The 62,950-nt window shown below is 44.7% G+C and overlaps 1 long non-coding RNA gene across 1 annotated transcript; it reads left to right on the forward strand.

The window, feature by feature from the left end:
• Nucleotides 1–16,104: 16,104 nt before the first annotated feature.
• Nucleotides 16,105–60,355, forward strand: LOC308138236. The gene is made up of 3 exons (XR_013936877.1): nucleotides 16,105–16,208; nucleotides 44,438–44,565; nucleotides 60,281–60,355. It is a non-coding gene; the product is annotated as an uncharacterized lncRNA (long non-coding RNA).
• Nucleotides 60,356–62,950: the final 2,595 nt, after the last annotated feature.

The following is a 62,950-nucleotide window of genomic DNA, read 5'->3' on the forward strand; positions in this document are numbered from 1 at the left end:
TCATTTCACTCGCTCTGTGCAAGCTGTGCTCTGCTGTCAGGGGAGCCGTTAGCTCCAGTGTGTGTGTGTGTGTGTGTGTGTGTGTGTGTGTGTGAGAGAGAGAAAGAGAGAGAGAGCACCTGAGCTCACTGGTGTCAGAAGAATCGGTTGCCATAGACACAGCCGATTATTATAGGATGCAAAGAATTTAAATAGCAAACGTCTTGGAAATCAACATAACCCAAGTAAAATAAAAACTACATGAAATGAAGCCCTTAAGCAGCTCTTACAGACATGTTCCTATTAAATAAGACCTATGGATACACTTTTAATATCTATTAAATGTTACAATAAAACTAAGTAGTTTATTTCTACCAATGACTTTATTCATACAGTGAAATGTTCATGTGTTTTTGATGTGTCACTCACTTCAAACCTGTCTTGTTTTATTCTTCAAAGTTTTACCTTAAAAGTTATGAAACATGAAAATACAGTGTCTCAAAAATGTGAGATCACATGAAGCTAAATGTTTCTTTGGAAGCAATACATGCTATTTATCAAAATTCAGATCTCACAAATGCCATGAACATTATAGTTGATATTACATGAGTGTATAAATACCTGAAAAAATTGTAGAATAAAAAAAAAAAATTGAAATCCAACAGGCTGGTTTCTCCCTAACTTCCTTTTTTTATGATTATGCTACAGTTCGTTTCCAAGGACAAGGAAATCAAAAGACTCAAACCAAAGTCAATCCATGTGTTTACACTCGTGAACCCTCTTCTTGGTTGCTTGTTCTCTGAGGATCCATCAAGGAGCCTTTGTGTGCTGCTGGCTTTTCCAGCCATACTGTTGTGTTACACTGACAACACATTACCTGCTCCTCCTCCTCCTCCTCCTCCTCCTCAACACTCAGCTTTAATGTTGGAAGAGGTGACAAACTATCTTGCCTGGCGCCACTGTACACAGTGTGTTCAGACTCTTTTGCACCAAGGGACAGATATATTCTCGTTAATGGCGTTAAAACTGGAAGCTCTTCACTTTCCATATGGCCCCATTGGCTGCAAGTAAACACTTGAGAGGTAAGAGGCGCCAATAGAGGGCGCTGTTTGATTGTCTGGAGTGTACACTGTGTCGCTCTGGGGTCTGGAGGTTGGAGATACAGAAAAGGGATAATTATATCTAATTAAGCTTGATGTCATCTTCAGCCACAGCCTCCTACGCACTTCACTGGTGACAGCCACAAAAAGTGTCTGGTGGAGAGGAAAACGCAGACGTTAATTTACAGTCCTTCAAGGTTGTCTGTTCATCTGAAACGCAGATTGTTTGGTGTGCAGGGGAAGTATTAACGTCTCTTCTCAGCCACCACTACAAGCCTGGCTCTGCGAGCACTGCAGCTACAGCCTTTCTATTTCTCGCCTTGCTTCCTAGACTCTCTATACTCCTTCACCTCCTTCACCACCACCCACCCCCCTCCCTCCCCACACATCTCTCTTTCTCTTTCTCTCTCTCACTCTCTCTCACTCTCTCTCTCTTTCTCCCTCTTCTGGCAGACACTGTGTCAGCATGAGAGGAGCTTAGCTCAGTGTGTCTGGCCCATGGGGAAACCTGTAAATATGCAGCAAAAAGCCATTTACCCCTCGCTGTTCTCTTTCATTCTTTCTTTCTTTCTTTCTTTCTTTCTTTCTTTCTTTCTTTCTTTCTTTCTTTCTTTCTTTCTTTCTTTCTTTCTTTCTTTCTTTCTTCAAAAAGTGCAGCACCTCCAGTCCCTGTGGTGAGGTGGTAGGGTACGGAGAGAGTGCTTAAGACAACCACAAACCCCCCCCCCCCATAATTCCAAATAATTCACTTTCATTTTTCTCAAGCGATATAAATGTTTCAGTGTCTTCTCACAGCAAGATCAAGTGCGAATCTGAGCCAGCAATATGAACTTGTTTTTTTTCAGGTATACTCCTTCAGCAAGCCCAAAACAGGAATTCTACATTGATTGATGAGTCCAAATGAGCCAAAGTTGCTCCGTTTGAGTCTCTGTGTTAGCTTTTGCTCAACTGGGAACCCCCATGCCCCCCCCCCCCCCCCCCCCCCCCCCCCCCCCCCCCCCCCACCCCACCCCAGATGTCAGATGGGATGGTCTCCAGCGTGTGTTTCCTGGAGGATATACAAGAGTACAGGACCAAATGTTTATGAGCTTTCATGTGATGGCACAGATGAGTAATTATAACTTCTCGTCCTCAATGGTCTCGGCATGGGAGCCCCTCCCGAGGCCACTTTGGCAGTTTAAGTTCATTTTGTGTCCACTGTAGCGCCATTCTCACCCTCACACAGTGTTTACACCCTTTAAAAATCCAAACCAACTGAGGGCCCCAGTGCACACAGCCAGGGCTCTCGTCCAACAACAAGCCTGCTGGAGCTGGAGATGAAGAACGAGGCGGGCTGTTGCATATACCCTTCAGGGAATTATCCAGCTGCAGTAGCTTTTGGTATCATATTGTTAGTCCCAGCCATATGCACATTAATCGCCTGCTTTCTGAGAGTCTGCGGGTCGAACTGCTAACGTGCCTGTCCCGTTGCCTCCCTGCCCTCGAGACGTCCTTGCCTGAAAGTAGCAGCTCTTTGTGGATGTAATCCCAGTGATACATGGTAAACTCCTGACCCGTCTACGCTGTGGCCTCTCTGTTAGATGCTATTACGTGGGCCTCTAATTGCCGCTGACATTCATTTACCCACTAAGGCTATCACCTTCCCCATTACGGGACTGACTTCTGTCTCCGGGTTTGAGCCTGTGCTGCGGTGTGTCTGTGCATGTGTGTCCACTCAATATAATCTCGGCTGAGGTAGCGGTAACTGTTTGTATGCGGCAATCAAAACAGGTTTTCAATTCCCTTCCCCTGGCTGCACAGGAAAACACTGCAGCTCCGTCCCCTGTGGGCTGTAAAGCAGGCAGCTTCTTATCAGCAGTCGCTCAGAATGACAGTATTCACTATATGTGCAACTGTGCCACAGCTTGATTACACAGAGACTTATCATCTCCTCGCATGCCATAGACACCTGCATTCTGCTGCAGTGCACATTGATATGAGCGTTTGTGCAATGGCGTTGTGTGTATTCTGCGGCCACACAGCCACCAGCGTTGAGTAGTTGATTCGTCATTTTCTTTCTTTTTTTTTTCCTGACACATTCCAAGCACCTTTCTGTCGCTCTGATTCATTTTCTCTAGGAGATAATCAAAATTATAATGGGATGCAGGGATATTATGTCTCCAGCAACTCCCACCTTACCTGTGTACTTGTCTCTCAATGTCTGTGGGATATTAGAAAATGCAAATCAGAGCGGCAGGGTCACCCGGAAACCTGTATGATAATACAAGGACAATCTGTAAAACTGATCTGAGTCTTTTTACAACTAAAACAAAGATATCATACATACTGCCCTTTAAGTTAAAAAAATGAATAATGTCAAAAGAATACCAATAATAAACTTTAGGTATTTACTGTATTTCTTATATAAGATATAAAAGACATTATCGGGAATGTTCAGGTTGCCCAATGGGAAAACTCTCCAGTTCGTGTTTGCTCTCTCTGTGCAGCTGTGGCTCAGTGTAGTTTGTCTTTTGATTGCGGGATCAGTGTTTCAAGCTCACCTCTGTGAGTCTGACTGTCCTTGGGCAAGATACTGAAGCCAGGAGTTGTTCCTGATGGCTGCCAGGCACCTCACGTGGAAGCTTTGTTGACACCAGTGAGTGGAAATGGAATTGTAAAGCACTTAAAGACCACCAAGGTAAAAAACGAAAAAAAAAATACTGCATACATGCAGTCCATTTGCCATCTCTCCATCTTTGTGAAGGGGGTCTTTTTTTTTTTTTTTAACTCCATCAGGTGCATCCAGGCGATGTATGATTTGACCTTTGATCCTCTGAATAATTGCTGTAATCCATTTATAAAAGTGGATAGAATCAATATTTATATACCACCAATGAATGGAATGGTTAAATCCATGTGAATGACACAATGGATCCCCAACTCAATAGTTTCCTTTTGTCTCTGAAAAGACTTGGAGCTCTGTTTCAGTTTTCGCTTTTCCTTTGGCCTTCTGCTGTATTACTGTGTTGCAGCCTTCTCAGTTTCATTTCCATGCATGGTGCACAGCTGGACATGATTAGGATTCCAAATGGATGATGATGGTATAACTTCAAATCTTTAAAAAGTTTAGTGAGAGAGTTATTTCCTACAAAGTGTATCTTTTAAAAAAAAAGAAAGAAGAAGAAGACAAATGTCGGTTGATAAGGAATTAAATGACGATTTACTGCAGACTTGACACTACGACTTTAATTTCCACCTTTTTCTATTTATCAAAATCTGTCAAGGACAAAGGCAGAGGCAGACGAGGATGTGCAAACAGAAAACGACCTTTAATGATACTGCATCCAAACAAAAACATAAAAAGTCCCAAACAGGCAAAGGATAAAATCAATACATGGAGTGAATGAAGTTTAGAATGTGGACCAATACACATATGAGTAGGTTGAACTGGCAAGACTGTGGACAGCACATACTATACATACAGTCAGAAAATAGGGAGAAAAGCAGGCGCAGAGGATCACAATCAAATGTGATCAGACAGACGCACACTACAAATGTTTCATATAAAGGCAGATTGTAAGATAGAGATGGAAATCACCCACATTATGAAGCATGAATCCCACAAGAGCTTACATTAAAACATGAGTAATTGCATCATCGAACAACAAGGACAACAAACCGGACCTGAACACCCAAAAGCAGGACTCAACAAGACCTGGTTTGATTTTCAAATTAAATCAAATCAGTGGAATTTCCATTGACTTTTATGATTGATGCTTTATAAATCTCCAATCTAATCTCAGGCTTTGTTTGGGTTTTTGTTTTTTTTTTCCCTCGCTGTTTCCTTTTTAGTTGTCAGTTGAATGTAATGCAGCCTGTTTGAAAATGTCTGAAAGCATGAAAGATGCTGCACAAATAAAGTGTAATTGACTGACGTGGACAATTGAACCCGCAGACTTGAGGTACCACGATATACCAACGTTCAGTGGGTTAAAAAATGTCATTGAAAGTGATGTAGTCAAATTTCGTGAGCCCAACTTTTTGTGAAGTAAAGACATCAGTTTTTCGCATCTTGAAAATAACATTTATATGAACGAACTCTCAAGCTGTGATGGTGTGAAACAATATTTATTCAAATGTTTAGCCTATAAACCATTTACAAAATGTGTCATAAAAAAAAGGGGTAAATGCTATAGCCTTTATGGTCACAATTTGATGCAGCACTCCACACATGAGAGCCAACGTATCTGCACTTCCCTGGGAGGGCCATTTGAAGAGCAGCAGGTCAATACACATTCATAGAGAGTGCATTTCCCTGAATGCTTCAACAGTCCGTAAAGCCTCAGTGCCACTTTCCAACATATTCTGCTTACTGCATTAATCCATCCCACAAAAGCGTCATTCTGTGCAAGGAGGCAGGACACTCACACACACATACACACACACACACACACACACACACACACACACACACACACACACACACACACACACACACACACACACACACACACACACACACACACACTTGCACACAGACACACACGCATGCGGCCGTCGTAGCAGGAGCAGGGCCCCGCATAGACACACATTTTCACAGCTTCAATGGCAGAAAATCCATAGCCCTTTCTGGGAGGAGGAATTCCATTAGATAATAGATATGGAATCCATCTCGATTCCCCACCTTATCTTCTCCCAGGGTGAGGGATCGATACTGGGGCTTCGGCTCAACTGCCAACAATAACAGGAAATTGATGAGACAGAGTATGCGGCGCGGAGGTCCAGTAATGGCACTCTCTTGGCCACCTCTATAATGTAAATCAGAAGGGGAGTTAATGAGGAGGAATGGGAGGTAGATGCTTGGACTTCATGAAGCAACACATCAAGAGTAGGTTGTTGACTATTTAAGAGAATCACAGCAGTTTTAGGATATATATTTAACACCACAAGGTGGGGGGGGGGGAGAGAGAGATTTCATGCACAGATATCCAGATATCAGAGCATAAAGTGTGTGCAGGCTGTAATGGCATCTACTTTTCCACAGAGCGATGGAGGTTTCCTGTCAGAGTTGCCAGGTGCTGTGTTTATGGAGACCATCGCCTGGCAACACATTCCAAACAGCATTAGGATATGGGGATGAGGAAGCAGCGGTGAGTTGAGTGTCGGGTCAGACGCTATAGGCTACAGAAACTGCCACACTGATACCGCTCACCCGGGGACCTGGGCGGGTCGTCTCTTACGCAAAGATGAGTCACGTTTGTGTTTGTGTACAGTAGGTCCCGTATGTGGCAACAAGTGGGCGGGAGGTTTACAGCTCACTGGTAATCGAGGTCCAGAGTCCATCGCCGCTGTAAGTGTGTGCACAGCCGAAGCACCATTTGTTGTGTCATATCACAGAGGAGTGTCGGCAACAGGGTTGAGAGCATGGAGAGCATGAGTGGCCACCGAAGAACAGATCAATCTGTTCAACCTGGAGAGTTTGGCTCAGCATCAGCATGTCCTTCTGACTTCCTGAGCTTTGTCACAGAACCATTTAGAGTGTCGGTACACTGCAGTGCTCAAGCTTGACAGCAAGATAGCGTAAAGGTTTTTGCGTTGATTTAACTTGGCAGTGGTTTCAACATGAGCCACACTTTCGTTTTGAACTTTAATGTCAGAAAAGACTACAAAAGGGAATTAAATCACATTGCATATTTGTTATAAATGAGATCCTCATCCATCTTCTACACCACTTTATCCATTTTAGGGTTGTGCACACTCAGGCACACACTTTTGTCAATTTGGAGACTTCTATTAATGTAATAAATTAATGTTTTAGTACTGTTGAAAGAAACCAGAGTACCCAGATTTAAAAACAAAAAAACTTGCCTATGCACAGAACATTCAAACTCCTCACAGAAATCCCACAAACATCAAACTCACTGTGAGCTCAGTGTTCTCAACACTTCAGCACTGTGCAAATGTTTTCATACAGAAATATCTGTGCTGTTTCCAGACAGGTTTCTGACTTTTGAAAAGTGGACTTTAGGTTTGTATTAAAGAGAAAACTTATGTAAATCAATGGGACCATAATAAAAAGGAATGGACGATTCTTTATAGACACTTATGTGTACTTTTCTGAGTGACACATGTAAAATGATTGAAACAATGAAAAGGATATACAGAAAATGCCAAAAAAAAGAAAAAAGAGAGGAGTAGACTTATTGGGATCATCATAACACGGCAAAACTAGTTTCCACATTTCAAGTCAGACAGAGGATACCGACAGTGGTGTGAATTATGACACATTCCTAATTAATAGACTCCCTGTTAAGGAGGCATGTAGAAAACTCTTTCAAATGGCTATTTTTTTTTAGCTTTTATAGCTTGAGATGGTCTTTAAACCGTTTTTGCCCCACGCCAGTGACCGGGCAGAACCAGCAGGTGGGGCTGTCATCTGTGGTATCGCCTCTCTTTTTTTTTTTAATTGTTTAAACAATTTTAGCTTAAAAAAAAAAAACCTATTGCCCCTATTCATTAATAGCAAATACCTCAGTCTGTCCAATATTTTTTGAGTAAATACTGACACTGTACTGTGCTCCATAGTTTTAGTGTGCCTGACAAACAAGTGAAGATGATGCAGATGATGCAGATAAGTCCACTTCCGATGATCAAGATACACATTACAAGTTGCGAGCAACACTCATTTCCCTCTGATCTCCGTGGTTGTCGAGCAGAGCATTATCTGTGGTAATAGAGTCAGATCTTCACGGGCAAATCCCTTTAATGTCATCCACAGCGCCCAGGGGAGGCCACCCTCTTTGGGAGCAGGGTGGCGGGAGCTAATTTCAACCCACACAATAGACTCATCTCCAAGACTGCCTTGTTAGATCACACTATTTCTTTGTGAGGGTGTGTGCATGTGTGCACATTTTAAATGGAGAACTGTACTGTCTGAGCGTTGCCACTCTGGGGAATTAAGGTCATGTTTTCCTGCCTCTTGAATACTAATGATTGAAGACTGAAGCTTTCCTCCACATGGACGCATCTCAGTCTAATGAGGGTCCCGATCAGTCAGCAATACAAGGAAATAGTCCGACAAACATGCAATGTTTCTCAAATAAAACACTGTGCAGTTAGATGCTTTATGGGGTAGATATTAGTGCACGGTCTCAGATTTTGATCAAGTATTGAGTCTCACTCTTTCACTCTCGCACAATGATGTCATCTGTGGGAAGGTATTTTTCTCAGACACAACCTGTCTGCTCATGTCAGGGGCCACAGTAACTTGAGCTGCCTTGAAAGTCTGGGAGTGAGCACCGGTCACTTGCAGACAAGGGCGTTATTTATTTTTCTGGAGGAGATTCAATACCTCCTCCTGCTGCTCTGCAGCCCGGAGATTCGCCCTGAACTCCACGGCACCGGCGAGCACTCTCCCTCCAGAGACACATGACACACAGGTTGTGAGCTCAGCCTCCGCGTGCCTTGGAGAGGCTGGAGAGTGGTAGGTTTTATAACATGATTAGTCATTGTTAATATGTGTAATCACAGAGATTTGGGATGGCTAATGCTCTTAAGCAAGCTGCAGGGTGTGTCTCTGTTGTACGGATGCTAAGGGCGCTCCTTCGCCGACTTTGTGTCGCGAATGTCTTCCTCCTCTGAAGTCTTCTTCAACTTCATGACATCCATATGAAAGATGTTCAATGAAATCCAATGTGTTTAAGATTCAAATTTATAAGAGAAATTGGTGGCTACGCAGGTTATTTGGAGAAATATGACTGTGTCTTGTTTTCTCATTCAAGTTTACATGACTGCCTCGGCACAGCTTTAAAGTAGGAAACAAAGAAATGTTTTATACTCAGTGTCTTTTCTCAAAGCCACTATCTACACTGTAAAACACGTTTTCAATGACAGACTTACAGCTATTTCAAAATAAGACCAATATATATTTGGAGCACAGCGGAGGAAGGCTATGCAGTATGCAAGAGTGGTAAATAGGTGGCCGTTATCAACGTGCTAATATTTTCATGCAGTCACCTGAAAAGCTAAGGTCTGGTTGACGACTGCAAACATCCAGTTGTCTTGGCATCTGCTGCCACAGTGAAGTGGAAATTGCAGCGAGCTCGCGACACAATCACAAACATCCCCTTTGTCTTTGGCTATTCTACTTTCTTTCTTTTTTTTTTTTTTTTTCATTATCTCCCTCCAGGATCAGCAAACACTTGACGGATTTCAAGAATCTGTGCTTGAGGCTGAGTCACCGTGACCAGTGTGTTGGGAGGGACCAACAAACCACTGAAAATCAAAGTAGCATGAGTCAGCAAGGCAAGAATGAGAGCGCACTACAAGACAAGTCATAGCAAAGTATTAATAGCATTTAAAACCTATTTAAACATGAGGGATGATGTGGTAGTGAGGGGGCCACAGGAGTCTCCTTCATTGAAGAGATTAATACTTGCAGCGTATTTGCCTCACCTTGCTCTGAACGGGAACGTTTACTCGCACTTCGGCAGTTATGGCACCACGAGAGACAACATTCAACATGCAACACTTGCAACAAATCTTAGCTTGGAAACACAGCCATGCCAAAGCAGTCTGAGTTAGAGTGCAACAATCGACTGGCTTAAAAGGTTATGCCAATCAATACAAAGTTGTTTTGGGCACCAGCGCTATTATATTAATGTCATCCTGAGAAATAGGCACAGCTTAGGTGGCTTGTCCTTCCAGCCTGTTTTCCTTTTTAACTGGAGCTGTGAGATGCTTCTTGCATAGCAAAGACTGCTTTCAAAAGCTGCTTCAAATGGCAGGTTTTAAGATTTTAAAATGTAAAATGCTTCGGCTATAAGAAGGTTGATAAAGAATATTAAGTAAAGTAATGATCGCAGCACCAAACCCTAAAATGATGACATAATCACACATGGGATTATAGAGGGATGTGGAGTTGAAATACTGGCTGCTCATAGATCCAGTATGTCCACCTTTAAAATTTCTTTCATGGAGTGTTGTTTGGCACTTTAGCCTGGATAATTACACCCAGCCCATACAAAAGACAAGTGAGCGGGTTAACAGCTGCAACAATGAAAGCCAGTAAAACAAGGGGGGGGAAGTAAATATGTCCTATGTTCTGTGTCATAAAAAAAAAATCAGTTGATATGGTTTAAAAAAAAAAAGGATATGTATTTTAAACTTGATATACCAAAGAAAAAGATGCTGTTATTTTACACACCGGGACCACATAGGGACAATCAGGTGAGAATAACTCTGGTATTTATGTCAAAAATACAGGCAAATACCAAGCTTTTGCCTTTTCACAAATACATGAGTCCTTTTTTGTTTGTTTGTTTTTCTTATTTATTTTTTTATTTTTTTAACCAGAATCCAGGAACTACTTCAACTCTGCAATTACTCTTTAGCTATTTTGGGATGATTAAGTCTGGTCCTGGCTTTTGTATGAGAAGAAACTCTGAAATGCCCCTTTTTCTGACGCGTATTTTGCATTCTGGTTTTTCCGAAAACATCTGACCTGACGTTCACTGACATTAAGAGGTTCAAAATATCCCAACAGACACTGCAAGAGGACTTTGCCTACCCTTTTCTCTTATCGAGTAAATCATAAAGTGAAGACAACATCTTATCACTGCAAACAAGCTTACAGCAAGCCGCTTCTACTAAATGTCTTGTACCTGCATCTGACCCAAAAGATGCAGCTTTATTCTCCAAATACCCCAATCTGTGAACCCAGCTGATGAAGGAGATGAACAGCATTGTGCTGAAGGACTTGCATAATTATGGTGTGTGTCAGGGAGAAACGCCAATGCTTTTGGCCGGTCCCAGTTCTGTCCTATGAAAGTGAATAAGCAGAATTAATAATGTTTTGCGTCCTCATGAGAGCTGTTCTGCAACGTGTGAGGTATCTACTTGTGCAGTCAAGGATGACACAGAGGTTGAAATGGTCGCACATTTACACAGCTCTCTCCCTATCCCTCTGGCACATGTTCTTCCCAAGGTCAGATACTTCATTGCATAATAATATAAAAAAAAAAAAAAAAAACTCACACCACGCATGCACGCACACACACACACACACACACACACACACACACACACACACACACACACACACACACACACACACACACACACACACACACACACACACACACACACACACACACACACACACACACACACACACACACGCACAAACTGTGCAACAATGAGGGGAAGAAGAAGCAAACTAAAAATAGTATTATCACTGTAGCAATCACCCAGAGCGTCGGACCACCACTCTTCACTTCACATCTCATAACTTTCGAGTCCTGCTCGGGATGCAAAGAAAAAGAGTTTTCTTCCTGAACTGTATGTTAACCCCGGGTTATGAATGCTTTGGTGAACAACCATGAAGAAATGTGTGCTTTCGTGCCCATTCCATTATTTCATTTCTACCAGTGGCTTGGAAACAACCTATGACACTCATGTGTTAAAGCTCAACCCCCCCCCCCCCTTGCCTTTCCTCTCTTTTCTTTCCTTTTCTCCTATCATCCCCCTCTTCTGCACCTATTTCCCATGGCCTCAGGGAGCTGTTAGCTATCTGGATGCTGGCGCTCTATTGTGAGCACTCATTGATTGCCTCTCTACTCCCCACAGCCAGCCGGGCCAGTCAGCATGGGGCCTGAGCTGTCTGCCTTATCTGCCACTGCTCAGTCAACATTGAGGAGAAAAAAAAAACACAAAAAAAAAAAACACAAGAGAAATGGAGAGTATGATTGAGAGGGAGAAACGCAGAGGGAAAGTACATTTGTGAAAAGGCTGTCCAGGCTTCCAGAAGCCAGCAGTCATATCATCTGTTTTCTGTCCCCCGCCTCTCTCTTGCCCGGCTCCTTGTTCCTCTCACAGCCAGAGACAATCAATGGTGTAGTCAACCAGACTTCTCTTGTTTTGTTTTAAAATAGTGCTCTTCTGCCTTTTCTCTGCAGGAGAGGATTAATTTGCTGCCCCACATCTTCTTTACTTGTCCTGAAAATGAAACCTTCTCTCACTTGTTTCTGAGTCAGTCGCCCATTCAATAAATAAGGCACTCCCCCCCCCCACACCAGAGAGTTTCATGTTTTCATGGAATATTTGATGCTGGATTTGACTTTGAACCCAACGTGGTTGTGGTGATGATGTGCAATTAACATTACGTATGTAATATATAATATATTTAATACTGAGGTCCATCCCACTATTCATTTTCTTTATCCAGTTGGAAGTTCCTGAATGTTGGATCTGATCCCAGTTGACTGTGTGGACAAGTCAACTGTCCATCACAGGGCAAACAGAGAGACAGACAATCACACACACTCAGCTTCACACCAGCGGACAATTCAGTAGTCACCGGCTAACCTCAAATGCATGTTTCTGTACTGTCGGAGGGAATCTGAGTTCCAGGAGAAAACCAACGCACACACATAGTCAACACCCTCCTGACACAACAACCAGTCCGCCATATCTTCAATTTATCAACTGTTGCCCACTGAATATACATGTGTGGCTGGGATTGATGTTGCATTCAGTTTGTGAGCATCATTTTGGCATTTCAATCCAGCAGATATTCCTCAGTAGCTGCCAATTATTTGACTTCTTTCGCATCATTTCTACAATATAGTTTCTGCTGCCGACAGTTGGATGAGGATGGTGAAGCCGAAACTTGGTCGTCAATGCAGCTCAGGCCACCATAAGCTCCACTGGGATGCTGGTATCAATCTTGCACTATTTATCCAATTTCCCAATTTGACAATCTTCCAATGTACATAGAAACCATGGACCTTATGCATATTTACCAACACAAACATGGGACAAATAAACAAACGCTTCTGCAACCTGCCGAACCGCCTGTGACAAAGCTTTTAAATCATAATAATTCTAACAGTTTTATGATTATTTTTTAATTTAGCTAATCCAGAGCAACAATTTGGCAGCCAGAAGCGGCAGCAGCAGTGCTGGACTTTGCATATCAACCTGGTCAATAAGAGCCCAGATGACAAGAGAAACAAAAAAAACAACAACAACCAAAAAAAACCAACAACCATTCAGACCGACAGAAAGCCTCTTGTGAAAGGCTTATCAGTCAGTCACTCAGTCACTCTGCTCTCCTGACGATAGCGCTTGCTTCTCAGTATTTCAGCTGTGTGTTTTCAACAGCCAAAGCCTGATGGCAGTGACAGCAGGGGTGGCACCGTAAACCTCCATCACACCTCTGTGTGAATGGGAGAGCTGATGTCAGCACAACTGAATTTCTCCCTCCATCATGTAGCTACATGAAGCCCCAGCAGCATCCATCACTCCCCCTGCTGCCTCCTCAGAGAGAAGCCCTGTCAGCAGCAGAAAGGTGGCCAAGAGAAATGTACATCATTTTGTGTTTGAACACGAGTCGGAAGCCAAGTCCGGCCTTGATCGTCGCTAATGTTTTAAGGCCTGAACTGTTTTCATATGTTAATTTGCGGCACGGGCAACACAATGCAATATGTATTAACCTTGTCTGAGCTTGTTTCACTGAGAGACCTCTTTGTTCGACTTTGATGCATTCGCACGGCTTTTGAAATGCCTCGCGTATGAAATTATACACAGAACCAAGTCAAGCTGAAATCACCCCACCTATAATCCATCCATCTTATTGGCGGCCATCTGGCCATATTATTTTGCCGAGGCGCACGCCTCACTCTGAAAGCGAGGACTTCTGACAACAAGCTATTCTTTGAACTACATGCGGAGTACCACTGGAGAGTGACCCGACCAGCTGCAAGGCCCCCTGACACCCGCAACAAGCCTCGTCGCCTTGACTTGGTATTAAACAAAAACTTGATGGATGATCTAGAACAGAGAATATTATGATCAGGCTGAAAGCTAAAAGGCACAATAGATCTGCCACTTGCTGATCCTGCAATCTGGGGGAATGGTAATAAAGAATATTTGTCTTCTGTTCAATTTAGACAGGCTCAAACTGTCTGACAACAGAAAGCCCTAAGGATTTTAGGGGTAAAAAAAAAAAATCATCCCTGCATATATATACGTATATAGGATTTGTCGGCTGTGAAACATAGCGTCAACATTAATATTATTTTTTGCGAAATGATAGGTAGAAAACATCAATAAGAGAGGCAGTTGTCAGAACAAAGACTCGGGTCACCTCAACAAGCCATTTCCAGAGTGGAGAATCAGATCATGAGCTCACAGCCACAGCGCGGTGACATTGACTGCTCACCCAATCTCCGTCTAAGAAGCAGGTCCCCCGAAATAAAAATGAGTGACTGCCGGAGCCGGTGATGTCACTGGCCACATTTGTCCCCATCCGTGTGGATAGCTGCTTCGACCAGAGGGCCGGATTGTCCTTGAGACACACTGTGACACAGACACCCACCCCCACCCCCACCCACCTCCAGCCCCCCCCTCCCCACCCGTGGCTGATACTCTGCTGGGCCTGTAGACTGCATCAGTGTCAGGAGCCCTGAAGGCAGGAAGCTAAAAGGATGGCAACCTTTTCCTTCCCCTTCAAAAGAGGAGAGGAGCCTGGGAGCAGGAGCTGCTGACAGGAATTCAACCCCGAGGCCGGTGGCATTGTGTGAAGGGAAATTGTGAATTACCTTTCAGCAACACTAATCTTGTCATCATTACCAACTATATTGATGATCTTGTTTCTAAATCTATCAGCCAGAGGAAAGAGGGTGCTTGTAAAGTGAACGACACTGGCCTGACTTCAGATGTTTTCTCATGACGGTTTACTTGCCGTGACTGATTTGCCATCCCATTGTTTCTTTTCTTTTCTTTAAAAAAAAAATAAATAAATAAATTATTCCTCCTCAAACACACAAACAACAGTGAAAAAAAATCCTGTGTGCAGCCACAGCATGAGGAATGAGTGATTCTATCTGATGCACTGCGAGCTGGGCGGCCCTCCCTCTGGGCAGTTCAGCCTTGCCTGACTAGGACGAGAGGAGCGGGGAAGAGCGGTGCCGTGCGTGCCTGGCTGCGTGCGTGCGTGCGTGCGTGCGTGTGCATGCGTGCGCGTTTGTGCGTGTCGGGAGGAGAGACATTGTTCCTTGACGTCACCGCTCGGCCCAGCCTGCCGCTGCTCTCAAACACGTCTTTGTTATTCCGAGGCTTCCACCGGAGACCGGCCGTGCGCAAAACCCGGAGCCCCCGCAGGAGAGCGACTGGAGCGGAGCACCGCGCGTCACGGTGCTGTCACTCATGTAGAAAAAGTCTCTTTATACCGTCAATATGACCTGCTGAATTACTACTACTACTACTACTACTACTACTACTACTACTACTACTACTACTACTACTACTAGTAATAATAATGTAATAAGAGTATATGCTTTTCATTATGGAGCTCAACAGCCATGTCATCATCAATATAATATTATCTTGCCTCATCTTATAATCAACATATTTCTTTTTCTTCATAAATAATAACTCTTTGAATAAAATGAAAATTATTACTAGTTTCGAATAACAGCAGGATAAATCTGCTTTATTGGTCGACTGGGATGCAATTAAGCAGCAGCTGGGGTTTTAATTGCAGGTTATAAGTCCTACAAGTCACCACCTATATAATGAAATAGATCAGAAATACTCAAGACACGCACATTAGTGTTCTTGTCCCTATGAGGTGATGGAGCATTTTGTGAAATACCGGTGAAATAGTGATATTGCAATATGCAAATGTGATAATAACGCTGAATAGTTTGAATTAAAGATGAACTCCTGGTTCGATGACAGAAGGAATGGAGTGCGGCTCTACAGCGTGTGCTAGAAACTGGAGAGATTCAGACAATAGCCGGAGCCTCCAGCTGCAGTCCGCTCCGGTGTGAAACGCGCAGTTTTTCGCGCACACACGCGCTCCCCACAACGTCGGCGTCCTCCCCCCCTTTTCGCCCCGAACGTCCGCTCCTGGTTTTCCCCACCGCCGCGGAGCACGGCTTCTCTCTGGTAACTGAATAGCCAGTGTAATCTGACACTTCAACTTGCCTTGCTCTACGGTAGTTGATTCAGTCACTCAGTCACACCGTCTCCGGAGCTCACGTCGCCTTTTGTGAAGTGAAGGGAGCGGAGCGCAGCGCAGCCCCGTAAGCACGAGGTTTTCGGAGGAACAATACGCGCCTTTTACGCGCCGGGTCCCGGATAAAAGTAAGTTTCGCGCCTGGTTGTTTATTGTTTTAATTTTTTTTTGTTTTGTCTTTTTGTTTTTTCTTTTGGTGGGGGAGGATTGAATGTAAAGCGTGTGTGTGTCTATGTGTGTGTGTGTGTGAGAGAGAGAGGGTTTGCCTCCCGCTGGACACACACGCACACACTACCTGCTACAACAATAGGGTGACCTCCGTGAAACCTTTAACAGCCGCCGGTGAACTCGTGTCAAAAAGGGGCAGATTCCGGCTGCGTGATCCGTAACGGAGCGCGTTTTTACGCGGCGTAAAATGCCACAGACCCTTGCGCCGTGCGCGGATCCTTGCGCTTTGTGCCGCGCTGGAGGAGCGAAATAGCCAAAAGTCGGCGTGTCTGCAGGATTATTATCCGGCAGAGCTGCTTTCTTGCATTCGGGCTTTTGGACAGTAAGACGCCAGGAATGCGTTTATAGCTGAGTGATTGCAGGGTTCTGTGCGGGTGAATCAGCTGATCAGCCCCGGTGGATGCTAAACTCAGAATGTGTGTCACTTAGCTAACAGTCTATGTGTCTGGGCTTGTTGACTCCCCTTCAAGGCTATTATCGGCTACCTGTTGTAATGCAATTAGCAGGCATGTCCATATGCTTACTCCCACTATGATCTGTGAAACAGCCTTCGGTTGAACGCTTTGCTGCCTTGACTGATCGTGGTGATCGTGCTCACTGGGATCAGTAAACACAATCAGGGATCACTCAAAAGATCAGTGCCTCTCAGTGTGAGGTCATCGAGACCTCCGGGGGCCACCGTGACACTCTCCAGTGAACTGGGCTATAGTTGAGTTGCACGTTGCAATTTTTTCAAAAGGATGCAAACTGTTCCCGCGAGACAATGGCTTTTGCAGGTCAGTGTCCACTCTCACGCAATCCCACCTTTTAATATCTGACCACACCGGGGTCCTCGATGCGGGGCAACGATGCAACATTTACCCAAGCTCCAGTGTGGGATGAGCGGTTTGACTCGGTGCAACACTTCTTCCTGAAGTCTGGTGGACCCTCCCTGTTAAATTCCTCCCCGTCTGGAAGTGAGGCCAGCCCGGACAGAGTGCAGAGGAGAGGGGCTCTGGGAGGGAGGAGGAGGAGGAGGAGGTGGAGGAGGAGGAGGAGGTGGAGGTGGAGACTGCTGCTCTTTCATTACCCTGCACGCTGCTGGAGGACAGCTGAACTTTTGAGAAGGGTTGAATAGGAGCCACAGAAAGCTGCCGAAGTTTAAATGAGCACGACAGGAGTGGATTTACCAGATCCTTTCTTTTTAACACCAAAAAAAAAGAGAAAAAAAGTTCACAAATCTGATCTATAACCGCCCAGATCTTGATGAATGTGCCTTTATTGTCGTTATTATCCCACCGCAGGTAAGGTAACGTCTTCTGTCAACAAAGGGAGCACATCAGTCATTTTTGAAACTCCAAAGAGGCCCGGATTCCGAAGAAATCTGACACAGTTTCAACTAAAATTAAACATTACAGACTTAAAAGAGCTGCTGTGTTCATTGCAAGAGTATTGCATTGGATTGCAGGTGTATGTTATTGTGTGTGAGTGTGTGTGTGGGTGCGTGTGTACTTCCTGCATGTGGGTCTAGGAAAGTGTGTAAACACATTTTGGATGGTTGCACCCTCCAGTGTCTCCTTTCTCTGTAATTTAAATTGGTGATGTAATGAAATTGTTTCAGCAGCAAGACTCGTCAGCTGCACCATATTAATTAGTGCCATTCAACTTTTCTTTTTTTTATTTTCTTTTTTCCCTTTCCCTCTTTCTTTCTTCCTCCCAACAAACCAAAGAAGGAGCATTAAGTCATCTCAGAAACTCACGAGAAGGCACAGTCATTCAGAGTGGGTTACCTGATAAATTGTGAAAGAAAGGGGGCAAGGAATTAAAGCCATCTGCAACTGTTTGAAACTTGAAAGTGTATGTGTGTGTGTGTGCATGTGTATGTGTGTGTGTGTGTGTGTGTGTGTGTGTGTGAGTTTTCTTTCCTTCTGTTGTCCCTCCTGGGGCCTCTCTGCAGCCAGCCTGCCAGGCTGCGAGACAAGACAGAAGAGTGTCTGATTCACTAAACAGGCTAAAGGCTCCAGTAGACTCACTTTGAAATCAAATTTGTGTGTTTTCAAAGGCTTCTTAAGACGGTGCCGGGCGCAAATTGGAGCATGCTCACTGAGGGCCGGATTGTCCGGGCCTCGGTGCCAGATTGCGAAGGGAGATTTCTTGCTGGAGATGCACAGTGAAAATCTTTACCAGAGACAGAACGACGGTCTGGCAGCGCTACAAGTTGCAGCAGAATATGAAGGAGAAGATGGATGTTTGTATCCAACAGTATGCTTTCTCCTCAAAACCAAACACGGAGGCAGAATGTCGAGATTACTCTCCTCGAGACGCATTATTTGCCAGTATGGCTATTTAAAAAAAACAACAACAACAAATTAATTGTATCAGTAAGAGAGATAAAAAGAGATCCCTCTTTGATTTGAACCATGTTGTCGCAGTATGATTCACTTGGATCTTTCGCGGATTCAATCAGCTTCAAACAACGCGATTTTGCAGCATGCTAATATATTGACCGACTGTTCTTGAGGCAGGGAGTGCACCTTACTCTCCTTCAACCTCTGTAAAACACAGAGGTAACACTGATTGGAAGTACATACTGTGGGGTGGGGGGGTGGGGGGGGGACTCCAACTAATAATTACTTGTGTCTGAGTAATTAGCTTTTTGTTACTCAGCAATTTACCAAGCTGCACAGTCTTTGTTGCTGTTTACTGCGCCCCGGCACAGCTGCATCCTGCTCCGTGCTTAAAACCTGGCGAACGTTAATCAGTGTTTTGACAGCCTGACATTTCATCTAACTGTTGTTTGAGGAGTATTGTGAAATGCCTGCTGCCTGTTCACTTGACACGGATTCTTGTAGTCTGGTGTCTCGCCACGAGCCCAAACCCACCCACTTGCGTCCAGAGCAGAAGTCAGTCTTTGTTGCTGTCTCTCTTCCTCTCTCTCTCTCTCTCTCTCTCTTTCTCTCTCTCCCCTCTCTCTTTTTTCTTTCCTGTCTTGAATGTGGTTCAAACTTGGCAGTGCTTTTCATCTAAACTGAGCCTTTGTTGTCACTGTGCCTATTTCTGGCTTTTTAATAAGGGAAAACTTGCGTTGCCTCAGAGCGTTTTTAAAAATTCTCATTTTGTGAATAAGAGCTTTAAGGGAGTTAAAAATCTGAAATGTTCGCTTTTGAGCCGAGGTTGTGCCCTCGTGTCAGATACTTTACTACTTCCTAAACGTTGTTGTAATTCTACCCATAAGTCTTCCGTTAAGCGCTCTTCAAGTTAAAAAAACCTGGTAATTGCAGTGTAACTAATACGGAGAAAATAAAGCGCCCGGCAGATGCAAGTCATCCGGCCGTGACCGGTTGTGATGACATCAGTTTGGCAGAAGGAGCAGGAACGGACCGATGTGAGACACTGGCTATAAGAAAACCCCAATTCCACATGCCTGTCACCAGCTGTCCTTCAAGCTTTGCGCTGCGGTCCAGCTCGTGGCCGCTGTAAACTCCCGAGGCGGCAGGGAGAGCGATTAGGGAGCCATTGGTAATAACGCTGAGCCCCTGAGCAAGGCATTGAGCCTCAAGTAGAGGCGAGCCGCTCTGTTCGGTGACGAGGCTGTTTTCAGGTGTTGCTGTTCACACCTAATTTTTCAACTTGCATGTCGCACTTGTCGTACCCTTTTACTCTCGTTTCATTTCTTCTAAACGACAACAATATCACTATTTGTGATTGTTTCTTAGAAATCAGTGCCTTTACAATATCTCTCAGTGGTTGACAGACGTCGATTTAATGTAGACAAAACACTAACTTAACTCCCGTTTCTTAAGAGCTGTCACTACAACCTTGAGCTCTGCCAACATCACCAAGTCCTTTAAGTGCTTTTTTTTTTTTTTTTTTTATTCCCTTCCTGAGATGAGAGTAAAACAGAGTGCGGAGAGAGTGGAGAAGTTGCTGGCCCCAACCCCGTCACAGTCTCATGCATGTTTGATTTAATGTTCTTTGAGGAACGAGTGCAAGGGGACATCACAATGGCCATGTCCTATTCCCATCCGTCGTGAGGCTGAGGCCCTTGAATCATAAATGACACCCCGGCCTCACCGGGAACAATATGAGAGTTGGAGCCCGCACAGGAGGAACAAAATGTTCCCTCTATCCGTCCATTTGCCCACCGCTGCCGCTTGCACTCAAGACTTCTCACAATCTCAAGCAATTACCCTCAGGTTTCTGTTTTTTTTTTTTTTCTTTCCTTCTTCTTTTTTTTTTTTTAAACTCCTGATGAAATCCTCACAGAGCCTTTTCTCAGCTCAGTTTGTGTTGGTTGAGACACACAGAGGAAAAAAGGGGGAGAGAGATTGAGAGGAAAAGAGATAGTATGTGTCTGAGTGAGTGGCGTTGGCGTGTGTCTGTTTGGCTTGTAAATCCTGTTTAAGCTAAACAAACTCATTGTCCTCATCCTCCAACTGTGTGCTTTGTGTGTGTGCGTGTGTGTGTGTGGATGGATATGTGTGTGTGTGTGTGTGTGTGTGTGTGTGTGTGCGCGCTCCCCTTGTGTTACCCCCCTCTTTTCTCCTCTCCTCTCTCTCTCTCTCTCTCCGTCTCCTTTTGAGTTGTAAGTACAGTCACTAATTAGTCCCCTCTCCCTCTTCATGCTGGGTCAGTGGGTTTACGGTTTTCTGCACTGATCTGCTGTGTTTGCCTTGTCCCTCTCCTGATGCTGAAGCATGCCTGCGAGCCAGCGCCGCCTCCAGCCTCCTCCAAGAGGTCTTCACACCTTTACTCGGTGCCCCACATGGGTTCATTGGCCAGACAGCCACTCACAGGAGCGCGCTCGGGCTCTCCCCTCTCTCTTGCTCTCGCTCTCTCTCTCTCTCTCTCTCTCTCTCTCTCTCTCTCTCTTGCAGCTTGAGCTCATGCCAGGTATTAGACCAACAAGTCCGACGGAGAACTGTCCCTGCTGGGTTGAGTCAATAACCTGTTATGTTTCCAAACAACAGCTATTGCCATTTGATCGGGGGATTCCAGATGATGTGAATTAATTTCAGATGCACTTTAGTTACCCTCCCCGCAGCACGTCGCAAATCTTCCTAGCTTATAGGCTATAATGAATCATTTTTCTAAAGATAATACACCACATGCTGTGTTTATAATATCATTTGTGCTATAAACAGCGTCTTGTCTCGTCGGCGCTGTTGTCTGTCGAAGTGCTCGGCGAGGCTGATTTTCCGGTGGAGGTTGCGTGGGAGACGCAGAGTGATGGCAGAGATTCTATGAAGGCGGTCGAATTGTCTCCCAACATGGCCTCCAGGGAAACATACTTCCTTGTTTTCTGACAAAGTAAATTAACCAGGGGTTGCTAATGCAAGCGGACAGCGTTTCCATTCTCCGCCTGCGATATCAGTTATGAGGGGGGGGGGGGGTGAGACGGAGTCGCATGCAACGTCTGCTCTCAGAGAGAACACTGAAAGCCCCTCACACATGCAAACACTGCAAAGGGAGGAAAGTCGTCAATATTGAACGCTGGCTTTCGTTTTTCTTTGCAGTGCTGCGTAACAAGTGCAAACGATGAAACGGCAGCGGGTTTTGTTTTGAGGCGCAGCGGAGACTGCAGACAAGATGTCGGTTTTTGTGTTAATGATGCCTGTTGCGGAGAGCCCCTTTAAATCACATCGGCATACGATCGTGGCCTTTCGCGGCCTCACCAAGGCTGCTTTTTCCTTGACGTCAGAAAAAAAAAAAAGTATTTTACCGTGCGCAGTGCCCACTTGGTGCCCTCCCCTCCGTCGAGCCAGGCGCTTTCCCAGGGTTCTAAGGACTGACATCCCTTTCATTTTCCCGCCTGGGCGGCTCAGATAAAGGGGCATATTTTAAACCTCTGTGTGTGGATACACCAACTGTAAAAAGAGACGCGCTGGTGGGCCGGGGCTGAGCTCCTTCTGTGTGAAGGGATGAAGAGAGGAGAGGGGCGATGAGGATTGAAACAAATAACGAATGTAGTGTCGAACGTCTGCTTTATTAAACAGTGATCTAAAGAATTAATAATACACGGTAGGAGGTGATATAGCTGGCTGCAGACCGGACTGTGCAAATATCCCAAATATTATCAGCAGTTGTTCTGCAGATAGCCCCGCTCTTGTTTATCCTCGCTTTATTACAGGGGCAATGTGTTTCACCACTTTTTTTTTTTTCTTCTAATATACCCCTGTTGTGTGTCCTCCAAGCAAACCACAGCCACGGTGGAGGCCGTCGTTTATCATATCAGTAATGAGAGCAGGGTAATCGTGTGTATTCCGGAGACAGCAATGATACACTGCTTGGCGCTTGCCAGGGATCAGCCTCTAAACAATGTTTATCATTGTCTCCCTGGGCTCTTTAATTATCCACAAACATTATTGACAAACCAGCAAGGGTCCCTGTGTTTTAAGGCTTCTGGGTGAGTCTTTACAAATATGTGCAATAGAGTGAGCTAAAAGCAAAGTGATTTTCAAAATAAAATCTATATTCTTCTGCTGACTTCCCTGCGCTGTGCTGAAAAGTATTTTAATGGCAGCCATTTGTGTGGAGCGTGATGGAGGAATACAAGTTGAGTGAGATACGGTGAATTTCATCATCTCAAGATTGGATGCTTCATTTATCCTCACAGCTACAGGAACTCTGTTAAATTACTGAGTGACAAAAACAGGCATTTACTGAAAATCTGGCCAACCTTCTGCTTAAAGTACCTGTCAATTCATGCTGAATCATTTTAATAGCTGTTGAAATATTTTAACAGCTATCACGCCAGACCCCGAGGATTTATGTATGGAAATTAGTGGTCAATAAAACCTGAGCACAAACGGTCTCTGATAACACATGGGTCACCTTGAAGAAACTGAATGAAGTGACACAGTTTAAAAGTGAAAGCAAGGGCAAAAAGACAGTACATTGAGAGACTTGTTGTGTTTTAATGAAGAATAACACATGTTGTCATTTAACATCATTATTTTTACAGTGTTCGACGTCTTGTTGTTTAGGACTTGAAATCACAAGCTCAAATTCATCCCATGAATTTAAGTAATCGGTTCTCAAACTCCATGAATTGAGCAAAAATTACCACTATTTGATTACCCACAAGGAAAAGACACATAATCTAAAAAAATAATCTCAGCGATGCAAATCAGCGGCCAGTTGCCAAGGCAACATATATACAAGCGGCACCAGTTTGCATATGTGAACCCTTTAAATACTTTTCTATGCTGTAAATCTTTGCTGATAGCATGACTGTAAACTGGTTTTGTCCATTCGAAATCCACCTTAAATTTACCTTTAGACTTTGTGAAAAACAAATCACACAAACAGTGGTGCTTAAGAAGAACTTGTCATTTTACAATCAGTCCTTGTTTCTGTGTAAATGAGCCCACCTTCCATGCCAAAGCCTACTATCTTAAGAATATAGGTCATCAAAACAAATGAGAAAACCCCCCCCCCACACAAACAGCCATCTATCATCAATACGACGCAGGAAATTCAGGGTATCAAAAGATTAAAAACAATACATTAAAACATAGCTATTGCAGTCCAGACACCCCTACAGTGGAAACAAAACATTCAGCCTTCTTGAAAGTGTTCATAGTCTAAATAACTTAAGACTGTGGGGTTCAGAAGAAAGTGTCAAACACTAAAGCCTCCTGTTGCATTGCTCAGTCTTCCATAGTTCCAAAGAATCAATAAATCCCTGATGATGGACACCTGTGTCTGTCTCTGAAGGCCAGCTTTTAGCTTTTCTTGTCTCCTCCTCCGTTCCTACTCTTCGCAGCATTTAATAGAAATCATTTCATAACTCCAACTTTCTCTTTGAAGCCATCCTAAAAAAAAGAGTCCACGCGCCTCGAGTCAATTTTTTAAGTCATAGATCCAGTAGGAGGTGGTGATGGTGCTTATTATGAGCCCATCTCTATCTCGTTCTTTCAACGACAACCCATTACTTCAGAACAGGTACATTAACTGTACCGAGTACAGCTATTACACTTCTCCCCCGGACTGCAACCTTTACTCGTCTGCCCCGGCTGAGTGGAGACTGACTGACATGTTGACATTGTTAAAAAAAAAACGCACACAAGAGGAGATCCCACATGTCCTATCCGGCTCAAGTGGGAGGGTAGGGCGTCGGGGTGCGTTGGAAAGGGTGGGGTAGGGGTGGTGGTGGCGGCAGTGTGTCATGCCACAGCTTCACCGGCAACATCCTGAAGCTGTTGCTCAACGATGTGGTCGCAGTGTGAATGGAGCAAGTCTGAGCAATGGTCAAAAGGAACAACAACAACAGCAGTCAGACAGACAGGACTGTAAAATATGCATTAGGACCAAACATTATGCTAGCAACATGCACTTCTGCCCACTGCTCCTTGCCCATGTCTCTGCAATCACCTCTCTCTGGTTATCAAGCCAATGTGTCGGTGAAGCAAGAGAGGAGGGGTGTCCCTTGATGAAATCACCTTTGCAGTGTGTTTGTGCATGTCGAAGGCGTGTGTCTCTCTGTGTGTGTGTGTGTGTGGGTGCATGAGAGCTAAAGAGAGGGAAGTGGGGGTAGCGCAGGCGGCGGTGGCTTGGGGTGAGGTCCTGCCCTGATTTTCTCTGGAATTCCTTTGTTTTTGGAAGCCAGAACGGGGGAAACTAAACCTGTGTAGCCCGAGGGTCCCCGCTCCTTCAGAATTCTCCGCGCACGTCCCTCTGCCATCTCCGGTGGCTTTAAGGGGAGCTCTGTTTTCAAAGCTCGCAACAGCCAAGGTGTTTTTCACATCCAGGGAAAGGATAGAGGGAGCGGGGGGGGGGGGGGGGGGGGGGGGGTACTGCACCAGGCAAACCATCTCGGGTCTGGAGGGACCAGTGCTTCTCAAACACAAATTTGCTCCATGTTTCAGAGCTGGAGAAATGAAAGTCAAATGCAAGATCCTGTCACTCAGGGCACAAAAGATACCTTCTAATGAATATGGATGCAATAAAGACCAGCAGAAAGAGTACTTTTTTTTTTTATTCGATTAATGGCAATGATTGCCTAATGGTCTATGTTTTTAATAACACCCCCCCCCCCCCCCACCCCCCCCCCCTTTACCTTTGTTTTCTTTTTTGAGTGTTTTTAATTAGGTTTTTACTAAAAAGGCCGCGAGGCTGCTACACAAGTGTTTTCAGCAGCTCCAGCAACCTGAGAATTTCGCTTCACATTCATGGCTCATTAAATCTGATAAACCATGGGTAATGGTGTTAAATTTGTACAAAGGTATCTCCATTTACTCTGTGCCACAAGTTTTCCGTGACCAGATCCTTATCTGGTGGGCTGTCGCTTTAAGTAACTAACTTCCACAAAGCGGAGCTTTTCCCTCTCGTTTTGAAGGGGGGCTCGCTCGTGTTGAATGGGTGGGTCGGGGGCGGGGGCGGTGGGGAATAGGCTTGTTGCCTTGCCTCCATTGAGCCGAGCTCATTCTTCCCGGTCCCCAGGAAGGGTGGGTGAGTGGCTGTGAGAGAAGGAGGTGGAAGAGGAAAGGGGGGAATTGGAGAAGGGCTACGAGGTTTGATCACGTGAGGAATAACTGTGTTCGTGCTGGTCCCTTTCAGGCTGTCACAGTAAATCTGTTTGACTTGTCACTTTTGAAATCATTACCAAGGCTAAAAGCCTCTCTATTGGATTGTGGTGGAAGGGGGGGGGGGAGGCAGCAGGTTTCCTTTGTGCCTTCGTGATGATGATGATAATCAAGGTTTGTTTCTGGCCATCCTGCTGTGAGGCTATAATTAGCTCCCTTCTTCTTTTCTTCTTATCATCTTTTTATTGTATAATGGTCCTCTGAGTTAAAGTAAAGTGCTAAGAGTCGTCTCGCAGAGGTCACGTCTTAGCTTTTCTGTCGTGGCACCTGGATGAAGGACCTCTGTAGCAGATTGATGTACTTTTCTGTTTGAGCTTTCAGTTGTTTTTGCATGCATCTGTTGCAGTTATTTTAATCACTTACATGACCCATGTTCAGACAGGGGTCCAATCTGCAAGATCACAGAATGACTAGACTCGGTCAGTACAAAACAATTTACTTTTTAATTATTTCGAAACTACTTATTCGAAACATTTATTCAAAAACAACAAACGAACAGAACTACTGTGGTTCAGAACTTTGTTAGTAACTTCATCCATTTGTCCAGCTTTCTCAATAGCCGATCAACTTGCGTAGTGCAGGTTCACTTCGACAGGTAATCTTGAGTCGTGATTTACCTCCACTTAACCACAACCGTTTGGATTGTTGTAGGAAACCCACACATGCAAACTCCAAACACAAAGGCCTGAAGCACGAGTCGAGAATATAAACCATTACACCACTACGTGGCTCTGAACACTGTTTTCAAGCCTTCATTCAACAATTCTGTGCACTAAGACTTTCAACACGTTCGCTTTGTGTGCGCAAAACCTGCCTCTGTCTTTAAACTCAATGAATTCCAACCAACTGCCTTTATTTTTTTTTTAAATTGTAACAGAAAGTTGTTGACTTAAACAGCACCCTCAGCATATTGTCAGTCGAACTTGGAATCTAAATATAATATAACTTCAGAAAGCCATTTGTTAAACTGTGGCTCTTTTGTTGTGCATCCACTTTTTTCCTACTGGCTGATATGCAACCATGATGGAGCCACTGCCATCGGTGAAACCACTTGTGTGGAGTAGCTATGCAGACGTTTATTTTTCGCTGTCTGCCGAACTGTTTGCAGAAAGAGGGTGATTTAGTGCATGCGAGGTCCCCGGTTCCTCCTGCAGGTCAGCAGGGTGAAAGCAGCTGCTTGAGGTATGTCTAAACTTGTCGCGTCACTTTCCAAACCAAACAGTTCGCTGACTGACGGAAAGACGACGGAGCAGATCTCGTCCCCGGCGATGAAGTCTGTGCGATGCGACGGCTGAGTCTGAACTCTTCTTTCACTCGCTCCCTCTTCGTTTCTTTCGTACCATCCATCTTCTCCTCCTCCCCCCTCCTCCCCCCCCTCCTCCTCTTCTTTGGCGAGTGTGCCAGCAGCACTCATGCCTGGAACAGAGCGCCAGGGCAGACATCTGTCGCGCAGCGTCCCTGATCTGATCTGTGGCTCGAAGCATCGGGGTCACGAGGAGTAGCAGCCGCCAGTCCAGACGCTGTGGGAGACAATCCGAGAGCTCCATCGCCGCGTTTGGGTCCTTCGTCTTCCTCATCAAAATTCACATTGCACAGGCGCACATATGCACTCGCCCACACGACCACACCAGGGTATTGAGATGTTTGTCGTCTTTAGATGGCACGTCTGTCCTTTGGACCCAGTGGCGTTCACTCAAACCCGGGCTGGCACCGCCTGCCTGATCTTCCTCGTTGCGCCGTTCAGTCACTCATGCAGAGTGAGGGAGCGACGTGTTGCGATTGTCAGGTTGCGGTGACGAGCAGCTGATCTGAAAGGAGCATTTTGACAGTCAAACCGGAACCCCGTGCCTGGGGCAATGCCATTAATGACAAAACCAATGACAGATTGAATAAAAGGGTGTTAATTGCAGCTGTTCGGTTTTGTTAGAAAGAGTGACACACGTACTCTGCCAAGTTTGATACTTCACATACCATCTTGAGAGATGAATGCCTGCATATTGATCTTGCGTGCCGTTTTGACATTTATTGGTATTGCAGCAGGAGCTTTTTTTTTTATCTTGGAGAACAGGTGAGTTCGTGCCAAGTGGCAGGACTGGTACACCCTGGTGTTGTCGAGCCATTTTTTACAGGTTATAGCTCATTTGCTACCAATTACTGGCAATGCAGTTTTACTTCTACGTGCATTTTCCAACATCTTCAGGTTGATTTTCTGCCTTCTAGGCAGCCATTTGTTTCCATTCATTCCACTAAATTATGAAGTTTGAATTGCAAGCCTCAAATGAAACAGCCAATCCATCACGACGCACCAAGTATTTATTCGCCTCTAAGTTATGTTATCCCAATGTACTGGCGCGGTTGAAAGACGAGTAAAAAAAAAAAATCCTCCTGCTGGTCTATTTGAAGATGCGACATCAGAAATTCGAGAGCAACCTTTGTAAATCGAGAAATTACCAGATTTGCATGCTCTTTTTCACATCTGTGTTTACTCACTTGCCATTGTGATTTGATTTTTCTCGACAACACAGCTTGTCAAAGCGGCGCTTTCTCAGCTTTTGACTGTCTGGAGAGTTGTGACAATAGTTCCTGATTGTAGTTTTCATTGTCACACAATTGTGGGACAGATTGCAGGCTGCGATGAGCTGTCTGTCTTGGAGGAGGGTCGAGTATCTTCGTATCCTCAAGCTGGTTTTCATTACGGCGTCACAGCGTTTGGAAAGCAGTCAGTAAGCGTGCGGATCTCTTTGAGATATGATCGGTAATAATATAAATAGAGTTTGATGTGTCCACATGCTCAACATGTAAAACCGCGAGCATGACAATCGGCTTGAACTGGCCCTTTGTTTTCATTTCTTGATGCAGTATGACATTGTGGCCGTGTTAGGTAAGGAATTTCTTAAAAAAAAATTTTTTTACACGAGCAAATCACTGGTGTCTTTTCATCGTGTCAACACAGTTTTCAAAGCACACAGAAGTGGTTAGCTGCAGTGGTTGAGAAGAATATTCAGAGTCATGCTGAAGAGGCCAATGAGGCCCATTTGAAATTAGTGGATCGTCAGATTGGATTATTTCTGCGGATATTTTCCAACTTGTGCAGCCATTTTCCAATAACAATACGTCTCAGTTTGCACATTTGTTTTACCTGCCCGTATTCATCTCAGCCCACAATCAGATGTGAACATAAAAGTAGCGTGTTCAAAAATTTAATATGTCAAATTAAAAATACTTTATCTGAAAAGTGTTTTTAATTACCAGGCTTGCCATCTGTCATTGATGAGCATTGAACATTACATTTTGTGCAAAAGTTAGTTTTATTTATTTGCTTGTAAACAAAACACACTTAAACTGATGATGGCGCATGCATAACACACACATCTAAAACATGAAATCCTTTTCAGTAAAGAATTGCACTTTATAGGAAAGCGACATTTCACTTCGAACATCCCAACTTGATTTGTATTCAGGACTGATTTATAACTCTATAATCCTAATCTTTAATCCTGTATCAGCCAAGATTGATATTGTGCTGATAGTATTGCATATTCTTATGTAAAATTGTAATTTCTGATGTGGAGCGGTGACGCAAATCTCACTGATGCTCAGTTTTGTTTAGTTTTTTCTCTTTTTATGGGTTTTTCTCTGGTTCTGGCAGGACGGTGGCATCTATATTGTCGAAGCTCTGATCGTCTCTTTTGTTTCCTAACTGGTGAGGCAGCTGTCATATTTTTAGATTTTCCATTTTCCAGCAATGTCCATCTGTTGGGGCTCCGGGCTAAGTGAGCTTCGAAAGGGCAACATTCTCTACTCGCATGAAGTTTATATGTAAAATACAGGTTTTATTTGTAAAATGTGCAACACGTGCTGTCAGGTTTGTGAATGCTTTATTCCCTCGGTTTGCTTATTCAAAGTTTGTCCGTGTCAGGCTCCAAATATCAGATGAGAGTCTAAATGGGAAATCCCTAATCATTTAATAAGGAAATACAGTGGTTTTCAGTCGAATGATAGCAGAAAATCTGAGCGATGGGCAGCAAGTAGGACAACAAACAGCACAGGTATGGTCCTTTAAGATAAAGCAGCGTTTGATGACCTCAAATCCTCTGCAATACTCCCAAGTCACCAAATCTGAAGCCGCTTTGATTCAGCTCATTTAAGATGACTCGGCACAATTCGTCAAAGGCGAGCATGTGTGACAAGTAGACGGCCCTCCACCCCCCCCCCCACTTACACCTGTTCCCTATTTAACGCAAGTATCTCAACATCGAGCATGAATCCCTGCGATGGAAATCAGAGCACGGCAAGACGCGGCATTTATCTTTTGAGGGATAATTGACCTGTGACAGTTTATTGGCAGGAGCCCAAGTCTGCGACGGCTTCATGATCCCAACTTAAGAGCTTTCTCAAGAAAGGGCGACAATAAATGTTTACATTTTGCCACTACAAAGAGGTTAATTGGCTGAGGTAACACACTGTGCAGCGTCTACTGTGCAGAGGCCGCTCTTCAGTGGCGATAGTTTAAGATTAGCTCACCTGACCTGACAAACTGGCTTTTAAAAAAAAGAGTTTATGAAAACTATCTGTGCTGCAGGTTTCAGCTATCATTTCACTAAGCAAATATTAACTGGCTGACTCTGAGCATTAATTCACTTTGCTTACTGTACCACGGCCAAGGCTCACTGAATGCTTGCACTGTATAAATCTCCCTTTCGTAGGTCCATGTTGGCACTATCATAATATACATTATCACAGCGGTAATGAGATGCATTGCGATGACGCATCTTTTATGCATTAATTCAAAGTCTCTATGAGTAGAGCTAACAACAGCGCTCTTTACTGATGGTATGCAAATACTGGATTCATTGATGGATTAAAAAAATTATAACAATCAGAAGGAAAAGAGTGACAGTTGCTGTATTTGAGGCTCACAGTGCAGTCTTTGATTTACCAGTTTTATCACAGTCTTTAACAAAGAAGTATTTTTTTTACTGAAAGAATGGGGATTTAAGAAAGGTGGGTTAATGTTTAGCACGGTGGCCTCACAGTCACGAACCAGTTATTCTGAATTGCTGTTTCGTGTGTGTAATTGTTTCTGGGCGTTTGCCCTGAGACGACCCTACATGGTGGTCAGCTGCAGCTCCCTGTGACCCCGACTTTAATGAACTGGTTACATGAGACAAATGGATGGACTGGAAAACGTACTTTTTTCCATATGTGGCATTCCAAGATACAATATATATGCCCAAAAGTATGAGGTGATCATGACATAATTCGTGTGTTTTAATCAGACCTCATGTCACAGGTGTATAATATCACACACACATTTTTAGAAAGTTCTTGCAATAGTTTGGGGAAAGGCCTTTCCTATTCCAGCGTGACTGCCGGAGGCCGTGGAATCACTGGACTGACCCGGACACAAACCTGGCCTCAAGCCCATCAATCACCTTTGGGATGAACTGGAGACCGGGAGCCAGGACTTCATGTCCAACAGCAGTGCCTGGCCTCAGAAATGCTTTACAGAATGAATGGGCACATATTCAGACAGAAACACTCCAAAATCTCATAGAAAGCCCTCTCACAAGAGGCAGCTATTATAGCTGTATAAGCTCCTTTAAGCTCCATATTAAAGTGTATGTATCTGAATACACTTTTAATGCAGTGTAATTGTTGAACACCTTTATCCTCTTTCATAGAGCAGTTGGTTGCACTTCCAATATATTCTGCTCTCAAACGTCCTTCATGAAAAAGCGTGTCATGTACTGTTGATTAAGTTTGTACATGCGTTTATGTTTTTTGTCAACCTCACCTCGCAAACTTAGTCCCACCATCTCCAAGAACCCTGGATCCTGAATCCAGATGCAGCCTTCACACTTTTGCACCTGAAGTTTTCAAGCAGTACCCCCCCCCCCCCCCCCCACCCCCTCCATCTAAATCCTCTGTGTCCTCTCCTTTCTGTTATGCAGCGGCCTTGGAAAGCTGTTTCGCATCGATGACAGGCAAGGTCGGAACAGTGAAACAGGACAGTACGAGAGAGAGAGAGGAGGGTGGGGGTCTAGGGTGGTGAAGGAGAAGGGGATGGAGCGAGAGAGAGAGAGAGAGAAAGTGAAAGTGTGTGGCACTGCAGCTCTGATGGCGCACCACCCGCGACTCGGCTGCGGCTACAAATCAAACAGAACCGAGTCGCTGCTGGCGCTGCGCCATGACACTGATCACTGGCACACAGCACACTGTCAAAACCATCTTGATGGGTAATTAGGGATACTCTATCATTTCTGCTATCACTTAACGGCAGCGCTTATGTAGTCTACTACGTGTATGTCTAGTGTGTGTGTGTGTGTGTGTGTGCACGCGTGTCAGTGGCAGAGTGTGGGAGTGTTTGAAAAGATGCTGCAAGGATATAAGTACACTTTACACAATGTACCGCAGGCAGGGTGGTGGACTCGGAGACAGCCGGATCTTGGCTGATCCCTCACAGTCAGTCCAAAGCAGTAAACTCTCGCTGAAATTCTGCAGTGTGTGTCTGTGTGTGTGTCTGTGTGTCTGTGTGTGTGTGTGTGTGTGTGTGTGTGTGTGTGTGTGTGTGTGTGTGTGTGTGTGTGTGTGTGTGTGTGTGTGTGTGTGTGTTTACATCCACACACAGGGCTGTGTGTAACCTTGTGGTTGTTTTAAAGGTTAGCAGCAGTGTTATGGCTCTTTGTGAGTGTCGCCGATGCACATTGCGTCCTGGGTGACTTTGAACAGACTGGCCTCACAGCTTTCCAGAATTCCCGGCTTTGAACACGTCTGTAAACACACGCGCGCACACACACACACACACACACACACACACACACACACACACACACACACACACACACACACACACACACACACACACACACACACACACACACACACACACACACACACACACACACACACACACACACACACACACACACACACGCGCGCAAAAAAACAGAGAAAGAAAGTAATAAACGCTGCCTGGCAAAGCTGTTTCCCCCCCTGTGATTTAAACATTTAGAATTTTCCCATTAACCCTCATCACTCACAAGGAGACCTCTGCTGAAATGCCTACTTTTACACTTAGGCTGTGAACAATTTTGCAATTTGTGCTGTTATTATCCTAATTTGCGCACGAGAGAAAGGGAGAGCACATTGTGTGCCCTTTGATAAAGTGGGATGTTTGAATGTGGGTCCTCCACCTTCAAGAGAGATTTGATACTTGAGGGGTTGAAGTGTTTTTGATGGAAACTCCATTAATGATTGATAACAAGAGGAGAGCGGTTATCTTCGTGCTCCAGCGCCATCAATTATTAAAAGCTCTCTCCTTGCATTTTGGTGGCACATAAAATCAGTCACCATCTTAAAATCTTGAGTTGATATTATCTGCCAAAGGAATTAGGGCTGTGCATTGATTTTATTTTTTTTTTTTTTTAACTCTTTTCATCTCTCGTTTGTTGTGCATTTTAAAGGAGCACTGTTAATAAATGCCGATTGGAGTTGTGGTTAAAGAAACTTCCCGATGGCAGCACTGTAAAACCCAAAGGTGTTCATCAGCCTTGCAGCTAAAACCAAAGTATGAAAGTGTGCAACTTCACCCCCAAAACTTTTTAGAGTAAAGATAATTTACTTTAAATTGTTTATTATTTTTAAATATAATGAAAAAAAGTGAAGTAGTAGTCTTTGAGCTTGACAACTAGCTCAAAATCACATTTATCTTTACACAAGCAAGATTTTAAAATACATTTGTTTTTTTATGGGTATGTAAATGTGGACATACATATTGTTTACCTTAAGCTACTCTCCCGCACTTTTTTCTTTCGAGGTCCAACAAAAGTACTTCAAATGAATAATTTTCAAAAATCAGATATTTAGATAATCACCCTTTCATCTCAGTAAGATTATTCTGGATAGTTTTAGTTTATACATGTTTTCAAACAAATAACATAAAACAATTCAGTGTTTACAAAATAATTTTTTAAAAGTTTATACAGCACAATTCAAACGAATACCAATAAAATACTCGTAGCGTAACAGATGCACGAATTGGCAAGTATAAAAGTTTCGAGTCTTCATGAAAAGTTTATGCGTGGAGCCAAGCATCGAACACTCCGTATGTCAAATGAAGTTCCGTCGGCGGCGTCACAGCTGCCATCAATTAAGCCTCCTTTATGCTAAAACATCTGCACTCCTGTGCGCATGTGGGCTCTATCTTGAGACGGTTCTGTGCCGCGCAGCGTCTCATTTAATAGCCGGAGTGCTTCTCGTTCGTGTTTGCGTCGGGAATGTTCCCGTGCGCACGCCACATGTCGAGTGCGACGCTGAAGGACGGAGACGACGGCTGAAGTGATGCTTGAGATTCGTGTCAGCCAGTGAGCGAGTGCGTGTCGGCGCGGCAGTGGAAGTTCTCCCGGAGCCGAGTGCCGATCTGAGCTGCGTGAAGACGGGCTGACAGGCCTGCAGGCTTCTCCGTGTTATTGCCAAGGGTTCCCACCTCGCCCTTGCAGGGGTGGGGGGGGGGGGGGGGGGGGGATTCTCTCAGAGTGCGACACTGCTTTCACACAGGAGACCTGATTAAGTCTTCATATTGCATGTGGCGGCGGCGCAGAGCAGAGCGTTCGGACACGCTGCTCGAAGTACTCCAAGTGTGCTTCCGGGCACGCGAGGCGAGATGTTTGTCACGAAGCTGTGAGTGCTCATGAAGCCTTTCTCAAGCCAAGGTAATGATTATTGGCTTACATGCATGTCGAGAATGCCTGGAAGCACTTCTGTTGAGCGCTGCTTTGTTTTTGCGTCATCTGAGTGACACCCTCATTTACTGGTGTCAATATTCAAGTTATTCGTTGACTACAAATGGAGCCCTACAGCACTGTGTGTGCATTTCAAAAAAAAATAATTATATTTTTCCTTCCTCTAATGACAGCCTCAGTCTCCCAAGACCAACTAAGTAAAAGGATCCTGGAGATATGAGATGAGAGCATCAGAATTGGGGTGGGGGGATCTAAAGACCGGCGACAGTAAATGAAATGCAACGACAATAAAGTGATAGCTGTGCTTATCTGCGCGCTAATCGGTGCGTCTCATCACAGCGGTGTGGTAGCATGTGCTGCCCATCTTGTGTCAACAGCGTTGTATTTACATAAGCTGTTTCCCGTCGGCCACGGCTTCTGTGCTCAGAGCAGCAGGTCCTGCAATGGCGAGGCAGCGTGATTAGATTTACAGATGGAGATTAATGTGAACAGAGTTAATAGCACAAAGGCATAAATCACAAAGAAGAGGCTGGAAGCATTCTGCTTGACCTTTTGAATGGCGATAATGATGCCGCAGACAGATACGCTGCTGCAGGGCTGGTGCGCCCGCATTTAGACAACATGGTCATAAATGCGAAATGTGCACGTGTGTGGGGTTAATAGGTGGGTCCGTCAATGCCGCGGTGCATTTGGATGCCGTGCGTGAAGCCGTCGGATCATCGCACGCTCCGAAGAGGGCGAGTAAATCACCCGACGCGCGCAGAGTGCATATGCGCACGCACGGTGACAGGCTAATACCTGGTGCTTGGGCTTTTTTTTCCCCCTTCAAGAGGGAAGTGAAACCCGTTTGTCTGTCCGTGTGGCCGTCTCCCTGTCTGTCCTCACGCCGCGCAGAGCATCGGCAGGGTTATTAGAATAGCCCTATGGCTGTCACTGATAAGGCCCGTGTGCGTGCTGCTACTGACAGAACTGCCTGCCTGCCTGCGTGGCAAACACGAGTGGCCTGGCCGGGGGATTACTGCCTGCTGCCATTTCTGCTGATGCCTTTCTTTATGTTATCCTCTCCAGTCAGATGTGCAGCATTTGAATAACTTGGCTGATGTTGTAGAAATGAAAACTCCTTGAAAATTTCCACCTGCATACAAATGAAGGTGCGCAGACACAAAACGCCCGCACATGTTTAGACTTTCTCGGCTTTAGTTGTCTCTGTACACCCCCCCCCCCCCCCCCCCCCCCCCCACCACCCCTTCTGCTCGTGGCCGTAACTGGTTATTTACATGCTCTGTCACTTACTGGGAGGAGTGATGCTGATGGGTTAGGAGGCTCACTAATCCACTCGGCTGCTGTCATTAGAGAGAAGCAAACAGACTATTACCACCTCCTCCTCCTCTTTCTGCTCATCATAAGCCTGCCTGAACCTCACACACACACAAACACTGACACGTGCACGCACACAGCTGTGATGGAGAGTGCCTCTTGTTTCTTTAGCACTGCTGAGTGGAGCCCTGCTTTGGTAATTGATCCTGTTTGGTACATGGGGGGGAGAAGACAGGGAGAAGGAGGCAGGCCTTAAGTGTTGTCAGTTTGCTGCATTAATTTTTCAACCGTGGCCAGAGAGGCTGGAGGGACGAGGTGGGGCCCCGATGCAGAGGAAACAAACGGTACCTCGCGCTGCACACGCCCCCGACACTGTGCATCGCCGCTCTTTCAGAAATAAGTTCCTTTCTGTGAGACTCAATTATGATTCAACTGACTCGTCCACTCACTCCGAGCCTCCTGCCGATGACAAATTTGTTTTCCTCTCGTCTCTTTTTCTTCTGCAGCTTATAAATAGCTTTCTGGTGGTGACTTGGCTCTGACTTGTGCATTTTTATCTGGATGTTTTGTGATGCCTTGTGCTGTACAGTGTGCACAGTTGATAATAGACAGGCCTCACTCGCTGATTTCTGAAGCCAGCTTTGGCCTCTGGTCCCTGACTCAGTGATGAAGTCAGCAAGCCCTCTGAGGAGTACAAACCAAGAATCAAGCTGGAACATTCAGTTTTTTTCTTTGTTCGCTCTTTGTACTAGAAACTACTATGATTTTCTGTTCCTCACATATCTCTCCTTTAAGTAATCTTTTTTCTATAATTAGCGTGGGTTTTGTGATGATGCTGGCCAGCGGCTTGAAAAAGAAATAAAGCGGAGTGGTTGTAGTGTCCGTCAGAGCCACAATAGGCAAAAACTCCCAGGCAAAAACTCCCATGAGTCACTAAGAGGTACTCACAGCCACAGAGGACGTCATTACTGACATTTGTTGCAGATGTGACTCACAATATTTGTGTTTTTAATGTGATACTTACGAAGCAGTTTGAGCGTGAAACATCCCTGACGCTCGCCTTCCACCGAGTTGCAGCGGCTCCCCGCAGATGTCGCGTAAAGAATCTAAAAGTGCTTCGTGACAATTCTGCACGCACAACACACTGTGGCAGAAATGCTGCCTTGAGGCGTCGCACAAGCCAAGTACGGCCCGCGGAGTCGCAGCATCAAAGTCCAAAGGCGCTGGATGTGTGCAATGGACAGAAGTGGCTCAAGTTTTCCTGGCCAGCAGCACACTTTGTCTCATTTCCATCCAAAAGGCCACTTTAGCGCAGCGCTAACGTCGGTCGACTGAAAATGATGACTTGTCCTGAACACTTTCGTGTCTGCATTTGTAAAAAATCTGTAATGGTTTTGGCATCGGCACTCAAAAAATAAAATGATACACACTCACAAGTCTGTGTGAAGCAGAAATGGTTCGTAAGTCCTGTGTTCATTATCACACCACAGGACCAAAGTGGTACTCATCATCAGCATGACAATTCGAATGAAAAAAAAAAAAAAAAAAATATATATTTTCATTCGAATTGGCAGGTGGTGCGGAGAGACAATGGCACTATAGCGTCTCAACTGTGTTGCGTACTACTACAAAAGCAACAAATAAAGAACTGTTCATCGTAATAAAAATATATAAATAGATCCTTGTTGTGCTGCATTTCAATCACAGGCACTTTCCCGAAGTACTAGGAACCATCAGATAAACATTTAGCATTTCAACAGTTGGAACGAGAGTCTAAATTTAGTGCCAAGGTTGTTGTTTTTTTTATAATTTATTCACCATTTACACGACAATGTTTGAAGTGGTTTTGTGTTTTACTTTCACAAATGTTTACATGGAAACAGCAGAATTGTTGAAAATGATCAGCGTTCCGGTAGGGCCACGAGCAGGTGCTCTCGTTTGTTTTCGTAATAAACCCACACGCGCAAATGTGTGCAGAGAACTATAGAGTCACTTCAAAACGTTGTGCAATTGAGGCCTAAGTCTCTGGTTGCATGATAGAAGTCTCAAAAGGTAAACAAACTTTGGGTGGTGTGATGGACAATCTAGATTGAATGACTACTTGCTGTATTGTGCCTTATATTGGCATCATTTCCTCATTTCTCAATGTCCTTGTTGTGCTTTGATCAAATGGAGGACCCAAGCTTTTCTGGCGCTTTGGATCCGTCTTGCTACGAGGGCTCATCTCCTTTCCAGCGCTGTCTCAATGAACCACTTTACAATACAATAAAGCGCCAGGAAAAACAGCACAAGTTGAACCTCCTCCATGTTTACAGTCCATCAAGTGAGTGTGCCAGACTCTCTATTGCTTATAAGGCATTATTATTGTATGACTTTGATCTTCTTTTTATTTCACCCCCCCCTGGGGAAGGTGTAGCACATTTACATTTATTGCTTTTCCCCAAGTCACTGGTCTAATTTGAATAATACTTCTGGGACTTTAGACAGGTGGAAACACAGGGAACAATGGGCACCGGATCTTTTTTAGCTCCTCGAGGAGCAGTATTGGGATCTAAATCCCCCCCCCCCCCCCCCCGTGAGTTCCACACACAAGACGGTCCGAACCACAGACGTCCCAGGAGCCACCTACTAAACTGATGTATGGACTCGAAGATCTTTTTCTGTGCTTTGTTGTAGGTTTTGAATGTTCAAGGTTTCATGAATAATCTAGGTGTTGTAATAATGACAAGCACTTATCCCAAAAGCCTCTCATCTGTTTTCTCTGATTGCTTAGTAATCTGCAAGCGTCATGAGTTAACTGACATGAACGGGATTTGTTTTGGGTTGTTTAAGTTTGTAACGTTTTGAGTTGAATCCAGATTAAATTTTCTACAAAAGGGTGAGACAAAGTGTTTTTAGTTTGCCTGCATTTTTTTCCTTCACCGCAACAAAAACAATGGCCCATTTCTAAAGCATTCAGTCTGAGACGCTTTGGAAATCATCTGTTTTTTTGTGGGGCAAACAGCCCTGGTTCAGTGTGGGCGAGTATTATGACTCAATCCTCATCAAGTGCAGCCCGGCAAACATAGTAAAAGGCAGTGCCGGATCAGAGATAACCTTCGTGATTTACAACCACTGCCAGGTCACGCAGGTGAGAGTCCTCTTGTTTGTCTCCCTCTGCTTTGTCCCATCCAGCAGGTGTGTTTCCTCGCAAAGGTTTGAGTCGTTTCCACCACCCGCCAGCCCTCCTATCATCTCGCCCTACTGCCAGTCTAGCTAGCCAGGACAGGCCTAATTCCACTCCAAAACCATGATTGCATTCTTGAGCTATTCCACCCCCTCCTTCAGAACAAGGGCCCTCCGCATCTCTCTCTCTCTCTCTCTCTCTCTCTCTCTCTCTCTCTCTCTCCTCTCGCTCTCGCTCTCGCTCTCGCTCATCGCTCTTTCAAGTTGAGGCTGCTGGCCGCATTTCCCCTTTGAAGATGTAATCTTGGAAAACACAGAGACATCTCTGGATTATCTTAAATGTCTTCAGTATGTCAACAGCCGCCGAGCCCCGCTTGCAGAGCAGCGCTGGCCGTTTAAGAGGTCGGCTGTGATGACAGCCAAGGAAAATGCCGCACCACAGAGGTAATCACAGGTCAACTCTGCTGACTCCATCAGGGCCAAACTCCCACTGTTAAAACTGGATGTTAACAGACACAATGAAATGATGTATTTCCCCATGTGGCAAGGCTGCGCTTGCAGTCGAAGGCAATAGCAGGCAGCGGAGCGCTCCGTAACAGATGGCATTGGTAGGTGAGGTTCATTTGTGTCACGGCATTTTCCAAAATGTTATGACAATGCAAATCGTGCGACGGCTTAACTAAGCATACGCAATAAGATGGGAAGCATCACCGAGTCGTCACGGGAGGGAAAGTTAGTATACACCAAATTAGAGGCGCATAAGTGGGCGCTCCTTGAGAAGGATCTTGACTTTGTAATCATATCAGATGTTATCGAGGGAAGATTTTAGGAAGGGTAAGTGCTTGGAAACTAAATCAGAGAGAGGCTGCCGAGGGAACACGTTGTTATCATAATTACCTGCTGAGCGACGACTGCGGAACCAGTGCCGATGTTGACGCCGAGCCGCCCTCCTCTCTCGCCGACGAAGCTGCGTTGTGTGGGCTGCTTGCCTGCTTTGACATCTCTTTGTGCTCTGTTCCATGTGTGTTTTCTTTCATGTGTTGTCCCCCCCCCCCCCCCCCCCCCCCCCACACACACACACACACACACACACACACACTTTTCACTGTGGAACACAGCCTGCGGACCCAAAAGAAAATGCAAATATTGTTTTGGTGAGATCAGGTTCGGTGATTGCGGACAAACTTGCGTCAGTGTGTCGGTGCAGGTGCTGGCAGGCTTCAGGGCTGCTCCTGGGAGCCAAGGCGGGCCGGAGACCTCGTCGTCTCCATTTCAAACAACAGGCCCTGCCTCGATGGTGGGGTTTTTTTTTTTCTTCTTCTTCTTCTTCTTCTTCTTCTTCTTCTTCTTCTTCTTCTTTTTTTTTTCTTTCACAATACAAATGATCTGTTTGAATGAAATGCAGCCCTGGCCTTCTCACTGTTGGCATTTAAACAGGAGGAAATAACAGATGATGATATCAGAGTGGGAGAGAGTGAGTGAGACAGAGAGACCACTCAAGAAGGAGAAACACTTGACCTGTTTGTTTTGGGAAAATGGTATTCCTCTGCTAATTTCCTCCTGATAAGTATCTGACAGCTCATAGTAAAGTGTTTTATCTTGGCTGGAGGAAAATGGCTTCTCTCGCTCACGGCGCCGATCGATTTCCGAGGCTGCTGCTGCTGCTTTAAATTGCATTTGTCTGGATTTTAAAGTTCTTCTATTTGCATAGAAGCGGTCAATCACATATATTAGCCCGCTGCTTTTGGCTTTACGTGGACTTTCGTCTTCCTTTCTCCTCACCTCTCCAGATGCTGCTGCACATTCGCACACTTTCCTCTTCCATGTAACATCATTGACTGCTGTTTGCTGTGCTGGGGGCATTGATTTTTACCGCTCTGCCTCCCCTCTCTCTGGTTTAACAGTTGATGAGTTGTGTTAAGACACCCAGGGACAGCCCTGCCTCTTTTAAGGAGATGAGGTTGGCTTTTATAGCTCCCCTGCTTCCTTAGCCTTGAATGATAAGGTGCGTATGTGTGTGTGTGTGTGTGTGCGGTATACAGCATGTGTGAAGACGCGCACATGTGAGCGAGTCTGTCAGTATGACTTGAGCAGCCACTTGAGACTAGGATTCCCCTCAGGAAGCTAAAGTAAACGTTGGTGGTGTTAAGGGCTTTTAAATGGCAAACGCAGGCTTTGTCATCTCCAGCGTTTGAATCACTTTAAAGACTTTGTACAGAAAATTGGTTTATCGCAGTCAATGAAGAGCCACATCATCAGATACGATTGCCGGGATTCAAGCGTTAAAAAGAGTAGGCGCGATCGCGAAAACAGCAGCGAGCGACTCGAGTGGAGAGTTTCGATTCAAAGGTGACAACTGTGCTTCAGTCTGTCGCGTGCGCGTACGACACCCCAACACGCACACCCCAGAAGTCATGGATACAGACACAAAACTCATTTAACACGATTAGTTTCTTTGATGATTTTTTTTTTACCGCAGCCTCTTATATGCTGGATGAAAGAGTTCACACTTCTGACAAGGAGAAGAAGAAGAAGAAGAAGAAGAAGAGGGGAAGAAAAAAAAAAAATCTGGAGTCTGCAGAAACCACTATGAAGCACTCAGCTTTTTCACTGAAATATTCACCACATTATTAAGGAACACATTGCTTTGTGCTGTGTTGCTCTCAACACCATCTGTACTGTGCTGCTCAAGTGGTAGCAATTTTCCTCGATACTTGTGTCTCTCGCGCAGTATCACAAGTGAAATTCGATTGCGGATCTCGATGTTCTCGTGCGTTTCGGTCCTCATGAACGTTTGCATTCTCCCCTGATTGCTCCCCGGCAGTTTCCAGTGTGCCGACTGCTCTCGCTTGCACAGCTTGAATATGAGCCTTAATGTCATTTCAGTCTATGAGAAAAAAAAACATTTGCTCAGTATTGCACTTAAACTAGATCCCATCTAAATACTCTGGTGATAAAACATTGCAGTGGTTGTGGAATAACATCACCTTTCGTGGAAGAAAAACCCACACTACACTTCTCAAAATCTGCTTCAATCAATATGCAGTTATTGCATTTTCACCTTAACCATGTGGTATTAAAATATTACTTTTAAATCCATCACCTTTACACACTCACTACAGACGCTCATGCTTTAAAGAGGGTCCATCGGTGCATGTTATGGCTGGGTAATATCAACCTAATAGGCTTACCTGTCAGCGCTGTATGGGGACGGAGACCCTGTAAATCACATTTGTCCGCGACACCTGCTCGCCTCCCTGCATATTTATGGGTTTCTCCTCCACCCTGTCCTCTTCTTTTTGGCCCCTGTCCAAAATCAACCCCCTCTTCCCACATTATGTTCTCTTCGTTTGCGGGTTAAACGCACAAAGCAGGTGCTGCAGCGTAAAAGGAGCCTTGTTCCATCTGTAAGCGGCCCCCTTTGCAAACCATTTCTTTATCCCGAAGTTATTTCAGAATTTCAGAGGTAAATTGACTTTTAGCTTGTGCCATGTTGAAACCATTCAGTGTGCATGCCGTTGCCTTGGTTTTTGTGATTTGAGCATGGTGATTTAACACGATGAACTGTATGCAGACAGAAAAAAAACCCAAAAGAAACTAATCTTCATCACACACTTCCAGTAATACTGACATCAGATCTCGACAGTTTCCCCTCATTCTGTGTTCGGAAGATTCCTTCTTGGCAAGCGACCCACTGACCAAATTTTCTTCCACTCGGAGATCAAGTGCCAAAATATACTGTACGTCTTGGACAGTGGCCACTTCGGTCCCCAGAAGCACAGAAAGCCTGGTTGCTTCAGTGTTGAAAGATGGAAACTGCAAGAGAAGAGGGAGAACTATGCCTCTTCCTGGGAGACGGCTGTTAAAAGCTATAAACTTGCAGGTACTAAACAAAAACAAAAAAAAAAGATGTCCGAATATTGCTAAAAACGTCTACAGATGTGAGGATAAGGACCATATTGTCAGGATTGCACCAAATGACTCTGCAGAGAGACTCAGAAGTTGGAATCGAAGACATATACTAAATTTTAGGAGACTTTGTTACAGATTGGTACGCACCCTGCCCTGTATTGAATGTATGAACGGCGTGCCTTATGGACATCCTCCCTAAATGGAGGGGGCAGTAACACCAAGATATCATCATCCTTTTTTTTTGTTACCCATCGGAGCAAAATGAAAAAAAAAAAAAAGAAATGTTTGACTGTGTCAACTTGAAGAAATGTCCCTCAAGAAGCCACTTTTCACTTTTATACTTTGAGTACACTTCAGAACGTGTATTATTTCCTTTTAGTTTCAGTGACAACGTTGAATTATGCTTCTACTATCGCTTGTATTTCACGTCTCATACAAGTACAGGTCGAAGTTTCTGCACCTCTGAATGTGTTACGTCAGCTCACTTTGTTGTCTTGAAATGTTTCGGATCCTTAAATGAAAGTGAGAGGCAATAGCCACGCTAGCAGTCTGCGAGGCTGCGCTTAAGTACAGCAAAGCTTTGAACTAAATGTTAACATCAGCAAGGCTGACACGCTCTCAATAACAAGGCCAACATGCTGATCTTCAGAATGTGGAATTAACCTGCTTCGCTTTTCTGCGCCGAACATTCGCTCATGATCACTGACTACAGAGTGCGGCTGGGAGGATGCCGTTTAGTTTTACAGGTGTTTCTACAAATAAAACCAGCGTGTGTTGCAAAGAAATCATTCCAAAGAGTTTTTAAAATCAGGCTTGTGTTGTTTCATGGCAGTTTTTTTTTTTACAATGGATCGCACACCAGTCGAATTGAAGTTCGTCCCAGACGTCAAAGGACAGAAACGAGATGTGCAAGTAGGCTCATTTTGACATGCGCGCGTGTGTTTACGCCGGATTTGTATCAGTTTGCAGAGGGTGCAGCCAAGCAGCGAGGAGAGACTAAGAGGTGTATTAAGGCAGTGAATCTCTCTGCTCTGTGTGTAATGGACTCAGGATGAGGGCTGACCAAGCACCGGGCGGCTGATAACCTTTAGGAAGGACATTGTTCCTGTGCAGTGGTGGGGGGGTGGTGGTGGTGGTGGTGGGGAGAGAGAGAACTCACACGGGACTGCTGCAGTGTACACGCACGCCCGTGTGATTGGTGGTGCGGTTGTTCAGTGGTTCACTGGCGCTCCGGCAGGGTTAGGAGGGAGACTAAATGGGGCAGTATGGCAAAGTCCCTCATGGCTCTCCCGCATACATTTTTCAACGGCGGGGTGTATTTCTCCATGATACATTTGTCCTCCGTCTGAACCAGGCTGTGGCTGGCGTTCCATTAAAAGAAATTTAACAGGCTTTTCTTCTTCCTCTTGTCTTTCTCCCGCTCAGATCAGATCACCACTTAAGGAGAGGTCAGCGAGGGATCCCCCCCCCCGCGTGAGGAATATATGAAGACTGGGGCGGGGGAGGGGGTGGCGACCACAGCGGCAGCACCACCGAGGTCAGGGGTTAAACAGGTAAACCGATATTTCTTCTAATCCATAACTCACTGCTGGTGCACGTTGTTCGGTTCAGGCCTGGCTCTCTTTCTTTTTTTTGTTTTTTTTTTCCCCTTCCTCCAAGTCAAAGCAGACTTGGCACGCAAAGGCGAAGTGAAGGAGTAATGTGGCTGGTTTTGATTGGACCCTCCTGGGCTGGCGGCCGGGGAGGGACTGGGAACTGAGCAGTCTGCAGCTGCTGTTTATGAGGAGCTGTGCGGGATCCTGTTTGGCTCCCTATTAAAAAAAAAAAAAAAAAAACAACAACCCAAAAACACAGCCAGCCTTCAGTGTGAAGCCTGTGCTGGTGTACAAATGAACAAAATCATGATGCGATTATTCAAGAAACATTTGTTTACAGAGTAACTGACTTTTTCCCCTATTCTGTTGAGCCGCAGCCAGATCGGGGAAAGAGGGACGCGATTGTTTGTGTTTTTGTTGATCTGCAGATTTGACATTTGGAGAACTCTGATATTTTTCTACAGTATGCAACCGCAACTTTGGCTCCGGATTTAAACTCAAAAGGCTTCGACACGTCAAAGGCATTGTCAAGATACGGATTTCTTTTTAACCTTTGAGAACTTTCCAGGATATAGTTGAATTTTTCTGCTGCATATGAATGCATCAGCAAGTAATGCCAAAACTATCTGTGCTATCACTTCTTTGATAGCCCATGTATGATGTTATTCCCAGCTAAAGGGTTAAAATAAAACTATTCAAATCATCTGAATGGAATTCCTCTAATCTGTTAGGCTCTGCTTGTTCATTCGTGTGAAATATTTATGTTGTATAATCTGGACCACTGCCCCCTCCCCCCCAACAGATCATATTTGACCACGTGTATAACTCGTCTTGTAATGGACATGTGTCCTGGCTTTTTGAACCAGAACTATGTGCAGGATGTCAATTTTATGAGCGTTGTAGTTTTTTTTTTGTTGCTACTTGTCTTTTACAAAAAAGTGGTATCGGTGGATCCCTTCCGACAACCAATCACTTTATTCAGTGTAGAGGCCATGTTTTAACAGCAGCATGCGTCTTCCTTGTATTTCTTGCATCCCCAGATAAGCGTTAAAATGTCACAAATATACATAAAACTGACATGATAATATTTAAACTCCTAAATTATCTGCTCACCTTAAAACTTGTGATGTGGCCAGAATCTATTATGTTGCATATGGAGCTCAAAATCATCATCACTGAATAATCATGAATGCTGATGATGACTCAATATGAACCTTCTATTGAATATTTATTGCAAATTTGCTTTGGAATCAATCTTAATGTCTTTGGTGCAAAAAAAAAAATGTTCTGGTGTATAATTTGTATTATGTCGTTACCTAAAAAAAATAACCTCTGTGTGCTAAAGCATGTACTGTATTGTAATCAAAATTGTACAAAATATAATGCAAACAAGCTATTGTGACATGATGACAGTTTTTCTTTTTCTTCCACTGCATTAAGTCAGAATTTTGTTTTTAAGTCCGCCCATCTCCATCACCCAGCTCCAGTTATCTACTCTTTATGTGCCTCTCCTCCCATATTCTTTGCTACCAGGGATTAAGAAGGATGACTGAGGGAGGCTTTGGAGGGTGAGTGGGGGGCAGATCATGAAGCAAATAAATAATAAAGTGCTAGTTAATCTTCCTTAGTGCAGTGTGTGTGTGTGTGTGAATGTGTGTGATGAGCAATGGCACCGCTTTGGGAGCATCTGCCCCTCGCAAACACTCAACGTATGCACGCATAGGCCGGCAGACAGACACAGATACTGTACACACATGCACGACTAGCAGGGATCAGCCAGAGCGATTAGGACACGGACTTCAGAGCACAGAAAAGTGACAGGTTTAACACACTTTACGGCCGGCGCAGACTCGCGCGCGTCGACCGGCGGCAGAGTGACAACTAATGCACAGTGAAAGAATGAAGAGAGCTGCAGAATATGACAGCATATGACTGCAGACACATGAAAGTAGAGGGAAACAAGTTTCACTGCCTGTCTCTGCCGCTGTCGAGCTGTATTCATCTTCCCTGGCGCTCATGGACTCATATCTTTTTTTTTTTTTTTTTTTTTTATACCTCCTCCTCCAACATTAACACATACACTATGCACCAACAGTTGATCAAACAACTGTGCGGTTGAGGCTGAATCTGGCCAGACAGCCAGCCAGGATGAGTAATGTGGAGCTCTTTTGGCTTAATTTGTTTAGAAAGCCTATCATTACTGCAGGCGTGTTGCAGACTGTTGCAGTTAACTGAAGAGTATTTGCCCCCATAGCTTTGACTGGATGCATTTTTAATGTTCGCAGCATCACATCATGTGGCTGTTTTGAGCCGATGAAATGGAGAACTGAGCACAAAAGTGCATTTATTTTACCGTTCAGGTGGAACTTCTGAGCGTGGCGTGTACATTAATGGATCATGGTGACGTTTCAGAGCCCACGCACATTTATGCACATGATAACACATGTTCTGGAAAAGATTGACACGGCCTCTTCGATATGCTCTGTGAACGTAAACCCACCCAGATCTGGTCTTTTTTTCTTAATTTTTTCCCCCCCTTCGCTATGGCTTTATGTGAGGAGAACATGAGAAGTACGTAGTGTATAAATATTTAACTATGTTTATGATCAAGCTCGAGAAATGTAGATATGGAGAAAGTGACATAATGGGAGTCTAATCTAAGCTATTACTCTCTGAGGAGTTTTACTTCCAGCTTGGTAGACTGATGGTATTCAGTAGACAGGAATGCGTATTTTTATCTCCGCTGCTGATATTCATTGTGCCGACTGTTTTACGGCCCATTTTTCACATGCTACAAGCTGGTGTTTTTTGGATTGTGTGCAGCGAGAGGCAACTCACAAACAAGCAGAGGTATAAAATGGTGAGAGTGGGAGGATGAGAGAGAACATTGTCTTCTCCTCTCCAGCTTAGGGACAGAGCAGAACAGGTTGTGTGAGGATGCTTGCTATCCTTAACAATGTCTAACACCGCCTCGGGGCCACCTCATCTCCTCTGATGCAGCTGAGAGTTGTGTCGAGCGGTGGTGGAGTTAGAATATGCACATTCCTCTGTGTCAGATGGACTTCCTGGTACACTCGTATTCCCAGGGTAACACTTTATCTTTGTCATCTTTTGGCACAATCATTGCCACCATTTAGATAGATTGTTTTGAAATACTTGCATAGATACGGAGTACACTTTCCCTCAACATAATTATGACTCAGACTCGGTGCAGTAAATATCCATTACTGTTAGCAAATGCAATTACAGTTTGAAGTCAAGTTTCAAACCTTTTTGCCTTTCTTTTAGGTCTTAGTCACTAATTTGTACCTTCTTCTCCATAAAGACGTGATCAAATTTAACAGTATGTTGTATGTCCTATTATTGTATATAATCAGGCTCATTCTGAATATATGCAGATTTGTTCTTTTTTTTTAAAAATGGGGAGTTGCACAAGAACAACAACAACAACAACCTGTTAATAATGCATTTCATGGCGTAAAGCAAACGTCTGGGACCGCACTTGACAGATCTGAGACTTTGCCAGATTCGTGGTTGGCAGAAACTTTCTCGGATCCAAAGCACAGCCGGATAACTGCCTGTTGCTTGTATTTGGAAGGCTGTTGCTGATGTGTATTGGTGAAGATGGGTGTGTCTGCCTGTGTTTGGCTTTGACTGTTTTACCTGTTGGTAAACTCCAGATGGGAGCGAAGCCATCTGAGGGAAACACGGGGTGAGATCCGCTGGCCATCCGCACAAACCTCTCTTTCATGTTTTGTTGGTAATTCAAGACCGTCAGGAGGAGCTAACTCTTATTGGGAATTCTCGACTCAGTATTTATTCATTGCAATGGAGTGCATGATAAATGGAGGTCTGAGACCTGATCTTGTCTTTAATGGGCTTGTGTCGATGTCGATTTATTATTTGTAGTTCCACAGTTGGATTTTAATCTGCTCATTGTAGCCACAGATCTCACTTTGTCTACCAATTCACCTCTAAGTGACTTGTTCGAATGCGAACTGTCCTCTAACACAATAAGCAAGCCTCACATAGAAACATAACAATGTGACTGTAGGGTTTACGGCTATTAAGCATGATGGAAAGTCGTAAATCGAGTTAGAATTAGCACAGTTCAGGTGGCGAATGTCTATATTTAACTTCACTCAAAAGTAAAAATACATTTCTATTGGGTAATGTCCTAATATGCAGTGAGAATGTGTTGTTGTTTTTCTGACTTGGTTTTTCTGTGAGCTTCTGAAAGTCGAAGTTAGTGTGACCTTTAGAGCCTCAATATAGACTTTAATGGGAAATGCTGAAAGCTAAAATAAACTGTTATTCCCCTTCAAGAGGTCTGTACAATCTTGCCTTGATAATCTGTATATAATTTGTGTTTCGTGGCCCATTCTTGTGATACGGACTCATTCCTTGCATTTTTGGCCATGCTCAGGTAAGTTTAGTGCGGAGACCATCACTGAACAAAAGAAAGAGATAAAACGCATTCTGCAGTAAACCGTACATTTCTTTTAAATATCGTCAAACGCTGATATAATCTGAAGTGACATCAGTCCGGTGGGCCGCCATCTTTGTGTGCCGTTTGGTCCATTATGTTATCCATCACTGGGTCTCTCTGTCTGGCATTGTCAATTACCCAGAGGAAAACAACATTAGAGGCCTGAATGGGACACGGAGCTGTGGCAGGCCTGACATGGCTGTGTTATATGATTACACAACCTGTTGGCTGTCCGCCTGTCAAGTGTCTCCTGACTCTGATGAATGGCTGTAATATGCCGCACATCACAACACGCCACGCCACACACTCATTAATGGCTCCTCATAATACCCGCGACGTTCTTCCAACGCTTCACAAGGATTCACCGAGAGAGTGTGTGTGTGTGTGTGTGTGGGGGGGGGGCGGGGGGGGCGCAGAGAGCAGGGCGGAAGTTGTATGGTGACAGTGAGAGATGGTGTTCATGAATACTCCCAACCTTGCACCGATACACAAAAGAGACACGGTGCCCTGGTTTGGATAATTTCACAAACTGCACGGCAAGATGCCAGAATCAGTCGCGCGCAACTCGCCGTTAATGAATGAAGGAAGACAGAAAAGGAACGAGAGGGAAAATTCTGATCAATGTGTAAGAATGATTATTCTTAAGCGTTACGCACACACGTTTCTCAATTAGATCCATTCCTGTCCATCTGTGGCCTCTTTGCATAGATGATCACAAATGTGTGCAATGCGGCATGTGCGGTAACGTCACAATAGAGATGCTCGAAGAAAGGAGATTGAATCTGTTGGATGCCATTTCAGGCTTTGCTGATTGCCCTTTCTTTCAGTGCATGCGATGGCATGCCACCCAAAGATCCTCCTAACTACTCGACACTCAGCTGTAACAAACAGATTTGATTCTCGCCGCTCTGAGAGCCTTCAAATTAAGCGGGTGAAAATCGCAACGAATTAGCTTTTTTTTTTTTTTTTTTTTTTTTTTAATTTTAAGGAGCCTGTGGGGCAGATGCTGCATCCCAGTGGTTATATGGCAACAAAGTGAAGCCATTTTTCCACAAAGTGCACCAGCCACAGAGAGGTTATCTAAAACCAACATACCCCTCAGCTACATAAGGTGGCTTTGGATCTGTCAAATAGACAGCGTGCCATGCTTACTGGGAAGCGGCAGGAACATTGCAGGAGCCCCATTGATAAGAGCGCGCTTTCTCCGGATTTGACAGGTCTGTGCTCAATATACTGCGCCATGGCTTTGTCTTGTCATATATTTTGTATCGTCTTACATTAAAGTCAGTATTTTTATAGAAAGAGACGCAGATGTTAAGAGATTTTCAATTTCACCTCTCTCAGATGTGCCAACGTTTTTTTTTAGGCTCGTTGCCGTGGAGGAAAGTACTGAACACCGAACGGTGCTGCACCTGCAGTGTGTGTGTGTGTGTGTGTGTGTGTGTGTGTGTGTGTGTGTGTGTGTGTGTGTGTGTGTGTGTGTGTGTGTGTGTGTGTGTGTGTGTGTGTGTGTGTGTGTGAGAGCAAGAGACGAGCAGACAATCTGTCTGAATATTCCTCTATCTGCGTCTGTGGTAGTGTATGTGTTCCTTCTCGCAGCTTGAGTTTCTCAGTTTGAAATGCAACACCTGCAGATGTGTCTTGTAAACTGGAGCCGCCAGCTTCTTCCTCGTTCAGCAGGGACCATTGAAACAAAGCAATTAAAGTAGCTCTCTCCATGGGGCGAAGATTTGGTGCATGGGTGTGCCTGACTGATTTTTTTTCTTCCCCCCATTGTTTCAGCGCGTGGAAACTTTAAATCGAGCAGAGATCTACATTCCGACACAAGACGGCAGCTCACAGCCTATCCCAACATTTGCAGTTCTGTCATATCCACGGGGGTCTAAATATCTACGTCGAAGGTCACGGCAACCTGTTGACACGGCGCTGATTTACGCACACGGAGGCCGTAGCCTGGTTTTCAACACAGCACGTTATTCCCGTGGTTTCTTCTTGCTGCTGATCTGCGGGCGCTTCCAGCTCCAGATACCAGCTCCACGGTCTGACTTATTCCGCACTCCGCTCCATGACCCTCCTAATTGAGAACGGCTGTTACGGAGAAAAGAGCAAGCGAAACAGACACGCAAAGATTGAGAACAGATTTGCGCGTTAAAAAAGAAAAGAAAGCAAGAACAAAAGTTTGTAGGAAGGGGCGGGGGGGGGGTCAAAGGAGCACAAGAGTTGGATTGCAGAGGGAAGCACTGACCAAGAGGAGGATGGCTGCGTGCTAAAACAGTTGGCCCCGTGAAACCAGACCTGCCTCCACCTCCACCTCCTCCTCCTCCTCCTCCTCGTCTCTGGCTGCAAGCCAAACAAAGTGAAACTGAACATCCTGAATGTAGGAGTGGCCATTTCATTGTGCATGATAGTTGTAAGAAAGAGGTGGTTAAAGAAAATAGAGACGAATAAAAGAATTGTTGTTGGGAGAAGAGAAAGAGTTGCGCGAAGGGAAATGAAAGCAGAGGGATGGGACGAGGTGCGGTGAGCCCGGTGACAGCTGCGTGCACGTCGCGGTGGGTGACGGTCTGTCCGTCTGTCAGAGCAGATATTTCTGTCTGTTTAGTGCTGCCTTACTGGCTGCCAGAGACACTCCTTGTGTCATCGCTGGGTGCCTGGCTAAAAAGGAGTGTGTGCCTGTGTGTGTGTGTGTGTGTGTGTGTGTGGGTGTGTGTGTGTGTGTGTGTGAGTGAGTGAGTGAGCGAGAGTGACAGAGAAACTCAAGCAGCTGCCTTGAGAGCTCTTGCACTCTGTCAGTACACTTCGAATCTGCTTTTTCTTCATATCTCCTCTGGAAGGCAGAGTTGTCGTCGGTTGTGTGATGAAATGTTTTTTTTCTTCCTTTGTGCTCGTAAATCAATACAAAGCCAACTTGTTGCATAGGTTACTGATTCAAATGATAATCTCCAGTCTTTTGTATGCTTAGAACCCCCCCCCAAAAAAAAAAAAAAATGTCTATATATATATTTAGCACATGCAGCTAAGTTATGCTGAAGTGAACCATAAGTTGCTCTGTTCAAAGAAACAATTTCTTAAACGTGAATCCACAGCTAAAGTGAACGATTCAGGCGGTGCTGCCTTCATATGAGCAATGCAGCAAAAGTTCAGCGAAGAGCCAATAAATCACTTATCTCTGGTAAAATACTGATTCAAGCTGAACGTTTAAATGAAAATCTTCAAAAACTATGAAATAGAAATACATGGCCCTGCAATGTTTTCTTCAACCCAGTTGGCATTTGTCTTCCTATTCCTGTTTTATGGAAAATGTGACTCTAAATCATGTTTTTCATGAGCCCTTACATTATATTTGTATTCGTACTTTAGAAATAACAATGGATCTAATAAATCAGTCAGGCCTTGTCAGCCTCATGCAAACATATTTTATATTTTGTCATTTTTATTATGCTCCTGATATGTAAGGAAACTGAAAAACGTTTTATGGCAACTTCACTACTTCTCATGAGTGTTTGGCTTGTTGAATCAGAAGCCTGTGTAAAGTACAATAAAACCTCAAATAGTCCATAAACAAGAACTACTTGTTTTTTTTTTTTTATCGTCGAGCCAATTCAACCTTTGTGTTTCTTTGACCCTCTGAGAATCTTAATCTATTTACAGAGGAGGCGGTGAGTACAAACTACTGTTTTCTTGTATGTATATTCATCATTTGTTGGACCTTTGACAGAAATTTTGAAAAAAAACCACAGTGTAGGTTTAGCATTTATATACACGCAGCGTTGGCTGATGGCAGGAGATGAGTATTACCTTAGAAAACTTGTAGCAGCGATGATGAAAAGACATACTGTTAGGCACCCGAGTCTGTCAGTTGTGTGTAGGAGGCGCAATTTACATGAAGTATTAAATAAAAATAGCATACTGTTTTAAATTTCCTGGTCAACCGAACGCAAGTGTGGGTGGCTCACTGAGACGGTGTGAAGCTGAAAATCTCTGCGTGCACCCAAAATACTTCCCAAATTAACCTGGCTGCTCTGTTGACGGGATGTTGAAGAAGTTTAATGTGCTACGCTTTGTGAAATTTGCCGGATACGGCGGCGAATACCACCGGCAGCTGCTTGTGAAAGTTACGTTAGCATAACTGCAGCTATCGCTTAACATACTGACGAGAGGGGATTATGGTGAAGTATGTGCACGACTTCAATGCATGCTCTTTGATTATTTAAACAACGGATTGATTGTTTTTTCTTCTCTTGTAAATTGCAGGTTTCTGTTTTTTTCTAATGTAGTTTTTTTGTTGTTGTTTTTTTTACCATAAGTGGTGACCAGTGCTGCTTGATTGCAGTCATCCGTTGTTGGAGTTGCTGTCATGCGATTACAAACATGTGTTTTTTTTCACCAGCTCGGATAGCTATGGAGTGAGGTAATGGAATTACCCCCCCCCCCCCAATTTTTTTTTACAAGAGCAAGGTGGTACGACGGGTGAAAGCTGGGGGGGGGGTTGAAACCATCGATTTGGGATGAGTCAGCACTTTCTCTTGGTTGCCAGCGCGTGTTTTCCCCGGGCGGTTGCCTTCGATAGAGTTTTGGAACTTCAAATTCCCTGAAGGTAGAAAATGTGTGCAACCTCGGGCTTGGATGTGGGCAGAGGAGATGATTAGATTTTCGGCAAGTTACAACAACTTAGACAGTGATTTGACTCCCCCCCCCCCCCCCCCCCCCCCCCCCCCCCCCCCTAAAAATATCTCAACTTTTCCTGACCTTTCCTGGACTGTGTCACAAGATCTCTCAACGAGATAACAATACTCAATGAATCACTCAATTCTCCGGGGCCCGTTTTAGCCCCGGTATGAGCTTTCGCATTGGCTCTATTTTTATGGCAGCCGTGACAACGTTGGTCCAACTTTAGCTGTGCGTAGCATCGGTGTTCGCGTCTTCTGCCTCCTCGGCTGGCCTGCCAGCCTCGTAACCGCACACCGGTGTTTATGTTCTTTAGGTTAACACGGTTATCTGTGCGCGTAACCGGAGCCCCCGGCATACATGGGCACTTGGCATACATGTGCGGTTGTGTGTGTGTGTGTGTGTGAGCGTTCTTGCAGCTGCAGGACCCGTCTCTCTCTCTCTCTCTCTCTCTCTCTCTCTCTCTCTCTCTCTCTCTCTCTCTCTCTCTCTCTCTCTCTCTCTCTCTCTCTCCACGTCGAGCTGCAGGGACTTGCCAATATTTTCATTCCCTCTGGAGGCATTTCCGCACACCAACAAAGCCTGGCCCGCGTGATGAAACGAAGAGGAAGCAGCTTTTGTGGAGAGCGCAGCCAACTCCAGCGTGTGTGCACGCTCGCGCACCGGTGACCCCGGCTAACAGTTTGTTACATGCAAATTTACTTTTGAGCTGGCAGTTCAGGTTGCTCCAGGCCCTTGTTTGCCGACAAGCCTACAGTAGCAGCAGAACAAGTCTACTCTGTGTCGCCGTCCAGACAACAAGCTTGCCTCCTGTCTGCCTCTAATTGACTGGTATAATACCTAGCTTGTTGGATTGGTTAGTGTTTTTTACAGGGCTTGTTAACCACGAAGCCTTTCACAGTCTTCTCTTCCTCTGTAGTCGTTGCCAAAAGGAAATGTGTGTTATAGTCCAGGTTACAATTCTCTAGGGCGTCTGACTCTACGAAGGATTGAACTGAACTTACAATAGTAGAAACATTTTTCTCTCTCTTTTTTTTTTTTACACCTCAGTCAGACATAACGTAAAAAACTGCACTTTTGCCTTCATGTCTTGAGTACACAACACCGATGTAGATCAAATAAGTTACGCTCAGCCTAGCTTATTTTCTTGGGTATCAGATTTTCTCTCTACGGTGTGGACGGACTTGGTGGTTTCCAGAAATAAATCCCAGATTTTGGTTAGATTTGAGGTTAAAGCTCACACGAAACATTTTTGCTGTCTCACTTGAGGTCATGACACAGCTACTGCAAATCACAAATACTACCCCCCCACCCCCCCCTCACCCCCTTCCCTCCTTCTGTTTGTTTTAAATGGGAGTTAAAGCAACCGCAGTGCCTCAGAAAGAGAGGTTTTACTCTGGAATTGTCTACCGAGTCAGCGTCCTGTGGGTAGATGGCCAGGGCCCTGTGACACACGCTCATGCCCATAAACAGGGATTTGGTGCTCTGGAGAAAATAACCTTGATAATAACTGGGTGCATGTGCCCACAGCGAGAGAAGGGGGAAGAGAAGGAGGAGGAGACGATGGCTCACTGAGGAGAGAGAGAGAGCGAGAGAGAGAGAGAGAGAGAGAGAGAGAGCCACATCCTGCTTGTGCATTCCTGCATGCTGTGTCATACTGGTGCCGAGTTTCCCCTCAGTTTGCACGGAGATTTCCACAAGGTGGAGGGTGCAGAGAGCCACTGACGCAACACCCGGGGCCTTGTGGACGCTGTCATTTAAAGTTTAACAAGGCAACAAGCCGCACAGTCATAGACTCCCCACGGTAACTAAAAGACGAGCGTAACTGTTATTTTAGAGGAGGATCCTTGGAGGACGGCGTTGAACAATTGGAGCCAGATGGGGGGGGTGGGATACGTGGAAGGAGAAGAAAGACGCAGCCCCTGTGACCTAACTGTGGAAGCACTCATAGATGTCTCTTCTCGCAGTCTCTCTTCTGACTGCATAACGTGGCCTCGCTGGTTTAGCTGCGTTGGCATCATTACAAGCAGCCGGAGCTGAATGTCTGTGGCTGGCTCGCCGCCCGTCTGCTCGCCTGTCATTCAGCTGGTTAAAGAGGCCTTGTTGAACCGCTGCACTGTGCCTGGCTACTACGGGGCCATTCATGCTTGTAACGCTTGTAACGGCAGAAACAGCCAAGTCCTGTCATCATCGCCAGCTTGCACATACCAATTTACTACTGGAAATGACAAGGGCATTTTGCTTGGTAAGCAGTTTCCCTCGAGCAACCTCATAACCCATTTTTTTTGTGTGTGTGTGTGTGTGAGTTTGTTATACATTTCAGAGAACGCTTCCCTCTAACAGAACAAGTGTCTTTAGACAAACACGGCACACGCGTCTGTGATATGTCGTCTGCTTCTGTTGAGCATACGCCACCTACATCGAGTGTATAGTGGGATAGACTGATCTGCTCCCCACGGAGTTGTGCGACAACAGCACGAAACAACAAAACACATCCTTTGTGCCTCGGAAATTTCAAACGGAGCACTTGAAAATACAGTTTGTCACTCTGAGCGAGTTGTTTTTTTTTTTCTTTCTTCCCTCCCCTCTTGCTTGTCAGCTGCTTTGTGGTGCCTTCGGCTAATGGCAGCTCATCCCGTCACAGTTGACCTGCGCCTTGGTGGACTGTTCCGCGTCCTTTTCTCAGTCCCAGTGTGACACACAGAGCGAGGACATGCATGAGAGCCATGACTTCATCCTTTCACTCCTTTTTTTTTTTTTTTTTCATCGCCTCCTCTGTCCTGCTCCCATCCTTGACTCCTCCAGTTCCACTCCCATCTCTTTGTATACTCCCCCCTCCCTCGCCGAACCCCTCGCTCTGCGTCTGCAGCCTTAACATCTTCCTGCTATGATTAGCAATAGTGTTTTTTCCCCAGCCAGTGTAATGTCTAGATCCTCCTGTGTCCTTGGAAAGCAGCCTAATAAGCTCAGACACACACTGATGTCTCTGCGCTCCACAGGCCTATTCTCCAGCGTCACCCAGCGCACACTGAGGTAAACAAAGACTGCTACACACACACACACACACACACACACCCACACACACACACACACACACACACACACACACACACACACACACACACACACACACACACACACACACACACACACACACACACACACACACACACTAGCCCAGTGTACTAATAGACCAGCATACCAACCCACTGAGGACAGCGTTGACGCTAGCTCGCTAACGTTGACCTTCCGTGTGCCAATCACAACCAATCTGCTGCCCCATTTGAATATGGGGATGAAAACAGTGTAAATTGAAAGCAGAAATCCCCCCGGTGCGAGACAAGATGAGGCTCCGAATAAATTATTCAGATGGCAGCTTCTTTCCTGCATGATTCTCGGCTTCTGCTACATTTAATGGCATCTGTGATGACGCCCATTGGAGATTAATCCAGATGTAAGACGTCTCCGTGTGAGCGCGGGCGCTCACATCGCTCGTGTGTGTTTTCTGTGTGTGTGTGTGTGGCCTGCTCACCCCTCTCCTCATGCATCCCGTTGTGTCGTGTTATGGGGAAACAAAGCCTCAACAGGGGAATTTATTTCTTCTCCAGAGAGGGCTGTAAATAAACAACTACTGAATCAATGCCTCCATTTGTATTTTTTTTTTTTCTCTCTCTCTCTCTGATAATTCTGCCTGTGTCGTTAGGCAGTGTGACAGTGTTTTGCAAGCCGGCGTAGCTCTCAGCAGCCATATTTCCTCTCGGCAAGAGTGAGAAAACATGCCACACTGGCCTCATGTTTCATTACTGAAGATCAGTAAATCACCGCCCGCTTTTTATATCACTCACTGCAGCTCATTTAGCGCCATGATGGAGCCTTTGTATGAATGGGGAATTACATCGGCAGTAGAAATAGTGCTTTAGAAACACTCTGACAACTAAAGAAATGCTTGCATTGGAATTACCAGGTGCAGTTGGAGACAATAACCCACCGTGAGACCGTGTGCTCAGTGGTTTACACTATATCTAGGCATCACTGATTTAAAAGATGACCTTCCCTGAATCAAGGTCTGACAAATGTTTGAATATAAAATGTCACATTGTAAATACACCGTGTGCTCTGTTTTACACAACGTGCTTGATTTATAATAAAACTGAAATGGTGCATTTCAGTATTTTTTTTTTATTCAAAGAGGTTTTTTAAAACAGCTTTGGAAGCCTCGGTTCATCCACATTTAAAAGAAACATCATTTTTCACTTAACTCTCGTCGCTTTTCGCATGAAGAGTGAGTGTTTTTGTGGATTTTAAGATGGAAAAAAAAAAACCAAAAACGTTGTTGCATTATTGTTGCTCTCGGGGAACATCACCCGGTCCATGAAGTTGGTAAAAGGGTATTTTCTTGCACTCAAAAAGCACTGTTTTAATTTAGTTTTTTTTTTTCTCTTTTAGATTTGATTTACTTCAAATCAAACTTACCTTGACGTGTCTCATTATTATTTTATTAGCACTTCCCTTCGACTGTATGCGTGTCGTCACCTTTCTGGTGTCTAAACATTCACAGTTTCCGTCACAATCACAAAACCAGTGTGAGAAAGGTGCCCTGCAAAGTGTTGGCCAGTGTTTAGGAGCAACACAGTATTCACTGTGAGTCTTCATACAGACACGTGGAGGCGGGGATCAAATGACTGACCTCACAATCAATGGACGACCTGCTTAACTACCTGTGCCACAGCTGCTATTTTTAAAGCTGCTCAGCTATTAGTGCCACGTTAAAACCTAATTTCAATAAAGAAGGAAATGGTGAACCTAATAATGAAGAATACACTTTTAAAATTGAAATACGTAGAGATGTTTTATTATAATTTCTTGATAATTGACCTCACCGTGAAAATAACGGCACATATTAATAGTTTGTCCTCTGCTGTGTTCTGTTTTAACCCTCAGAACCACATATTCAGGTTGCAGAGAATTGGCACAGCTTTAGTGATCATTCCCACACTTTACATGGAATATTTCCTGCCTTCAGCCCGAGTGGTGTAGCCCCCCCACCAAAAAAAACCCCCAACAAGAATAATGTTTTACTCTAGTGAAAGTTTTAATGTTTCTTCTTTTATTAGTTTTTTTCCTCCTTAAATCAATGTGAGTATTTCCACCACCGTGTTTATTTTCTGTACACCTTCTCTCTAAAATGGCAACATAAATTTACCGATGGACGCCAAGATGACCTAAACTTGGACCTTGAGGTTCAGTAGTTTTAGGAGGTACATTTGTGTAAATATTTCCTTTTTTTGCTCCAAACATGTCCTTTTATCATACCTTTTTATCTTGAAACCCTTGAGGGAGACTTTGTTACATAAACATTCTTAAAAACGAAAAACTGTAGTTAAATAAAAATCTAAGCCAATTGTGACTTATTTTAGTGGTACGTCGAACATATCTGGTATCTGGCTGAATAAATTGTTGTTTTTCCCCCCAAAATACCTGTTCTTGGTCTTCCGTAACATTAATTAGCTGTGCACAGGTCCCAGAAAATATGAGGGGAGTTACTTGTATTAGCTACGGTTCGATGGCTAATAGGAGCAGTGAGTGATAGTGTGAGCAGTGCTCCCCATTCTGCAGGAATAAAGGTAACCTCCCAGTGTGTAAACCTTGATTGGGAGCAATCATTCAGCTCAGGCTGCTGTTGGTAACGCCAACATGACTACACATAAGAGCCTCTAATGAGCACTGGTTTACTCTGTTTCTTTGTACTCAAGTACCCCTCTCTGTATCCCATATCCAAGTGTGAAATTACAATATCAGATCATATTTAGTTAATTAAACCCATATGACTAATTTAATTTGACTCAAATATGGGGGGGAAAATGAATAAATCATGGAGGCGTATTTAGCTTGCTACTGCTGGTGTTAACAGTAATTAAATGTGGGGCAATCTGTAGCCTGTGAAGATAGCTCTTGTCTTTTCTTTCCGCCTACTGTACACATGTGGAAAAATTGTAAGCCAAACGTTTTTTGGGAATCCGTCGAGCAGAATATTAATGGAATGATGTGGGAGTTTCAAACACAGAAATAAGTGAGTTAAAGATGCATTCCTGTAAAGTAGGCTCGTGCATTAATAGTCAGAGAGTGGTAGTCCCATTAGGAGATGTGCAATTCTCCATTAGAGAGGAGCCACAAGCAGGGAAGGAATATTCCTCCATGATTACAGCCTGGAGAGTTCAAAGACAGATGCTTCTGCAACTCGATGGGCACAAAACACTTGCAAGGAAGACAAGAAATCAACTCGTATTTGTCATTTAAGCATTTCATGTTTCATATTGGCAGGGATTAGATATGCATATTCTCTCCTGCTCTGTCACTCCTTGTTATGCGCTTCCAATTTGTCAGAAGCACCACGGGGTGCTTTATTACATCTCGATAAATGATGCCACCTAAGTCTTGTTTTCCTATCACTAAAAAGCACATTGTGTTTTGTCACACTCCCTGATGTGTGTTGCATTGTGTTTTGTTTCATTTTAGACCCGCTCTGTGATTGATGAGGATTAAGGAACGGATTTTGTCTATTAGGAAACGGGAACGTCCTCCTCCAAACTGGTAAGGGTCCAGATTTATCACCTACGCTGTCTCTCCTCATGAACAGTCGGGCACCAGCTCGTGTTGCGACACTTGGTACCCTCCGGTATGGTTTTGCAACCAAGATGACTGCGGTTTGGATTTTTTTTGTTTTTTGTTGCGCCACACCAGCCACTAAACACACAAGAGCATGTTATATACTATCTGAAGTGTGCTTTCAAGAATGTGAAGAAAATTACTTATGTGCTTTGTTTTCCTCCTGATACCAACGTTGATATTGCACTATATTCTGTTGTCCTGGCGCTTTCAGAACGACGTACCGGAACCACCTGTGTGTCCGAACATACTGAGCTAATTGCCATGAGATGCTGGCCACTACTGAATGAAAGCACGTGTTTTCGACATGATTTCCATGATGGAGGGTAATGGCATTTCCTCTGTGTATGGCAGGCAGCTGGTTCTTGTTGGGTTGGGGGGTATCAGCCAGTCTGAACACACTCGCTGTACGTCAAAGTCGCTCTGCGCTGTGTTACATCACCGCTGTTCTTCCGATGCAGTCGATTGAAGAGAAAGAGCGTTTACACCACCACATATTTGCTTGTATACCACATTGGTTATATGTATCTTTCTGGCCCTGCATAAAGCTCTCCCTAAAGGCTTGAAATCCGACCAGCATGGTTCACCGTATTGAACCAATGGTAAGTTTCCACGTGTGGCCATTGATCTGCCGCTATCAGTACCGATGTCAATCTCCAAGAGACGAATGACCACTAATCCCCATCTTCCCCTCTTCCCAGTCTCCAGTCGTTTCCTTTCCACTGCACAATCTGTAGGACAGGGCTCCATTTGGTGGGGGGGAAAAGCACGTGTATTGTGTTCAATTAGCCTTTGGACAGCATGAATATTATTATTCGGTTATCCCTGGGACTGCATGAATATTAAGTGTTCATTTAAACCTCAGCAGAGATGAAACGTCTCATCAGTCGTCATCACTGTGTCAAAAACCTTTGACCACCATGATGGATGATGTAATTGGGGTGAATGACAATGAGAGGAAAACATCACACTAAAAGATGTCACATTCTGGCCCCCCTGACATGTTCCCATTAAAAAAAAAAAAGTCGACCTTCTCCCTCTTGCTTTTGTTTGGGAGGCTGAGCAAAATGTCGACGATGTAGTTTGTAAACATGTGAAACGGCATTAAAGCGCTGGAAGGTGAATAATTTTTGGTGGCATCTGCACATTCTGCAATATGCTAATGAGCAACGCTGCAAAAGCCAGATTGCCAGGAGAGAGAAGGGGAGATGGAGAGAGAGAGAGAGAGAGAGAGAAAGAGGAGGAAAAAAAAGAGGGAGGGAGCAGAGTGGAAAAGAGTGAAACAGACGGAGGCTGGTGTAAATTATGGATGCAACCTGCGATTTCCAAGAGGAAAAGAAAGGCAGAGAGAAACCTCAAGTCATGCATATCAGATTACGCATTTACCACATTTTCTTATCATGGTCTGTGAGCAAACTCGTATACAATCTGGTCTCTTTGTGTGTAGGTGTGTGTGTGTGTTTGTGCATGTGTGAGAGACATGGAGTGACAGAAAGAGCACTTACATATTCATCTATGTCAAGTTGTGTGTTGCTCTGTCAGGCAATCTTCAAACTTGACATAGCGTGTGTGTGTGTATGTGTGTCGACTTTCGCTGCCATTGTGTTACGTTCCTTTGGTTTGTGTGACCAACATCACGTAGGTCGTCAGAGTTAGCGTGCGATCGTCCCAGCTTCGATCACGCGCGGGTCAAAAAACAACGGGGAATCTTGGATATTGGATATTGGAATGACTCTATTTTAAAACTCCTACATCCCATCGTGTATCTCGCCTGCTTGAGCAGTTCTAACTGAAGTTAAGTAAAAGTGCGTGTTGCCGTCTCACTTCCAGATCCCACCCGTGTGTGCCTGTGCCTGGGTGAATAATGGATCCATTCTTGAATCACGTCTGTGACTGGGGCCTGTGCAGCGGTGTGGTTTCCCCAGCCAGAGGTGGAGGTGCAGGCGGCGGAGGGGCCGCCGGTCTGGAAATAGCTCGAGCTCGAGCCGGGAGCACCTTAGGTGGGCCCCTGTGCCAGCTTCACTTTCCTTTAACACGCCTGCACGGCCAAAGTACAATCCGGCTGCATATATTATGCAGGCGTTTTGCAGTTGGGCTGAAATGAAACACAGTTTTAACCCGTCTCCGTTCAGCTCGGCTTGTCTGCGTGATCCCCTCGAACACGGCAGGAGAGTTAAGAAAAAAGGGCCGTGATTTCCAAGAATTGAACAGGAGCCACACTGCACTTAAAGCGACGAGTGTCTGAGCTGGAGATAGAAACTATGAAGTTGCCCCTGATCTCGCCTGCATGTAAATGTGTGTTAATGTGCAAAGTAGGTCATTTATTTGGAGCAGGGACAGCCACAGTGTGCCTCTCTTGAGCGATGTCAGAGCGGGGAATCGGTTCATAAGCAGACACGTCGCTGGATTTGGTGAACTGCGGAAGGGATTTACGTACACTGATATTTTGTTTATATGACAATTTCTAAACCTAATAGGGGGGGGGGGGGGGCGGCGTTGAAGGTGAAAATGGCTGTGGTC

Source organism: Blennius ocellaris (assembly GCF_963422515.1).
Source record: "Blennius ocellaris genome assembly, chromosome: 13".
In the NCBI taxonomy this organism is placed as follows: Eukaryota; Metazoa; Chordata; class Actinopteri; order Blenniiformes; family Blenniidae; genus Blennius; species Blennius ocellaris.